This window comes from Cygnus olor, chromosome 1 (genome assembly GCF_009769625.2).
Source record: "Cygnus olor isolate bCygOlo1 chromosome 1, bCygOlo1.pri.v2, whole genome shotgun sequence".
Taxonomy (NCBI): Eukaryota; Metazoa; Chordata; class Aves; order Anseriformes; family Anatidae; genus Cygnus; species Cygnus olor.
The window spans coordinates 68168802-68240890 of record NC_049169.1 but is presented as its reverse complement, the minus strand read 5'-3'; the positions used below and the strand labels follow the sequence as shown (position 1 = coordinate 68240890).

The following is a 72089-nucleotide window of genomic DNA, read 5'->3' as shown; positions in this document are numbered from 1 at the left end:
TGATATCCCTAAACACCATGTAGCCACTTTCTCCAGCCTAACAATTTCCTCCTAAGAACTCAAGAATTTATCTGAGGGTTAGGATATTAATGTTCAAGACCTTTATCCAAAACTGGCAAAACAGAGTCCCTCAATCCACATGGATATCATATATCATAGTATATTATTTATTGAACCAGGGTGGCAAGCTTCCCTGTATATTCCATTTATGAGTGGTGTCAAAATGGTAAGTTCAAACCATTTGGGGAATACTGAAATGTGCAGTTTTGTGCTTGGTGAAAATAAACATAAAAACATGGAAGGAGAGAGGAAGCCAGTGCTTTAGCTCTTTGATTCAGATTTCCAAGTAACTTTTGGTGCTATAAAATCATGTTTTTGAGCAAATAAACAACACTACAAAACTAAGTTATTGCTTCTTCCCAAGAATTACTCACCAGTCATATAAACACAGTGCCAAGAGACAGTTCTTGCCCAAAAGACTTAACAGTCTAATGCCCCATGGAGCTCTGCTGTGTCTGGAGAATATACCATAAAAAATAATAATGAACTGGTAGCAAAAGTTCTATACTCTGAAAGTGGTCAACATATTTATTGTAGCAATTAAAACTTCAGCTCTTTTGCTGCTTTCTGCCACTTCTTACCTTAAATTTCTGGCTCTCCGAATTCAGCTTACTGTCTCCCGCAAACTGTGATGTGTCCACTAATGCCTTATGAATTCCTCTGAAAAAGGAATTCCAGAGATGTTCAGTCAAGCATAGGTTGTCTTTAGAGGAGTATGGAGATGAGAGAGAGTTGGAAGTTTAAATCTGAAGAAGAAACATGAGAATTATAACATTTGGTGAAAAATGGAATGCTGACACCAGAGGTAGGGTGGAAGAAATTGCAGGGTAGATGCAGAATGTGTCCAGTATGCCCTGGAGGCATCTGAAGTGGGGAAAAACAGAAAACAAGTTGTCCATAATCATGAATTAGCCGTGCGAGTTCTGGCTTAAAATCATACACTTTACAAATTGGGTAGAGTGAGAAAGTCTCTTTTTCTATTTTTTTTTTACTCGTGTGTGTATGAGTGCTCCTATCCACTAAAAAAAAAAAAAAGGGGGGGGGGGAAGCTGGGGAAGAAAAATCTAGAAAGAAAGAAAGGAAAAGAAAGAGATGTATCTGTCTGATGCTGTTAAATTAAATTAGACTATGATGATTACCGTGTGCCTTCACAAAAGACATTTTGTAACATTTAAGATTTCTGCTAATTGAATGAGGTACATTACCATGCAAAAGAATGTTAGTGAAGGTTGAAAAGGACAAACCAACTATTCTCGTACATCACCATAATTATGCAGCCCCATGTTCGAACAATTACATTTATGTAGACCCACTGTTAAAATCAATGTTACTTGTACAGCTAGTCCTTAATCAATGGAATCAGTCAATTTACCATGGTCACATCCTTCTTCTTAATTAAGACAGTGATATCTCTGGAGCACAGGGTCTCAAAGAGATAAATAAGTACAGAGGTTGGGAAATGTCAAAGAGGTGACTCCCCGATTTTACTCTCAACGAACTTGGGAGGAAATAAGACAGTTCCCTCAGTTCAGGGAAGCAGCACAATCTTCTAAAGAGATGGCTTAGCATTCATTAAGAAAAGAGCAGGTAGCAGTGTCTGACAGAAATAGCACTAATGAGCAAAGAGCGCTTTCAACATGCATATCCTTCATAGTCATAGTCTGAATTATGAAGGTTGTGCCACCTAAGCCAATTTTAATTAGAGTGAGCATGGACCTCTTTGGACAGTTAGCCTTTCTTTCTAAAATCCATTTCAATATGGTGTCATTTTGTTGTCATAATCAAAATGGCAAAGTGATGGAATAACCTACTTAAAATGTCTGCAGTGTTAAAGCGGATATGGCAAACATCCTCTAATGACACATGTAATAAGGGTTTTACCTAGAGGACTGTGACAGTGCGTTCTGTGTTGTCAGCATAGCTAGAATAATGATAGAGGTCTCCTCTGGAATAGGACAGAGGTCTTTAAAGACCAGGTCTATACTTCCTGTTCTACAGGTAAGCTATTAAACTCCTGTGTGCTGGAAGGAAAAGAGAAAAATACAGAGCTACTGAGCTGCCAAATGCAGATGTGCCCATAACTCCAGACTTTATTCCTGTACAAAATATACTTGTGCTGTCAAACTAAGATTATGAAGTCCTTCTATAATAAAATAGACATTGTGGATTACTAAATAAAGCAAAACAAAACTGTAAGTAATCTGTACTTGTTTGCTTATAAATGTTTGGCTTTAACAATTATTTCTTACACAACATTATTATGGTATTTACAGTCTGAGAATAATAATAACAGACTTCTCAGCCTCAAGTGCTTTAGGTGCTCTAGGCTCTAGAGCCAAGGCATGAAAAATATTTAGAAATGCAAAAGCCATGTAACTAGGATTTATCTCTCTGCTACATCAGTTACAATCCATGATTGATTGATTTAAATATGAACACAATCAATCTGAATCTCAGTGGGTATGTATCTGTTTAACCAGAAAGATCTTTGGGAAAGATTTGAAAAATTTGGCCACAAACATCTGAACAACGTAAAAAAATTGGGTTCCAGGAGTCTTAATACTTGTCCAGGTGGCATAGCGATGAACTGTGGAAACACACACGGAGTAATATCAAATAAATGAGCTCCATAACTTTAAGCAGCAGAAGACCAAGTGAAATGCTATCATGGTGCAACTTAACTGCTTCCCATAACAAAACAAGTACCTCTGCTTGGACACACAGAGCTTTGATAACAAAATTTGAGTCCTGGGTAACATTCATGGTTTTGTTTCTTTTCAAAAGACAGTAAAAGCAAAAGAAGAATATTAAAAACAGTCAGTAGCCAAGAACATCCCCAATAAATTTGAAAAGTGAAAATCTGATGCTTTTCTTGAGGTCATCAGTTTCACTGAAGGAATTAGAAAAGCATATTTTTCTCTAAAAAGTCATCTGAAAAAAAATAAAAATCAGTTACTGAGATCATTAGAAGAAATTCAGTTTCTGAAACTTAACCCTTTTCTCAGAAACAATATTAATTTTCTCATTTGATTCACAATTCCTTCAGCTAATAAGAATCAAAATAAAAATTCTAATACTAGAAGCCACAAACAAAGTAAACTAGAACTGTGTTGCAGAGATATACAAAGAGGTTGTAAACTTCTCTTGTTTGTGGACATACCAATGCACAGTATGAGGGGTTGTTCCATTTCTTATGAAAACTGAAATATATTAAAGTATGTCCCAGTAGGTTAAAATAATGATGTAAAGGAGCCACTCCCTTAAATTCAATCTCTATTCTGTCCTACACTCTTCATTTTTTATCAGTATTGCAGTAATCACTCCATTTCACAGCTGAAAATTGGCATATTTTCTCTCCCTTTAGGTCCGTTATGAAACTTAATAAATTAATGTCTTAGATGTGCTTTAGGAGTTCAAGACAAAGTGGAGAAAGTTAGAGTTAAAAACAATTATCCTGAGTCTGAGGCAAGAAAACATCCATGATTTGGACTATGTATAAAACTATGCATATAAATTCAGTTAGAAGTACAATGTAGCAAAAGCAGTAAGAAAAAAATCATACCACCATACAAGAAAAAATAATCTGACCTGTCATAGAAGGATTCTTCCTCTTCTTCCCTCTCTCCACATTGTGATTTGAAACTCTAACTCCTCTAGATGAATTTACTTCTGCATTTGAGGTATTCTGGTGAAAGCCAAAATTATAAAATTGAAATGGAAGTGATTTAATATTGGGGGAAAATTACAATTAAAAAAAAAAAAAAAAGAATGATTTTCGAAGTGCTTTCTGTAAAGAAACAGAATTAAGAGAAAAAGCTAAGAAAGCTGCAGGGATTAAAGTAGGTATTTTATAAATTTGAAAGCAGCCGTTCAACCATATGTGCTTACCTTTTCATTTTTTCTCAGCTAGCACCTTAACGCTGGATCTCTACCAACCTGGCTTGCTTTTAATCCAGCAGTATCATTGCCTGAATAACCAATACACCCCCTCACTCTACCCCCCCATCCTCACAGCAGTAAAGAGGCTTTGCTGTGGTAGTATAAAACACACAAATTCTTCATTTTCTTTAATTTACTTTAAATCCTGCAGATTCCAGTATGTTGCAGTGTTTCAAGACCATGAATTCCTTGATCAACTTGGCTGTGAACTTATTTATGAATATATAACAATATTATATCTGTTTAACAGCCCAAACTACACTGGACTTCATTCAGTAAGGAATATAAACACGTGATTAAATTTTATCACGTTAATAACTTTGCTGAAGAGAGGCAATAGATATGTATTTACTGACTTTGTTGATCTGAAGCTTGCAACAGTACCTGCACAAGTTTAAATATGAAGTCCCTACAAATATAGGCACATGCACTGACAGCACTATTGATAAAGTAACCTGAATGGAGAGCCACCCAAATGCTCATGAAATTCCCATTCATTTCCCAATATCACCTTTTGGAAAAGCCTTCCATGTGGTATCGTTTTGCAGAAGGCATCTTAGAAGCTGCTAATTTATGTGGTATGATGTCAGGTATGTGTTTTGTTATGTTTAGAAGATATTTCTTATATACTAATTTAATTTATTCTGCACCGTACTTTGGAATGACTGCTCATGTTTTTTGTGTCCTTCTGGGTACTTATTAATGGAAAAATGTGACAAATGGAAGAACTACATCAAAGCATACTTAGAAAAGGAAAATGAATCACTGCACATTCAACAATGGATCATATCAAAATTGTTCTTAGCCTTGCATACTTCATATTCAATGGTCAATCTTTGAACAAACTAGTGTCTGAGCTATAGGCTCACCATCTCATTTTTCACAGCATAACTCTATCTTCTGCATTTCCAGAAAATTACAGAAAATGAAACTTCAATAAAACCAAAAAGCTGGAAACAGAGATGACACCCATGACAACATTAAAAACAGAATACTGAAGGTGTTCAGCCATCCATTCAGCTTACAATTAATGCAGCTCAAGATAGATGTCTGCCTTTTCCTGATACAATATCCATGAGATAACCGGTAAGAATCAGTACAAGTTTGCTAGTCACAGGACACAAATAAAACAGTTTAACTAGGATTGAGAGAAATGTGTAAAGAAATATGAGGAACATCTTAAGCATTTTAAAATGAAGTCAAACTTTGAGCCAAATTGCAATATAACTCTTAATTCTCTCTTGAATGCACAGTTGAAAAACACGTGTGTGGCTCTTCTCTCCACAATGAGTCTGTCAAAAGCTTGTGATTCAGACCTGAAGTGACTGGAACCAGATCATGTTCTGACTTTTCAGCTTAATACCACATTTAACTCTGTTTCACGCAAAGCAGCTTATTAGAAGTAGTTACTTTTCTTCATATTTATGAACTTTGGTGCATTCTGCATATCTTTATTCCAATGTTGCCAGAAACATTATTGCCAAAATGTTATGTCAGATCTGAAAGTTTTCCAACCAAGTTTCATCCTCTGGAGGGTCATGTTATTTACTAAAGTTCAATTAATCATATTTTGAATTACTGAAACAGCTTTGTAGTTGAATTTAGCCACTCTTAATTTGAATTTATCAAAACATTTCAAATTCTTCTCAGAAATCAAATTGCATGCAATACCATTCTCTCCTTTTTAGTTGTGTGTTCTTCTCTGGAGTTTGAGAGGTCAAGTGTTTTTTTCATATGCATATGCAATCAAAAGATGTTAATCAGAACATCCGTCCTATATGTCTGTACAATCCACTACCCACAAAACACCTCTAAAGAGCCTGTAACAAGCTTAAGACTTGTGGAAAATGAATATAATTCCACTATGATATTCCACAAAAAGGTGAACAGCAAGATTAAAAGCACTGAGAGAACAGTGTGAAGTTTAAACTTAAAATTGTTTTGAATGAGACATCTGCTCTTTGACCAGGAAGATTTTCTTCCAGACCTTAGCAGTATGCAGCAATAGTAAAAATGAATTTCTCAGTAGCACCTTTGAAGAGTTATGATGGTCCAATAAATACATCATGCATGAAAACAAAGCTTAAAATATGAATTTTAGCTTTAGCTTGATAAAAATGAAACTGCTATTTTGATAGCAGTCCTTTAAGACTTGTCACATAAAGAAGTTCTTTGCCATGCTTCATTACAGAGGTACAACTCTACCGAAACAATTTCAAGAGTGAATGTCAAACATCAGAAAATAGTCATGTAGTAAAGAAAGAAAAGCAAGTATAATATAACTAAGAGTTTTTATCCTTTTTCCCCTCCCATTTTCATCCCATCATACAAAACACTGAATATTTATGGGCACAGCTCTGGCACCATAGAGAATAAAGCAGAATTTATTTAGATATATAACCTTTCATATTCAAGGTATCTCAAAGCACTTTATAGAGCAATGACTTAGATAATGGAGTAACTCTGTTGGCAAACTTGACTGTCATTATACAGTCAGCAATAGATCATACATAGTCCAGATATCAGAACTGCAGGGGAAAAAAAAAAGAAATGTTGACCAAAATATGAGGCATAAACCTCAAAAATAGTCATCAAGGAATGAAAAAAGACACCTATCTTTTACCCAAAGAATGGCAAAGATATAGCACCATTTTGATAGTTCATGGTTTGTATCAAAATTTCTTGTATAATGGAGACTTCCTGTGCTGTTTTATGTCATATACCATTCTTTTCCCCAAAATGGTTCACCTTTAGTCACAAATCTGTTTGCACAATCACATATTATTATTATTATTACTTCTTATCAAGTAGAATTTCACCTTTGGAAACTTATGTTGCAACTTCTATTCACTCTAAGAATTTGCACAATTAGACTCAATATAAGTCAACAGGATGGTTGAATTTAATATTGCTCTCTTATAAGTATAAATGTTTGGGTTTTTACAAATACATACTAAGACCTGAGCAACTGGCGAAAAAATCATCTTTGCTATGATGCTTGCCAAGGTAAGGAGCGCATTAAATTAAGAATGTCGTGGGTGATGATGACCCTTAATCAAGTACAGAAGTGGTGGATTTCCTCAAGTAAATGGTGCAGGGGGAGACATTATAATCAACAAAACATTGCTGAAAGGGATGAACACCAAGTTTATGCACAAAAATAAAGGTTGATAGAGCAGCATTATATGAATTTTTAATTTTATTTTATTTTCCATTTTTTTATGTCTGGCTGCATCTCAGAAAATTGCCTGTAGCAAACATGAGGAATTAGAAGCCTGCATGCAGATACAGAGCCATGATCCCACTAGGAGCTCAGAGACATGCTGAGATGACGAGTCATCTGAGAGCTTATAGGAAAGGATTAGGGGGAAGACCAAGGCTAGCAACACCATGGTGGAAATCTGCTGCTGACAATAGGACCAAGAAAAAGAAAATGAGGTCCTCCTCACACATCTGGAAGAAGCCTTACATTTTCAGGCCCTTGTCCTCATGAAGAGCTTGAACCACTCTAGTATCCCTGCAACACAACTGGATAGAACCAATTCAAGAGGTCTCTGGGGTACAATATTAATCAATTCTTAATTACAGGTGATTGTGAAACCAACAGAGGGAGATACTCTGCTGAACCTCATTCTTAACTGACAAGTTCATCATTAAGATGATGATAAGATGAGGAGCATGAGAAGATCAGAGGTAGCCTGGTCTCTGCTATGAGATGGCAGAGGTTAGGATCATGAGAGAAGGGGAAAAGGTGAAAAAATAATAATAATAATTTTAAAAAAAAGGATCACAACCTTGGACTTCAGGAATGCAGACATCGTCCTGTTCAGTGACCTGATTGGAAGAATGCCTTGGGATATGGTCATGGAGAGAACAGGGGTTCTGGACAGCTGGTTGATTTTAAAGGATCACCTCCTATAAGTACAGGAAAGGCCCATCCCAACAAGCTTCCTGCATGTCAAAGTAGACATATAAAAACAAGGTGGGGTGGGAGCAGTAAAGAAGATGGAGCTTTTCTCTGTAGTACACAGTGAGAGGACAAGAGGCAACGGGCACAAACTGAACTACAGTAAATTCCATTTAAACACAAAGAAAAAAAAATCTTACTGTGGTGGGGCACTGGAAGCATCTGTGGACTCTCCAGCCTGGAGATATTCAAAACTCAACTGAACACTGTCTTGAGCAAACTGGTCTTGCTGAACATGCTTTGAACAGGTGGGTTGAACTGAGGATCTCCAGGTGGAGAAATGGCTTTCCAACCTCAGCCATTCTCTGATATTATAATATCTTGAAAATTAAAAGAGGTTAAATTTTTAAGATGACAGATACTAACATTTGCAATGCCACGTCACTTGAGTATCATTACAATGTAAGACACAGAATGGTTTAAAACATATGCCTACACACACACACACTTTATCTAGAATAAAAATAAAGTTCAAAGTTCATATATTACAAAATGGTGACCAAAAGTTGGGTTAGTCTTTCTTATTCTTAAACACACATAAGGTGACAAGGATTGATTCCTTTTACAGGAATAATCATGTGATTCTCTTACTTCTCCCTGAAAAATAAAAAGTACTATCTATGTTACACCTCTGCAGATTACATCAGTTTTAAAGCTCTGTTTATCTCCTCTCTAATTTAGCATACTTTGGAAAATGGCAGTGCAATGATGATTTACAGAACAGCACCCAAGCTCAAGTCACCAAGATACACCATTTTAAGATTGATTGATTTCCCTTGGGGTCTGTGATGAATTTCTATAGGAAAAGGGGCTTAATATATGTCTGCCATGTTTGTTCCGTTGCTCCTCTGACTTACTAAGCCTCCCATTCCAGTAGGGCTGGAGCAAATAAAGTACACCCTCCAAAGTCTCATGTAGAGGAGTCAAATCCTTATTTCCTGCTTTTCACAGAGAAAACAGAAAACCTATGTGGACCCTCCACATATAGATCTGTGGGGCACTGCTGCCCAGCCCACAAATGAGGAAAGATCAAATAAAGCGTCATTCATATTTATAAGGAATCAATTCCAGCAAGAAATTGAACCAAGAAGCTTTGGGCTCGAAGTAGTGTGGCTTCCTGCTGAGATAAGAAGAAATGACTTTGTCTGTCTCTAACCAACTAACTAGGTGTCACATGTGATGTTCTTGCTTTAATGCTTGCCTTACATATGGTGCCTGATAACTGCATGGATAAGGGGATAGAAATACATGTCATAAAACACTACCAGCATGTGAGTGGGATATGCATAAATGAATGGATGTGAATGGCTCTTTTCTAGGCCAACAGGCTTTCTGTCATTTCTTCATTATGTCTGAGAGTAATCTTCAAACATGCAAGTCTTCCCTTGAAGAATATATTAGCAAAAGAAGGGTGTAAAACGTTCTGTATCATTAAGAGGACTTGACTTTAAGAGCTGTTTATGCTACTTGGCAAGGAGTAAATAAATTGCTGATTATAAAATTAATGTTCTATTATACAGCCCAGGGGGGATAGTGTAAAATGCAATGATTTTGCATTGATAAAAAGATGTGGCCTGCAGTTTGTAATTTGTATTGTTCCTCATATAGTCACAGGATAACTAAAATGTGGAAATGCTACTTACCTAGAGCTCATTTAGACAACAACTCCCTGTAACAAAAGTCTAAACCAATAAGAATGTTTGTTCTTGGGCAAGTTGGGTCATCTTTGACTATAGAACATCAGTAGTTTGTGGTTAGGTTGTTAGGAAATAAGTGATAATTTCTTAAAGGGCTTTTTATTACCAAGAATTAAAATAAGCAAATAAAACTTATTCTACTATAGGAACTTTTGGACTAAGTTGCTGATTGCATGGTACGGAGAGTACATCTCTATTGTAATTATACACGGTAAAATTACAAACTGAAACTTGCATCTGTAAATCAGCCAGTGCAGTCACTTACAACAGCCTTCCTGTAGAAGGCTACAAAATCCTTTCAAGAGCGTGTCACAGTTTATCTATATGCCATTGAGCTATATAGTCTTTCCAGGTTAAAATAAAAATAAAATAAAAATAAAAATAAAAATAAAAGTAATAAAGCCTTAGCCTTAGCCAACCTCACATTCAACTTCAGCCTTCACCTTATGAATTCTAAAGTTTTGAGTTATACATGAATAGAGTCATTACGCTACCATAATACTCTAAACAGTAGTGCATGACATCAAATCTCAAGACTCCACTTAAAGATACATTATTAAAAATAGCCTTGATAAGCCAATAATAAGTGGTGGGGCTAACAGTTACCACCATGTGAAACAGCCTTACTGTAAGTTAGATTTTACAGAAATTACACTAACGGGCTTACTTTTCCCCTTCATTCTAAACATTTAGCTCCAACTCTTAACTGAAAGTAATTAGGATCATAGATGTGAGCCCATGATGGGAAATAAATACCATTTGTTTTAGATGATTGGAGGGACTGTAGTCATTAAACGTTTGAGTTCAGAAAGACAGATTTGCTTTGCAGGAAGCACAGACTTCTACAGGAGCAAGAGTGATCATTGGTTTCCTCATGTATCTATAAGTATTTGATAAAATGCAGTATTGTCCAGAGAAGACTTCAAACAGTGAGAAGAAAAAAAGATGATTTTGACAGATCCCTCCAGGTAACTCCTTGAGAAGGATGATGAAAACACTGCTGTATTGCTGAGGCTATCCCACCATCCAGAATGTGTGCATGTGAGGGGATGCAGGGAGAGAAGGATGGAGAGAAAGGAAAAACTAGAACTAGCTGATGAGTCAGTCCTTCGACAGGATCTCTTGATGTTTACAAAGAACGTAGTAGAAGAAGCATGCAGAAGGAAATCACTTGTTTCCTGCTCATGACCTGAGCCATGTCACACTCAGCCATTTCAAAGGAGAAGATGCTGCAGTATGAGAAACACTGCAATTGACAGTCACACTTCATGTATGGGGTGCTTAAAAATCAGGATATGTGTAAAAAACACCCAAAGGGATTTTGAAATAACTAGATTTGGCCATGCAGCAACAAATAAATAACAGCTTTGAAAATGCATTTGGCAAGGAAACCAAGGAAGAGCATCGGGAGAAAGCATTTTAGGAAAAGAAAAGCAAGAAAGGTTGAGAAAAAGTGAAGGAATGAAATCCAGTAGGAGACAGAAACTCAGAATTATTAAACAAAGAAAAACTAAAAATAAAATAAAAAAATCAGAAAAGGAATAAATTAAATAAAGAGGTCCTACTCTGTAATTTTTCATGTATTAAGGCTTCTCATACATGAAAATTGTCCCAGTGCATTCAGTGAAAGCTTTTGTACTAGGTGATCTATGAAATAGTGTGAATAGATCATTACCGCCTTTTAGAGGGGAGATAAACAGTTTATACTTGTTGCTGTAGAGAAGGAGGAAAGAGAGGAAGATCCAGAGGGATATGGCACAATCAGAGACATGGGCTATGAGGACACTCTTGTCACAGCTTCTAAAGTGCTATAACTAGGGTAAGAACATCTTTCTCAAAGCCACTGATTGAGGTTCAAGTTTGCAGAAAAAAGGCAATGTAAAGATTTTTAGTTATGCAGTTGAATATAAAAAGCCATACCTTAGAGATGTCATGAAGAAAGTAAGCAACAAAATAATAGCAAATGTTGAATATTTTATTTAGCATTATTTTGTTGCTTACTGTAATATATATGAGATACCCAAGGTCTCCTTTTATATCTGTGTCAATGTGGTTAGTGCTCAGATGCGGTGTGGTGTTGAGGATTGAGAAGGCAGTGGTAAAAGACCACACAGGACATCTGTAAATGGAAAGTAGAAGAACAGTCAACAGGACATCTCATCTGAAACCACATTGACACCAAGGAAATGACAGAGGAATACATCTGTAGCTAACGATCTTTCTCTCTGTCTCCTGTAGTAAGTAGGCACTGGTCCTGTTCACTTGACAAGGTGTCTGGTGAGTCCACTGGCATACAGGTTTCCCTAAGCCTTAGGGACACCTTTATCAAGGCTTGCCATGGAAACCGAATTGCTTTCATTTCTTGACTCTTTTCACTCTCCTTGTGATCTCATGAGTGGTCTTGTCCTACTTTCTTTCCACCTTTCATAATTTTGCAGCAGGGTCTATTTTCATCTGTTCCTTTACTATTGTCTAGGTTAGCATCTTCCTTTCCCTATGGCTCTGTGAACCCCAAATTTAAAGAGAAATTATGCAAAGCATAATCTTCCCTCTTGAAAACTTTAAAATGAAATTTTACACCATTAAAAGGCTTTAAAAAAAATCAATGCAGACATTTGTCAAAATTGCAAGAAAAAATTAATTTCACAAATCAGCATTTTGAATCAGGAAACAGTTCAGCCATAAATGTCAACCATCTCTACGTATCATTTTTCTCAGCAGTAAACCGGGATCTAGTGGTGTCTGCAAAATCCATCTCCAAAACAAACATCCTGACAAGCCATTGTATTTCTAAGGATCAATGTTGTGGATGAATGACCATCATGCACTTGGTAAATTTAAACCAAGTGCTGAAAAGTGCTGAGCATCTGCATTGCATTCAACTAAACTGAAACAACTCTCCTATAACCACTTCTACATCAGATTCTGCACTCTTTTTTTTTCCTTCACTCCTAACACTTTGTGCAGATTTACAGTAGAAAAATTGAAATAATCTAAAATTGACACATCTTAGTCCAAAGAATGATGTGATCTGGACTTTTTTTTTTCTTTACATGATTCTGTATGTTCTCTTCCCTATATACATACATATATATATACATACATACGTATATATATACTTGGATTGCTATAGGCTATCACATTCAGTGGGAGAGGAAAAAAAACACATTTTCTCCTATCAGATTACCTATAGTTGTCTTATTACTTACAGTTTCTACTATACTATGACACTTATTACAAAATTAACATATTTACATGCCATTTACTATTCAAATGTTAACAAAACAGAAACAGAAAATTAAAGAATGATAAAATATCTCATTTTGATTTTTTTAATCTTTCATACTGATATTTTTTGTAAACACAGCAAATGTTTCTAATTATATTTTAACAAGCAGTTATAAAGAGGAATGCCTCCTATTGGATCCTAAATGACTAAAAATGACCTACTTTAATTTTATTCATTATCTCTAACTGTTATTAGAACCTGTATTTGACATATGTGGATATTATTTGATCTTTTCAAACCACATTCATTCTCATTAAGAAAGCCCCAAGACATTTTCTTTCAGAATATTTTTCAAATATTCTGAGATTTTGCTTGTTATGTGAAATGTGACAGCACTTTCAAGTTCTTTATTATAGTTTTTCTTTTTTTTTTTCTACGGCAAGAACCAATTATCCCTTCCCAGTACTAGTGTCTAGTTTTGAACTCAGTATTTAAGCAATTAGTATCTGTATCTGTAAATTAATACATCTATATTCCTAATGTGATTTTAATCATACAAAATGAGTAAGAGCAGCCTTTTTCACTGTTGCTAAATGTAAAGAAATGTTTATTTAAAGTTATAATGAAATTAAACGAGGGGAAGACAAGCAATGGATATATTTTTTATGGCATTGCAGCTTTTTTTTTTTTTCTGAAGACCTCTTAAAAGTACATTACCTTTTTCAAAGTTGTCTGTTTTATACAAATTGAACTTATTGTCATACTTCTAAACTCTGTAATTTCTGACTGTATAAACATCTTCATGACAGCCTCAAATCCATTAAAGTATTTGAACCTTCAATACAAGAACTCCATTTTAAGTTAGGAATATGCAGAATACTATGCTGAAAATTATATCATCAGAAATTTTATCTAGTCACAATTAAATATCAGGTTATGAGTTATTATGAATACACAGTAATTGATACAGATTTTACTGTTTGATATAAAGCTCCCTTTTTGGGAAGTATCTGTGATATTTCACTAGATCAGAGATGTGAATCTGGATATGTACAGATGCATCACATTTCAAAATGCATTTCATCAGTAATCTACACAAAATAGCTCTTCTGACAAATGAAAACTAATTTCTTCATTTTGTTTTCTTATCTTGCCTGCAGAAAATGAGTAATAAAAAACTGTACTACACAGATTTGAGTTCATTATTACCTTCTTATGTTAATCACCAATTAAAGATTTCTTTCTCTCATGAATAAAAATTCTATAAATATTTTAGGTCCACTTGCTGATATGCTGATAGATGGGTTTAACTGACCTGCAGATGGCTGTTGTTACATTATATTCATTGTGGTTTTCTTGGAATGTCTACACAGAAGTGCTGAAGAGGAAAATAGAGAAGTTGAGAATGAAAAGAAAAAATACTAAAATTGCATTGAGTTCAACTATTCAGTTCAAATTTTGTATAATGCTCAGATCATTGTATTTGTCTTCCTGATGTTCAGAGATTACTCGTATACTACATTTATAGCCAAGTGAACAAGCAGATGAGAAAGAAAAAAAAAAAGGAAAAAGAAAAAAAAAAGAGACTTGGCTTAACATTTGACTATTGCAACTAGAATTTCCTTAAGTATCATTTGTTAGGTTAGATGGGAAAAGATAAATGTAAAAATTAATTAATGGGAAAGATTTCCCAGGAGTTTCATAAACTTAAACAAGAGATCATTCAAAAAGGGAAGCAGGCCTGAATACGTGAAAAATTTAGTAAATTTCAGATCTATAGCCTACAATCACAGCTAGCTGCTGTTTCCAGCATTGCAATCAAACACCCGTAGCTCAGTTTACCCAACAAAGTTCAGGTGGTAAATTCATAATCAACCTGCTGGTTCACTCATCTTTCTCAAGAAACCCCAGGCGGTCTGTAACTGGCCAACAAGGAAATAATATCAAAAAAGGGAATACCAGGTTGGTTTGGAATAAAAGAATACATGCATACAACTAAATAAAAACATCATACGATGGGTGAGCAATTGGCAGGGCTCAAAGGGTTGTGGTAAATGGGGCCACATCAGGCTGGCGGATGGTCACTAGTGGAGTCCCTCAAGGCTCCATTTTAGGGCCAGTCCTCTTCAATGTTTTTATAAACTATTTGGATGTAGGACTAGAAGGTGTTTTGAGCAAATTTGCCGATGACACCAAAATTGGAGGAGTTGTAGACTCAGATGAGGGTGGAAAGGCCTTGCAGAGAGATCTGGACAGATTGGAAAGCTGGGCAATCACCAACCACGTGAAATTTAACGAGCAAGAGCCGGGTCCTGCACCTGGGACGGGGCAACCCTGGCTATACGTACAGACTGGGCGATGAGACGCTGGAGAGCAGCCCCGCAGAGAGGGATCTGGGGGTTGTGGTTGATAGCAAGTTGAATATGAGCCAGCAGTGTGCCCTGGCAGCCAGGAGGGCCAACCCTATCCTGGGATGCATCAAGCATGGCATTGCTAGTCGGTCAAGGGAAGTGATTGTCCTGCTCTACTCTGCGCTGGTGCGGCCTCACCTCGAGTACTGTGTGCAGTTCTGGGCACCACAGTACAAAAAGGACATTAAATTGTTGGGGAGTGTCCAAAGGAGGGCGACGAAGATGGTGAAGGGCCTAGAGGGGAAGACGTATGAGGAGTGGCTGAGGTCACTTGGCCTGTTCAGCCTGGAGAAGAGGAGGCTGAGGGGAGACCTCATCGCGGTCTACAGCTTCCTCACAAGGGGGAGTGGAGGGGAAGGTTCTGATCTATTCTCCTTAATCACCAGTGACAGGACCCACAGGAACGGTGTCAAGCTGAGGCAGGGGAAGTTTAGGCTGGACATCAGGAAGAGGTTCTTCACCGAGAGCGTGGTCGCACACTGGAACAGGCTCCCCAGGGAAGTAGTCACTGCACCAAGCCTGTCTGAATTTAAGAAGCATTTGGACTGTGCACTTAGTCACATGGTCTAAAATTTTGGGTAGACCTGTGTGGTGCCAGGAGTTGGACTCAATGATCCTTATGGGCCTCTTCCAACTCGGGATATTCTATGATTCTGTGATTCTATGATTCTATGGCCTGCCCACACTCAATGGCTCATGATAGTGTGAACGCACTGTGGTTAAAGAGGATGTTGTATTAAGAAATGGGAAAAAGAGCAGTTATGCCAGTTCCTGGCCAGGCCCTGTTCTCTAGGGTTCAGATACTGCTTGCATAATCATTAACCTCCTCTGGCTCAACGATCAAAACAGAACAGTCCTGTAAGGAAATAATGCAACTGGGATTTGTCAGAGGAATTCCTGCTCCTCTATTAGCCTTTCTTCACACACTCTGACTGGTGCTGAATAAAACAAGGCATAGAGGTTACAAAGCAACCTCTGTGCTTTGAAATTATGCCTTTTCTTGTTGACTCAGAGATCTGATTTCCCAGCTCCTGTTGTCATTAGAACAGATATCAAGGTTTTCTCTTAAACCTGTTGCAAATAATGGTTTCTAACATGAGGAAACAATCTCTCTCTTTTTTTTTTTTTTTTCCCCTAATCTTTTTCTTGGAAACAGTTGAACTACTTTATCCTATTGAGCCTCAAGCAGATAGTTGACCCAGAAAATTTCAACCCTTCTTTCTGAAGTCTGAAAAGGGGGTCCTATACTAAAAAGCACTAGTTAAGCAACTAAAGGTGTAGCTGCTCCATCTGAAACATCCATTTAAATCATTCATGTGTAGACAGAAATGTAAGCATTTCAGAGCTTTAATTGGAAAAAAAAAAAAAAAAAGCATAAAACTGACCCAACAAGTCCAAGCAAAAACAAAATTCTTCTTAGAGACTAGCACTTAAAACCATAACGAAATGGAAAACATGCTTAGACTCCACCTGTCTACATATTGCCACAGCTACATCTTAGGTAAATGGTCAGAAGGATTTGATATATGTCCAGCTTGCAGAACAAGTACTAAATCCATGTACTCTGTGCCTGTAAAAACATGAAGAGAAGAAGACATAGAAAGAATAGAGAGTCCAGAGAAGAAGGCAGAGAAGAGTAGAAAAGGTTAGAAATATGCCGGTACACAGCTTATATAAACAAGCCAAAAATAATAGAGTAATTCTGCTCAAGTAATTTCTCTTCTGTCCTCAGCAGAACACTCTTTTTATATGATGGATTTTGGTGACCCTTTACCATAGAGACAGAAGTCTAAGTGCAGAAGCCCAGCACAGGAAATCCTAAGATGTGACCAATGCCACTTATCACAGAAGGTATTAGTACAGGTGGTCTGGGCAGATGATTTCAAACACTAAATATTGCTATTTGCTTTCTTTTTCCACTCAAAATATAATTTGTGACAGAACAGGCTTGTTTCCGTTGGTAAAGCTCAGGATAACTTTAAGACTAATATTTTTACATTCTCTTACCTTACTTCAGAGGTGATTTACAAGGTGCAGTGTGAAATCTGTTCTACTTAAGTAGGTAGAATGCAGGACTTTGTTAAGTAAACAAAAGCAGAAGTGAAAAAGAAACAATTTGAATTCTTTCTTTGAGCAAGTTACTACGTTTTCCTTATGATTTTATTAAATCGATTAGGCTGGATGAATCCTTTTAAAATTTATTATTGTTATTATTAATAATATTACTACTACCACAACTACTAAAAATAATAATGATAATAGGAAGCGTTTCATTCCCTAAATACAGATCTCAACAATAGGGAGTCTGATTTTTCCATCACTTATGCATAAAGTTATTAGTTTTAGCTACACTGAGCAAGCATCTTCAAAGGCAAAAATCCTTTGTTTGTTCCAAGGAGCTTCATCTTCACCGAAGACTTTTTTTCAGCCTGATGCTTTGTACGGAGATCATTTGGGTTTCACAAAGGCTTTGCAACCTTTTCTCTTCTTTCACTGAATATAAATATAATCTATATAAATATGATTTTTCAGGTAGTTCTCAATGAGCTCAATGGAGAAGTGATCTCACTAGATAGGCGAGCACATATGGCATATCCTGAAACCTTGACATCACTTCTGCTTTAAATTATATATGTAATGAGTTAGTGTAATTTGGCAGCAAGGAAGACACTGATCACTGTGAACCAATATGGGAAAAGAGGAAGATTATTTATTTACTGCTACCATTACTACCAGGATATAGATATGAATTAACAGAACAGGATTATGAAGTCAGTTGACATTTTGACATCTCAACTACATGGTCATCCTTTATGCCATCTTCCTGGCTTCAGTTTGCAACATGAGTTCTTCAGTCAGAAGAGCTTATTGGCTACTCTTCCAGAATACAAACCATACTTTTAGATATTACTAAGAAACAACTACTGTCCACAGAGTCTCAAATACTCAAACAGCTTGAGGATAGCATAACCTAACCCCACAGAACTACAGAGAAAAAGGAGAAAAGGAGGCAGAGGGGCAAAGAAGGAGGGTTGCCCACTGCTAATCCCTGATTGGTAACTGCACTCTATGCTGCTTGTGCTGTTATGAAGACATGAGAAATATCTAGCAATTAAGACCATGATTAATGCTCCAGTAAGGCTGAGCAGAGTGACCACTGGGGTCATATTTGGTGTTAAGGGACTTTTCTACTGCACTGGAGTCAGTTGCCAAGCTTCTGAAGTCTTTCTTAGCAGATTCCACATGCTTTTGGAAAGCTCTGGTACCATTTCCTCAATGTCTTTGTCTAGCTATTAATGGGAATTGCCTGTGTGCGTACAGAAGAGTTTAGAGAATTAATCTGTGTTGAAAGGTTTTCCTCTTGTATCAGTGAGTATGAAAGTAAAATATATGTTTCTTAAGGAGTACTGCCAGCATGAATAATATTGAGAGTTCTTTATCTAGTATTCAAATCATAATGACTACTTTTTTAGGAATTACATTAATTTTTAAACAACATTCATCTCTACCTTTTTTTTTTTTTTAATTAAAATGTGCTCTGCCTAGTCCATATACATGTACAAATGTAGTTTGCAGTTTGACAGGATATTATTGAACTGTATGTGAATTGCTTTAAAAGTAACCAGATTTGAAGCATCCATCAGTCAGTAACAGTGCACTCATAGGTCACTGAGGCTGTCAATTTCAATCAACTCTGTAATTAAATACATCACCAATATAGATTTTGTGTAAGAATGTCACTTGTTCTTCAGATGTCTGCTACTGGGACAAATCGCACTTCAGTGTCTTAGAATGTGCCTTCTAAATACAGTTTTTTAAAACAGCATAACATCTCCATCCATCTCAATCCAATTTGCTGAATAGAAATCTGTTTAACTAATACACAGTCTAAACACTGAATTAGAAAACAATATATGTGTTTCTTTTCCTATTTAAATGAACACAGTAATGCTATAGTAGATATTTTATTGCTTCTCTTTAAACTCTTGTAGTGGCAATTGTTAAGTAAAACAATAAGAAAGAATAATACCTTGTCAAAAGGAGAAAAATTGTAATTAACTGTAATTAAAATTACTTTCCAACATGTACAAAAATAAAAGAACAAGATCTTCAGACATGAGGAAATAAATCATTAAATCTAATTTTGCTATATGAACAGAAATACAAAGCATTTTCAAATAAAAAGAAAAAAAGAAAAAAGAAAAAAGAAAAACCCATTTAGTGCTTCTGAGTGTCAGATTCTTCTATTACACTTGCCACTAGATTGGAAAAGTCTGAAACAAAGCTGAATTACCAAATATATATTGCCTGCCATTTGATTTAATCTTCAAATAAGCTTCAGGAAGCAGGTCCCTGGACAGTTAATCTTTAGTTTTGTAGCCCATGCACATTTTCAATAAGGTTACTAGGGAATTAGTCCGGGAAAGGAGGGGAAAGGCATATTGTCTTATTCTAAAGATGACTGTCAACATCCTGCTAGCAAATTATAACTTCCTTAATATAAAAACGTTATTAGCTGAGTCCTAGCTTCAATGAGACAGTAGTCACTCAGCAGGGGAATGTTCTTTGTATTTTTCCCCATAATCAGATACTTGCCCAGTTTAAAATATATATTTTGTGAATATTGTTGGTATACTACATTTTAAGGCCCAAACCTGCAGCCTAGAAAATGCTAAGGATGCTGTGACTGGGGGTTCTAAGAGAAATGGAAATGGAGTGGTGTTCTCAGAGATTTACCATGTGCAATAGTATGGTTATGGAAGGTTGGTTTACTTACCTCTTCAAGCAGCAATATAGAGTTAACTGCATTGCTGGGAAACTGTTGCCCTTGATGACTGCACCTTGACCAGATGGAAGCTCTAGATAAACTGAAATACATAAATAAATATAGGGTTTTATTATTCTGTGTTGTGCAGTTCCCAGGATATGAATCAAAACCTGCATCAATGGCAACTCTTTTGAAAGTTCCCAACTCAATAGCACATGATACAGTTAAATTTTAAAATAAATATATTCTACCAAGACATGGAAGACAAAAAATCACAGCAAATTCAAGTTAGAGTATCCCAAAAATATGTCCTAAGAGGGAAATGTATATGTCTAATAGAATAAAAAAAAGATAATAAACAAAGAAGAAGTGGAAAGAATAAATATACACTTAACAGCTGGTATTTTCAGGAAAATGTAGAGAAAAGCTGATATCATTTTTAAAGAAGGATTGGAGTGTAGACTAGGAAATTTGGTATTGGTTCTTTAAACAATTGAAGAAGCCTTAATGTCAGATTAAGATTAAAGTAAACAGGTGTCTCATTTAAATGTAGCAATAGTCTGTATGGTTTTTTTGCTTTCATTTTTGTTGTTATTGTTGATTTTGTTTTTCATTTTCTAAACTGTTACGGTAAAGAAACAACAACCAAACAAGCAAACAAAAACAACATGCCAAGAAATATAAACAAAAGGGGGTTTTGAAACTCATGGCAGATTCAGGAAGTAGATCTGTGGATGAAGGAAAGCTACGTTTAATTTATAAACATAAACAGCTGCTAGTAAGTATTTCTTGTTAACCCATAGTTGGCAATATATTGTCTGTAGTTGCTATCCACTATTTCCTCTTAACTGTGAATACCCAGATTCTACATTTTATAATCCTATCAAAAATAATTTTGTATGCTGATTTGCATTGCTTCCAGTGCACTGAAATTATTCTTCTCTGTTTGAAATGACTGCTCTCTTATCAGAGATCAGGACAATGCCTGCTTTCTCATCCTCGCTGACCTATTATCTGCCTCTGAGGCAGTGAACCATACTCTTCTCCATAATACTGCATTCTGTTTAGGCCCCAGTAATCCTCTTCTTTCCAACTTGCCTTCCTAGTTTTCTAGTCATTCCTACAGGTTACTGCTTGGTAAATTCTTCTTATCCTATACCAGTGTCCTACTGGGGGGCCTTTGTCCTGTGTTGACTTTTCTCTTCCCTACATTTGTTCTCCAGTTAATTTCATAAGCAAATACAAGCACAGTGAAATGTAACACTGACCTCTACTCAATACCTGAGACCAGTCTTCATCTTTTTTATGGATCTTGAAGTGCACATCTTAATCTTTCTTCCATGATGAGGCCATAGAGGATATACAAGAAAGAGGGAAGATGTGCATTTCAAAACACAGACAGGCTGAAGATAGGCCTCAAAGGAGTGGCTTGGTATCATCTGTAAAGCTACCGCCTTATTCATCTTCGTAGGTCTTCTTAAAGCTGTCTTCTGTGTTGGCAACACAACCTGATAAACACTAGGTCCCAGCTGTGATGAGATTACTACCATTTCATTTGCTGTCTTTTGTGCTTGAATTCTACCACTGTCTTCTTTTTTTTTGTTTGTTTGTTTGTCCCTACCCATGGCAGAGGATTTGGAATTAGATGGTCTTTAAGGTCCCTTCCAACCCAAGCCATTAGGTCACAGAATCATAGAACGGCTCGAGTTGGAAGGGACCACAAAGATCATCTAGTTCCTACCCACCTGCCTTAGTGGGTGGCAGGGATGCCACTCGCTAGATCAGGTTGTTCAGGGCTTCATCTAATGTGGTTTTAAACAACTCCGGGGATGGGGCATCCACAACCTCTCTGGGCAACCTGTTCCAGTTTCTCACCACCCTCTGATTGAAGAATTTCTTCCTAATCTCTAATCTAAATCTTCCTTCTTTTAGTTTAAAACCATTCCCCCTTGTCCTGTCATTATCTGATTGGACAAAGAGTCATTCTCCATCTTTTTTATGTCTCCTTTAAGTACTGAAAGACCACAATATATGATTCTGTGATTCCTGGGGCAGGAACCCTTTTTGTCCTGTATTTGTACAGAGCTCAACAAAGTGAAATCACAGATTTTGACTACATTATACAGGGACTGTGATGCAAGAGATGTTGATAATGATAATGCACAGAACTCAAGTATCTGTACCACAGAAAACATTGTGCTTCCACACAAGATGTGAGGAACTGCAAGAAAAAAAATTAAATAATTTTGATAATGTGCTAGTGTCTCTGAAAGGCATCTTTCCTTTTCCGTAAAAAGATATATACATATATATATACACATACATATATATATATATATATGTATAGGATCTGACCTCTGGTAGAGAGGAGCATTGCAATTACAAGGGAATTGAGGAATTTGTTCCTTGTCCAAGGAGTAGATTATCCTGGGCCAAGTGGACATATTGCCAAAATCCACATTCACATGGCCCCAAAGACTTCATTTTATCTATACTCAGGCATGTTAAAGTATTCTTTTCCTACCTCAGTGCCCTATAGTAAAATGGGCAGCATTCAGACCATAGTAAATTGATTACTGGAGGGAGGAATTTAAAAATCCATTTGACCAAATCATAAGAACTTAATCACTCTACAACCCAACCAGAGAAATTTAAATAGTATTTCAGGCACATTAACCTCAAATAGATGATTTGAGCATTTTTCGTGGTCATCAGTAACAGGTGATAATTGTAATTTCTTGTGAATTATACTACACAGTTCAATATATTTCAAAATAATTCTTCTATCAAGAACATAACTCAGCATCCAATCATGGATTTAAAAAAGATAGTAGAGAAATACCAAGACATCCAAAATTTTCCTTGAGCTTTGTTTATCTTCAAGAACCAGGCAGATTTCACAGGGATTGATCATGGGTAACTTACAGTTTTACTTGACTGAATGCCAGCCCTGTAATATGTGAAGCCCTGTTTAGTAAATAATACAGGCTCTAAATGGGCACAACAATGATGCAAATAACCCCGATACTGTATTGTGTAAATACCAGACTAGAAATCTGTCACTGACATCAGTGAAAGAAGCCCAGATGCATTTGGTGACACTGGAATTTTATTCCTAAACACGATTTTTACTATCTTTGTTGTCATACAAGTAACATAGTAATGTCTGTTGTACATACAAGTAACATACATGGTCTGTGGAGTACCTCCACAGACACAGACAATTCTTCATGATTATAAAGACTCAAAAAGAAATTTCAATGTTACATGCACCATAAAATGTGATATTGCCTTGGATGGTTGGCCCAATACAGGGAAAAGAGTCAGGAGAGTTTTAAACTTTGTTTTAAAGCCCAGAATTTCCATTTTGCAGCAAATACCAACTTTTTCTCAATCTGTTTTCCTTCTAAACCAATATTAACATACCAGTGAGCCAGAAAGAGAAGACTCTCAGACAACCACCGACTTTCAACAAGGGCTCAGGGAGCACCAGGAATGAGAGATTTCTCAAGGCAAGCTTTCAGCATCTGCTGAATGGGACTTCACATGTTCCAGTTCTGGTTCACATTTCTCTTCCTATTACGCCTCTTACACAGTCATAAAAAGAGCATTTCTTTATTTATTTTATTCCAGTTAAGTAAAAATGTATGAGAAAAAATAATTTTGTGTCAGGGTTATACTCTGCTTCTATAAAATTAAAATACTTTAGTCTAATCTTGACTTTTAAAATCACAGATGTTGGTTAACAATTTAAAAATCTCATACATCTTAACACAAAATACTGCTTCAAATCGAAAAGTTTCAACGGTCCATTCCAAACTAGAACTATTGTGTTTTTCCCCACAATATCTCTACAAATTTGCTATATTCTCACAGAACATTTAAATGTTGACAACGTAACATTTTTTATCAGATCTGCTTCATGGTAAAGGATTGTTCTGTTCTCCCCCATGAGAGAGGCAGTTTACCACTTGGAGAGTCTATGAGCTCCCCTTAACATGTACAACTTCTGGGTATTGAAGAAAGCCTTCCTAATGAAATGTTCTAGATAATTTATACCTTGCAAGGTAACAAATTTTCCTTGAGAATGTCATCTTGAGTGTTACAGTGCTTACCCATTCTTTTCCAATATTCCAGGGTGATAAATAAAATGGGCAATGAAATTTCCTATGACTCTCAAAGGTGAAATTCAGTGGCAGATTGGCAACCATAATAAATATCCATGATTCTTAGATCTGGTTAACTGACCAGCCAAACAAGAAAGTGCTGGGGTGTCAAGCCTCTACTGTAATGATGGCTAGAGTAGATGTAGTGCTTAGAGAACATACAACACAGGTTTTTAAATACATGATCCCAATGTACTGAAAGCAACGTTCACTTTTTATTAACTGGTTTTATTTTGAAATAAAGTCCCAAGGGAAAAAAAGAAAAAAATCAGGAATTCCATCTATAAAAAATGCTGAACTGACCAGGAAGGCAGATAACTTACAGTACATACCATGAAAACTGTGTTTTCTCCTACTTCTGCCCATCAGAAATGGACAGTCAGTATTTCAACGACCAAGGAAGCCAAATGAAGTAGAGAAACCTGTTAACCTGTTCTAGACCCCACTGGTGACATCTGTTCTGTGGACATTGCCCTTCAGGAAAGGTTTACTACCCTGACCCTTCCCAAGGACACCTTCTGAAAGGGAAGTATTTTATTTTGTAATCCCGAAATGTAAATGACTCAGGCCAAATTTGAACTCTGGGGAAAGAACCAAAATTCCTCACACAAATGCACTTGGAATTAACATAACAAATTAGAATTAATTTGCTGAAGACAAGGGCTATTACCCTTATGTTCATCCTTGCAGAGTAGTTGCTGAGCTAAACAACTTATCATCTTTTTCATCAAAATACAGAGCAGAAAAGGAGCAGATGTGAGGATGGGAAATGGCAAAGACTGAAAAAGAATATGTGAACCATTCCTGCTAGCTCAGATATTTCTCAAACTTGTGACTTGGAATTGCCCACCCTATAGGAGATACTCTGCTAAACAGAGCTGTGAGACAGGACATGCTGATATATAGAGATGGCACAGACACTGTCTTCTAGAAGATCTCCCGACACCTACATGGATTCATAGTTTTACTTTTCTTTTATTTTTTCATTTATTTTCCCAAAGGGTAAAACCAGTCTCCCCCAAGTAGGATGAAATCGAAGGGTAAATAAGGTAGAATCCAAGATTTTCCCAAACACAGTAATTTCAACCCACACCTCCTTCCCCCCCTCCCCCCAAAGAAAAAAAAAGAAAAGTATAAAGACAATGCAGAAGCATCATTTAGAATCCTGTTGCAACATTCCAAGTTTTTGGTTATTCTTTGAAATACTAGGAAAAAAATATATAAAAATTTTTAAAAAGCGGTCATAATCTGACTTTACTGTAATATTTTCAGAACACAATTTGATTTCGGCATTAAAATACTATGTTTTCTGCTTTGGTTTGTTTGTTTGTTTGTTTAATAGAAACTCAACACTGAGCTCATTTAGATCATTTAAAAATATTTCTGCTCTATTCTATAACATCATAAGGATAAATGAAAAGTTTATGGGATGCAAGACAAATGTGAAATAAACAGAATTTCTTAGACATGGCAGGAATCAGAGGACTGAAACATTCAAAAAGGAATTTGTTTTAAAAATAAGTATATTCTTTTTTCTATGTGGTCCTGTATTACCTTCTCAACAAAGATTACTGATAAAAATACAGTAAATTTGAAGGAAAAAAAAAAAGTGACGGGTTCCTTTAAGTACTCTGAAATTGCTGGAGAGCTAGATAGATACTGTCATGGTCAGGCAGTTAAGTATCATCAGTATGGTGTTGCCTTGGATTGTCACCTGGTCCAGAATTATTTAATTCCTAAACTTAGAGGTCCTACTGGAATTAAAAAGAAGTAACTTCATACATGATGCTCGAGTTAAACTAGTAACCATGGGAAGTTAGAGATGGTTTCAAATTTGCTTCAGAATCTTAATAGGCAAAGGGCATTTAAAGTTAATATAACTCACAATATTACTGCACACTAATATAAACTAACCTTACTTCTGTTCTAAGCAGGCTTGAGCTTGTACAGTCCAGGGTTCAATCTGACTTGAAGCCGTTTACTGACTGTATTCTGTGTAATGTATTCTGTCTCTCAGCAAAGCTTATTAGCTCGGCTTGATGCTACACTAATATGTCTCCACACCTCTTGGCTTGTGTTCAGCCCCCTCGGAGCACAGGGAAACAGAGTTTATATCTGGCTGAAAAATGCTATGTACACATATATTGTATTAGGTCTAATAGAGATATAATAAAAACCAGATAAACAAAATTATACTGTGAATATCATCTTTTGTTTTCTCACCCCTTTGGTACAGGACAAAAAATAAACACACACAAAACATTACAGTTGATTTTGGTTATAGTTTTAAAGAATATACAGTTTACAGATTATTAAATTAATGACAATCTAACCTTGAAAACACCTCTATCTGCTGAAAGAGCAACACTCCATCAACTGTTTTGATTCATTAATGTATCATTTAACTTGGTATGACACATGTTCAGCAGTTATAATTACATTATGGCCTCCCTATTACATCAGCTCAGCTCCAAGTTTCTGTCACCACAAGTCCAATTTTCAACACAGAGCAATCCAGTGCACTCTTTCCTTATTAGTGTCATCTTTAATGTAGCACAGAGTCTGAACCATTACTTGGCACTGAGAGTTTAACAGCAATTAACCCCTGCTCTGTCCCCAGGGAGAAGTACATCAGCAACTTGCCAAAACACTGTAAACAAGCTGGCCAAGATCAATGCAAAACCATGCTGGCTGCAAAGCACCTACTGTATTAATTTAGGATTGATATAGGAAAAGAGAAAATAGTCTGCATGAAATTGACCTAAAAGGATGGCCCACACAGGTTACAAGATTTTCTTAAAGCTGAAAAGAGAAAAAATTAAATACCTAGTCTGCTTGCTTGCAAGCACACTCTTTTCTGCCTTGGCTGTTATACTATGCTGATCACCAAAGACCTGACAATTATACCTGAGAATAAATATTTATTTTGCCTGCTAGCTGGTTAAAAAGGAAAAGACATGTTTGGTTTTGATTAGTAAACAATGCAATACATATCAATTTCAAAATGAAGGTCAAGGTTCTTCTCCCAAGAGAACAGAACAGGACAAACCCAAGTACTGTGGATGGCAACGTGGTCCCTCTCACCAGCTTCTGCTGAGGTGGAAAGATATCTTTGGCTGTAAGCCAGTGAGGTCAAACAAAACAACTTAAACTGTGACTGCAGAACAACCATGGCACTAGGCACGATGTGTGCCTCTGAGGACTGCTACAGCTCACTGATATCTCTGGCACTTTCTCTGCACTGCTGTTGTTAGCAATCAGAAAAGCAGAAGGGAGAGCTGCCATTGAATTAAGTGACAGAACCAAACTACAAGGCAATACTGCAGTAAGGACATATGGGTAAAAAAGCCCACTCTCAAATGTGAGATATAGGTTGAATGAACCTAAGATGAAATATTCTTGTGTATCAATGGAATGTTTTGTTGTTTTTTTGTTTTGTTTTGTGTTTTTTTTTTTGACATCACAATTTTCCCCCATGAAGTTTTGATTTTTTCACAAGCCAGAAGTTCAACTGGGAAAAAAAAAAAATCCAAATGGAAATTTACCAATAAAGTCTTCCTGGTTAAAAAATGGAAAGACATCCTAGGATAACTCATTTAATTAAAAACTTCTGAAATCAGGTTGTTTTAATAAAGATAATAAGAAGTCAAATTCATCATTCATTCATCTCAGTATCCTACATAAATGGTACAGAATAATTATAAATCCTAGTTCAAAATTTAAAGAATGTAGGCGTAGGATTGCCACTACTCCCAGTGGACTTTTAAGGCTCCTAGCTAGTAGAAATGGTAACAAGTCCAAAGTGGCATCTGTAAACAAAACCTGAGTGTCCAGTCTCAGAGGTGTTGGGTTGTACTGCAGGACACATATCCTTGTCACCAGCTGAGTTCAGGTTCTAAAAGTTTTCATGTTTAGCTGGTTGGGGAAGTTTCTTGGGGAGAGAAAACGGAGAGAGGAGAAAGAGAATGGTAATTGCAAATGAAATAATTTCAGTACAAATATCTCTGTCTTCAAATCAAAAAGTAGCTGTGATTACAATGACTTTGAAACATATGAATCATGGAACAGCCTTGTTTCATCAGTAGAAGGCAAAATGTAAATAGTAGGAAGTACAGCACTTTAAAAAGGTGTTTTAAGTACTTTGGACTTATTGATCTTCTGTACTACAAGTAACAGAAATAATGACTTTTAAGCTTGAAGATTTTAAAGTCAGTTGGTTAAAAAGATAAATTTTATGCTTAGAGAAAAGAAAAAAAAAAAAACTGTAGTGCAGCAGAAATAATATGCAAATGCTGAATAAAATTATTTGGAAAAAGAAGGAAGGAAGGTTTACACTTGAAATTTTCTAAACTTTGGCTATTTTTCCACTGCAGTAAACTGATAAATGGGGAGTTTCAAAATAGGCACTGTTGACCTAATTATAAAAATGCATGCAGAGGATTTACATGTTAAATACCTAGTATTGACCTACTAAGTCTTAGCAACACCAAAGTGTGCCAGTCTAATACTGTTTTGCTGTTGGACTGTTAAAGGATTAGAGATACCATAGGACCTCTCCTTTTATATATTGCAAATTTGGACTAATAATTTCAAATATACAAATCTGAAGCTATAGATTGTATATTTCTAATTTATATCTGCTTTTACTGTGATTTCAATAGAAATTGTCAATACTTTCATTTTTGAAAAATCAGGCTGTAGTTTAATCCTTCAGCTCTGATCATTCTGAATAGTCACTCCTAAGATAGTTGCTTAGCAGGCTTAGTATATGGTTATTTAAAAGATCATACACACGATTCCCTCCAAATATCTTTCTGTGTGTGTTTGTGTGTTTGTGTTGTGCTAGATTACAATTTCAAGTAGATATAAATGTATTTACCAAAAATATTTATTTATTTATTTATTTATTTGTTGAAAATTACAGCTAAGCGGTGGGAATTTAAGTGGAAAACCTAGGATAGTCTTTATCTTCAACTTGCTAATATGGATATCAAAATTTATAATTGCCAAGACTCAAGGTGTTGGTAATTTTTTTATATTTTTTTTTTCTAAATTTAATTTTTATTTTTAATTCAATGGAAGGAAGGAGAACATCTGAATTTTAGGATCTAGAACTGAAATCAGTTTGAGTTTTACTAGTAGCAACAGCAGATCCAGCTCAATAAAAAGAATTCTTAATAGGTGTTAGTAACTATGGAATTTATCTGTCTAGTTAAATTAGAAGATTGTGATAACAGGAAGAAGACTAATTTGAAAAAAAGTAGGGAGAAAATTAAAATAATGAAAAAAGAAAGAAAGAAAGAAAGAAAGAGGCTGTGTATAATGCAGAAGAGTTCTGTTTGCAAGGCTTGGTTGTTGTGAAGTGTGATGAACTTTAAATCAGTGGAAAATCTGAAAGACCATGAAGAAAAAAGGATTATCTGGAATAGTAAGTGGAAGTAAATTAAGTATCAATATGATCCTTTATTTATTACATTAGGAATGGAAAATTAGATGTAGAAACAGAAAGCTGGATACTGTGATTCAGAGTGTGCCTACCATCTTCCAGGTGTAAATCACGCTATGCTTGTTATTACCTGCCTTGCATCTTCATTGACAACAGAAGTATTTAATCTTAGTGTTACTGTTCTGTAAAAATGTGGTTGGCTTGTAACTTTTTTTGTTTCTCTTTGGGGGTAAGTTAATGATGAACTAGAGCTGGAAGAGCAAAGATATTTTGCAGCAAATATTCTTAGCACCTTGCACCCACTTCAGATTTCTCATCAAGGGTTTATCAGCACCCGCCTAGAAACAAAACAAAACAAACAAAAAAAATCTTTCTCCCAGTGAATACAAAGGTTTATCTGGAAATATGAGGATTCTATTTTGGCCTGTTCTCTGAAATATGTTGAATTACAAAATATGTTCTATCCCTCTTGTATTTGTTAGTCTTATACCCAAATAAATTTACCACAGTGGAGGGAAAGAAACAAACTTTTAAGTCCTAGTTTAAAAAAAAAAAAAAAAAAAAGGAATGATTTATTTGGCAATAAATTTAAACTCTGCCTAGCCCATTTAGTCAACTGTCTCCAAGTCAAGAGTCACAGATCTTAAGAGCTGTTATGATGCCAAGTTAATTTCCTGAAAATGGGTGCCTGAGGTGGTTGGATGAAGAATTCAACATGACTAATAAAAAAGAAAGGCACAGCTTAGAGGAGATAAAAGGCGATAGTATTGGAAGGAAGGATTTTTTTGGTTTTCCTCTCAGTAATAGTTCAGTTGATCATAAAGACCTTAATGTGGATACTCCTGAAAAATTGTTCCTTGGTGTTCTATTTCTTTTTCCACCTGACCTAGGAATACCTACATTTGCTCCTTTTCATACGCTCTCTGAAGGGATGACTTTTCCATAAGACATCACAGAACTTCTGCACTGCGTGATACTTCTTGCTTCCAGAGGAGATCTAGCTGTATTAGATACAGATAATCAATCTGGCCCACAGGATAGAATGGGAATGAGTTAGGAGAACAGAAAATCCCTAGGGATACCACCACAACAAAAGAAACAATAATATTGAACTGGCTCATCATTAACTGTTTCTGACCAGTTGAACAAAATAAGATATTTTATTCAGGTCAAACAAGCCCATACTTAAATAATTAGGGCTTGGATTTCTTGATGTAAAGTCAAAAACTATATGCACAAATAAGTTTTTCCTAGAGAAATTGTTTCTTTAAGGAGATATTTTTTAATGAAGTTAAGTTCCCAGACAGTTCTGTTACTGATTTCAAATCTCTGTCTGAAAACTGTACTAGGAAGCTTCTTAATATTATTTTTTTCAGTGTTTCCAGTTCAGCTGCTTGCATGCCTTACATGGTTGTAATAACTGAAGGATAAAGCCCATAATTACTAAACCAAAAAAAAAAAAAAAAAAAAAAAAAGCAACAAAGAAGTCACATTTTTGATCAGTCCATCTGTAACATAAATGCAAATTTAACTGAATTGATACTACAGAAAAATTTCCAAAAGGGAGTAGCCCTAGAACAATTCAAGTAATCTTTTAGCTTGACATTTAATGTTGAAAATTGGTCTGGGTTCTTCTGCAGACCCCCTAGTGTTACCGGTACATCCAAATGGAAGGACTCCAAAACAAGGAACAAACCTGCTAGCTTGATCTCTTGTATAACATCAATAACATCTGCCCTTACAGTGCAGCCAGCATCTGCTTGGCTGAAAGCTGTATTCTACAAGGACATGCAGACTTGGTGTAAAAATGTTGGCACACTTTTTCCCTTGCTATTTTAATTTCCATGACTAGAGGACTGTTTATGTGTAATATAAATATGTGTGGGTTTAACTTCTTGCCACTGGTCCTGTAGTGCTTGTTTCTCTTATTTCAGTATCTCAAGTGTCTCTCCAAGAAGGAGTTTATACACTGTAATCAAATCAGCTTTGATCTTCCCTTTAAGGAGCTAACACTGCATTTTTAACATCTTGCAGCAAAGTACTCTTTCTAGAACTTGTATAGTTACAGAAGCTATTCTCCATACTCCTTCCAGTTACATAATTTCCAAGTAAGATAGAATACATGATTGTCCTGGACTTGTTTAGTCATCCACAACCCTTAAAAAGGATTATAAAAGAGAATCAGTAGTGGGTTAAGCCAGCCAGGTATTGTTGTAAATAATAACATCTGAAGACTCAGGAGTATATAAGTTTATCACTCAATAGATAAACAGCAAAGTTTCATTTTTCTTCCTTTCTCCTTTAAAGACTGCAGATGTTAAGGTCAGGATTCAGACCCATAGTTTTGACATAATGCAGTCTGAAGTTTAGTACTTTTGTTCTGACTTTCATCAAATGTCAGAGTCAGCGGCTCTGTCTTCTCACAAAGTAAAAGTCAAATTACAGGTTTGAAGAAATTCCTGTCAACTGAAACCATACAGTTCTGCTCAGCTTTATCCTTAACTGTGGCTGTGTAAATCTTTCTTTCTTGCAATTCTTCCTTCCTCATTACATTTGAGTCTTGAGTCACTGAACAATTGTTTCAGACTCAGAATCTAATGTCTTTCTCATCTTTTTTCATCCTGATTTGCATCGTCTATAATAAAATAAAATATTTTTCCAGGAACTAAAACATGAAATCATACCATGAGCTGAAAACAAAAGTTAAAGTGCATGCACAGATTATCTGTTCTGCCTAATACAGTCATTTTCAGGCTGAACCAAGGAAAAACAATTGGCAAGACTTAAAAAAGACTCTAGTAATGGTTGGGAGCAGTATATATCTGGAACCTTTCACCTTCAGAATGGATTTGGTCCAGATTGAGAGCAATTTAAAAGAAATATTGACTTCTAGATGCTTAGTGACCTGTGTAAAAATGAATTAATAATTCCAGCTGTTTCCTATAGGCCATCACTAAAATTGTCAGCACTGTTGCCAGACCAAATGGCACCTTCATTGAAAGGTGTAGAGGATTTTTCACTTCATTTATCAATAGAGCACGCATAAATAGGTCACAGACTATCCAAAGAAACTGAAATCCTTCCAAATCCATGGCAGATTCTGTTACATCCTGCAATCCATCACTTAGTCTATGCATGTGTTTTCAAATGGACCATACAATCATGCACACTGGAATATGGGTTTGGATGGCAAGTCACCAACTTTCTCAGAGAGTCACAGTCTTAAGTTATTGGACAGACGTAAACTAATGGTACTGGCCTTCTCTGGAATGAACAGACAGGTGTGATGTGAAGAAAAAAGTGAGGAGCAGGAAAAACATTGACTTTCTTTCCTACAACACAGCTGGACAATGCAGCTAATGTCAGAATTTGTTTTTGGCATAGGCCAGCAATCAGTTACTGTTCAGTGGGAAACAGGATATTAACGGGGGTAAGGGATCTGTCTACCAAAGGTAGATCTTAGAGATGTCAGGGACAGGTCACGACCAAAAGAAGCATCAGCACTTGTATAGGTCTATGTGAAAATTCTGATTTTGCTGAAAGAATTATTCAGTTATAAAAAGTGTAAAGTTTCAGCATGTATATTTTTCTTAAGCTATCTGAGGATGGCTAAATATACATTGTGATCCAAAACTTTAAAAGTGTAATGAAAAATGACTAATAGGTCAAATCAACAGCTTTATATTATAATTAGAAAAACTGTCACCTAAATGGTTTTAAAATGTTATTTATCTTATTCTCTACTGTCATCACAATTGTTCTCTCTTCTTTTTTGGGGGGATGTCAGGCACAAATATATATGACTTGCTTCCCTAGTGCTCTTAATTCCAGAAGATCTCAAGAAACATTTGTCAACCAAATCTTCAGGAGCCATCAAAGCAGCAATGGAAATCAAGATTTCTAGGTTTCTGATTAGCTTTTACCACATTTCCAGGTATAAATAACTTTTCCCATGTGTAAAATGGGCAATTACTCAAAAAATATTATGCAAGAAAGAATTAACATGTGTTGGCAAAAGTCTTTGACATCCTTTGTATACCACAAACGAAGGACAGTACTAACTATATTTATTTTACTAACTGGATATGTATTATAATACAATCATTATTAATATATAGCAAGTAGCTGAATATTTCAAAGATCTTCAGTTCCAGAGAGTGGTTAACGACAGAGAGCCAGCAGCCTGGCTGCTAGTGCAATTTAACTTTCTCCCAGTACCATTTCTACAGCAATACCTAAAACTGACTGAGAACAGAGGCTAAGTGGCCTTCTTGGTGAACAACAAGTACTGAGTGACAACAGTCCAGCTGCTCTTCATGCTGAAGAGTTCAGTCTAAATGATCTGTAATCTATAACTTTTTAATGGTTTTTAGATATAAAGGAAGAGGAAACACAACGTTATATACTATGGTTTAAATGGTAGGACAACTTCCCAAATCTTCACTGACACTCTGAAAGAAGTGAATATGCCTCAATCCTTTTCCATACTTGGTAGGGTCTTAACTATGAATGAAGACAATATCGTTGGAATCCCTTCTCTTAACTTCAGGTGTCTTTACACTGCAGATACTCTGCCTGATTTTGCTGTTTAAGGCTCTTGTCACCAACTGAGGAAGACTAAAAGGCACTTCTAGGCTCCATTCATCTTGACCCAAAATATTTGTCTAAAGTAGTCAGATAAAAATAAATAAATAAATAAATAGCCAGAAACCTCAGATGAAAGTGTCCACACTGCAACTATCTAAAGTTAGGCGAGATTAATCTTGCAATAAAAAGCTGGAAGACTAGAAAGTAGTCTGTTGTCAAGAAAAGGATTCTTGTGCTACTCTGACAGGTAGTTCTGCACTTCTAACAGCCTACAAACATCAAACCCACCCCACAATACTAATATCGGCCTAAGATTTTGGCATCTAAGAAAATGAATCAAAATAATGAGGCCCCCACTTGCAATGTGCATACAATGAGTAAGTAGATGAAACCATGGTAATTAGAAACTCAAATGCAGGCAAAAAATTGCACATAGACTGTGCATCTCTCTTTTTGATTTTTTTTCCCCTCAGGCATTAACTCATCTTGGCCAAACCCTCCTTTCTACAAGTTCAGAGATATTTTAATTTTGAACTTCAAATGAAGTGCAAATAAAACACCAAACAAACTTCGGATGTTACACAATTGTCAGTGGGGCCTATTTTAATATTTAATGACCTGGACACCTGTGACCATCTCAAGAAATAAAAAGAATTAAATTAAAAGGAATTATTGACATAATATAGCACATGATAGTCAGTTAATAAAAATGCATACTTCTAATTGAATGCTGGCACCTAGCCACCAACTAAGCATAACTTCAAAAGCAACAGCTGGGAAAGCATCTTTTAGGTTTTAATTACAGTAGCTCGTAAGCCACTTATCTTTCAACTTTTTGTCTTCAGGAGGCACTTCTGTTTCATAGGAGTGAGTTCAAAGGTATTTGCAACATGTAGGGTAAAGAACTAGCTCTGACACAGTCAAACTTCACTTGTAAATTTGGATTCTGGAGTGAGACAACTATTCTCATCTTTGAAATGAGTCCTTTTTGAGCTTGATACAACACAGGCTTCAGGCTTGTTACTCCAGATTTTTCTGTCTCCAGAAGCAGGATAAGAATTTCTATCATACTTGTTCTTATCTATTATTTGTATTTTAGTATTATTATAGGGCTGCCACCAAAATTGAAGCTTCATTATACAAATATTTTACTATTCAAATATATAGCGAACATACGTAATCCTGGATGATTCAGTCCTGAAAGCGAGAAGGAACTATTTAAGAGTTTAGGAATAGGTATGGAGACAGACCTGAGCCTTGAAAAATGATAAATTATTTAGCTGGATCCAGAAAGCGTTTTTGCTTGTGTTTAGGAATAAGATGTGAAAATCCCATTGACCAGTTACATATTAAAACTCCAAATGAGTTAAAATGATTTGCTTTATTTTTTACCAGGCTTGGCATTTTTCAGGAAAAAGTCCAGAGGGGATAACGACTCATTTCATCTAACATCCCAAGTCTTAAAGTCCATACTCTAGATTTCCTCCACCACTAAATGAGACACAGAGTCAGAGAGAAAAAGTGGAATAGAAAGAATAAGCCACTGAAGGACTTTTCCCACTGTGGCATAGGTTTCTACAGCTTGTATTTGTTCACTGATCAGATAACCAGATAATTTCCTTAGGCTAAAAACCAACATTTTAACTGTTTAAAACTGAACTAATTGAATCTGTCCTGCATTCTCTTTGGGTCTGTGGAACAACTCTTTCCCAAAACCTAGGAAAGTAACTGTCTGTGATTCAAGACCAGAATCTATCTATTTTCCCCCTAATAAACAAAGACAACTGGCAGCTAAAATATGTTTTAAACTAAAATAGAATATATACAATCCAAAAGAATGCTTACTATGTTCTTTATACAATTAATAGGAAAAAAAAAAAACTGTGACTATAAGGATCTTAAAAAGAGGAACGACATCTCATTTGAAATCACACTGATACAAACCAAAAACTATAACAACATTAGGTAACTAAATCTGAAAATTAAAAAAAAAAAAAGTATATTTAACATAATTGGGATGATCTTTAAAGGTGGTTTTCTAGAATGCTACAGACACAGTGAGAAGTTGTGGTACAAGCAGTGAGGCAAAAACAAACAAACAAACAAAAACGTTTTCTTTTTTAAAGCTAGATTAATTTACGACATGGAATATAGGAGTTAGCAAGTGTCATGGAAGGGGTCTGAACAGGAAGAGCTCTGGAGTTCTTTACTGTCCCACAAAAGCAGCATACACAGGAACATCAAAAACTATTGATTTTGCTGGAGGACTTTTTGGATTGTGTTATACAGGATATGATGATAATACTATTAGCTATTACTTAAATGCTAGCTCGAAACAGTTAATAGAAAAGATAGAACTGCTTACCTTTTTGTTTTTGAAAAATTAGAATTTCTTTTAGCCTTTTTGTAGCTTTTCCGGACATAATTCATACAGAAATAACAGGAACAGAAACAGGACTCTGGAAGACTTGTGGTCATCCATTTACTTTGTGGACATGTTTCAGGTCAGATTTTATCAAGAGGCCATGAAAAATCATTACTATGTTTCGTGTCCTGTCCTTCCAAAATGGACAGGGCCCCCAGGACAAAAGAAGACAGATAGGAAAATAGTGCCTTTTACTTCTTAGACATGCATGCATCTGCTGAAGGAATGAGAGGCTCCAGCAACAGGCTTATGAAGAAACTTTTTGCACTCAATTCCAGTCCTTGAGGAAGTGGCAGAACTGTACACTGATCCCTGAATCCTGCTCTCCTCAACTGAAATTGTGCTAGTTCAAATGATAGACAAGAGTGGCCAACAAGGAAAAATATCAGAAATGACAATAAGTGTATCAGACTTCCAAAATACCAAAACTTCAGTCAGCACTATTACAATCTAGGCACTGAATGCAGAGTTGATCACAAATTTTGGGATGTCATGGTTGTAAACCGTTACCTTGATAATTTTTACTTATGTAGCTATAACATATTTAATAAGAGAGTCCAAGATATCTCCACAAACCTTGCATACTCCATTTATACCAAATGATATGAAAAAGAAAAGTTAACAAAGAACCTGTGATCCTGTGCAAACAGGATGACTGGAGTTTATTAATCATAAATGAAGGTGATGAGTAGTTCAGAAGGCATATAAATGAACTGGCAACCTTGCTGAAAGGTCAGCACCTTCCAATAGTAAACTATCTCTGCTCACTTTAATATACTTTTCTAGGTTTAGGGTCAGAAAGCATCCTAAATGCAGCTACTGTATCTGAAGGATGATTTACATCATTTTAGTTTTGTCACGTAACGCTTGCTGTATAATAGCTCTTGGTTTAGAAGTGCAAATAACTTGGTAGTTAGGCTCAACAGAGCCTAGTTAGGACTCAACAGAAACATTTTGACACAAGAAGCAACTGCAAAAGCAGTAAGATTTCCTTTCCAAGACTTTGACCTTCTGCCTCATTGTAATTACAATGACTAGGCCAATACTGAGGTAAAAGTTTGGTATAAAATTTATTTTGTGTTATAGATGCCAGTATACTCTACCCTATGCTAAGGTTAGAGTAGAATAGGAATCCAGTTTTGACTCCTATTTCCACTTTGAAATGAAATTGTTCTCAATTTGCTAACAACTCCACTTTAGATATGTGTACTGTGTCCTTCTGAAGGCAACATTTTCTCTACTGCGCATTTTTTTTAATTAAAATAAACAATTAGTTTTGTGTACTTGTCTTCTTTTGTCACAAATATTTGAGGAAAGGGAGAGAGATCTCTAATGGCATACATCCATTTAGATGTCAGAGAGAGTTTTGTATGTCCAGTAAATTAAGACATCATTTGCTGTCAAGCCTTAAAGAATTTGGCATTTCTATTTATGACAGCTCTCAGAGGACATGCTGTGAAGTACTTTTGCCTGCTTTAGGACCAATTCCATGTGACAAATGCATTAGTTTTTAATACCAGAAGTGGACATATAATTTGATGAAGTATGTCTTTAAGCTGTCAGCTGTTGTCTGCAACCAGCTTTTTACAAAGGCACTCTAAACAAGATCACCCTCAGCTGCCTTGATAATCCAATCTCTTGTTACCCTTTAGCCAGATCAAAGTTAGCTTGAAACCAAAAAAAAAAAAAAAAAAAAAAAAAAAAAAAAAAAAGTCTTCAAATGGGGTTTGGATTAAGACTGTGAAGTTAACAGTTTCTAGAGCTTTCTGTCATCTCCTTTTCATGGGAAACGGCAACGTTCCCTGAAGCACATGGGCTGTGTTCATACCCCCTGTTCCCCACAAGTGGGAGTCTTTCAGGCTGTTGTACGCAGTCAGACAGCATTCATGGAAACACATCTGCTGCTAGGCTATCCACTACTAAATTGACCTGCAATGTCTCTCTTCTACATGTGACTGAGCTCCTTTCCAAAGTCACCATAGTTACCATGAACTCTCTGTGTGAATCCTTTGAGTTCACCTGAGTTTTTCCAAAAATAAGCAGCTTAGAAAAGAACATCTATCAACATGCAGAAATATGACCATTTCAGTAAAAGCATGGCTGCTTTAGACAGCCGCCACTATTTTTCTCTCTAGCATGATAGCAGAATATAGTCCATGTTTTTACCCCAGCTAGGCATAGAAACACTTCTTAAAGTGCATGTTAATTATTATCACTTCTGTTTGACTCACTGAACAGCTGAAAAACACCTAACTAGAACTATGATTCTTTTTCTCTTTACTTTTTTTTTTTTTTCACTGTGAAAAAAAACTATACACCTTTTAAATTACTGGTGTATTATACCCAGCAACAAAATTTCTACACTGTTTTGATTAATTAGCTAATACCTGTGCTACAAAAATAAGTAAGTAACAAGGAAGAAAACATGAAGAATGAGCACTGGTTTTTATTTTTGTAATTTCCACTCTGGTTTGTGAAAAATTTTGGGGACAGCTGCTATAGTCTTATCACTGTATTTTCAGAGCTTTCATTTTGCTGATGTTTTTAACTGCATCCTATCTTAAAGCCAGTCAAATAACAAAAGAATCTGATGCTGCAGATTATGTTATTTGATGAACATTTATGTTATTTGTGAAATAATTTATTCAGCAAAGCTGCAGAAGCTAGTAAAATACATCTAAATATTACTCTTCACATAAATTATTTGATAATGGAAGGTATTGTCAAAGAATATATGTGAAATGCTGTATTATGTAGAGCTTAGGGATATGGTTTAGTGGAGGACTTGTGAGTGTTAGGTCATGGGTTGGACTAGGTGATCTTGGAGGTCTCTTCCAACCTAGGTGATTCTGTGATTCTGTGATTTGGCACTGGTTGTTGCATATCTGACATATACAACAGCTGAAAGAGTGAAAGGGTTTTGAGATTTTTTGAGTCTAAAAGCAGATACCAGTTTCAGAGACTTAATAGTTCAGAAGCATTGAGAATTGAAGCTTCAGGTTGGAATAATCGCCACTCTCATTTACAATTTCAACAGCCTCAGTAACAACATTAATGTTGTGTCTGATGGTACTTAAATTCAATTCCTCCTATTAACATCTCTCTCTCTCTCTTTTTTTTTTTTTTTTCAGTATTCCAGTGGAAATAGTAACAAGTATTTTTTCACTGAAAAATGAAAGGACATACCTAACTACAGTAGCAATTTCATGTATACTACTCATGAATAGATCTAAAATTTTAAGAGAGTCCAAAATATGATTTTATCTACTCACTGAATGCAACAGCAGGGGTAATCAAATCACCCGTGAATGCCTTATTAGATCAATCTCTTTTTGACGCCTCTTTTACATCTTTTATATCTTAAGTGCATTTTTTAAATTAGAATAGGGAGCTACAGGAAAATTATTTTAAGAAAGAATCACATTAATGCTTTCTAGGAAAAAAAGGAATTACATGTGAAACTAAAAAAGGGAAAAAGAAACACATGAAACTAAAGAAAAAAAATATAAATCTAACTGGCACTGTAATATGAACTATTTATCTCTTTTGCCTAAAACCTAGATAGTTGTCCCTACTGCAGACTTCATGCAAGTTGCAGTCTCTAAAGCTTTATTCACATTTTCTTTTCTTTCAATACTCTTTTAAGAGTGGTTATATCTAACAATTGCTAACTTGTGTCTTATTTTTCTTTTTACTATGAAAGTCTGTATTGAAAGACAATAAAGCAGCAGAAGCAGAACTGAAGTGTGGGTTTGTTTATTTTCTATTTCTAAAGAACAATTTAAAATCAAGTAAAATGCCTAGGCTTATTTTTCCTCCTGTCAGTTGAAGTTATGCAATTTGCTAAAGAACTCTATGCCACTGCGATGCTTGCCATGTTACTCAGATATGTCTGCCAATCCAAAGCAGAAGTGATACATGAAGCTCAACGAACTTGCCTTATAGATGATATGAATCAACATGTGTGTTTATTTCCCTTTCTTACATTATTCCCCTCTGCCCTCCGTTTCCAGTTATTGGCAACCATCAGGTCTTCTTCAGTTTGAGGTTCTAGTCTCATGGGTCTATGCCCATGTTCTGCCCCTTATAAGGATCATAGTGATTAAATATTGCTACACCGGATTCTGACTGAACAGACAGACATTTGTGCGATAACATGACTACGAGAGGCAAAAAGTAGAATGCAGGGGATTTGAGAGGTCCACAGATTAATTGAATCCCCACAGGCTCTTCATGACCTTCTAAAAGACATTTTACGGGCTAAGTTATCTCCTAATGTCAATTATAATAACAGTTTAATATCTGATTAGTAGGACTATCTTGAACTGGCAGGAGCATGGACTTGGTCATCTAATATGTCATATCCATCTGTCATGATGCTGAAATTCCCTTTCATTTTTGTTTTAAACAGAAGTTAAAAGTTTTGTCATTGTGAAGACAACCTGGTAAAGGGGACACCTCACTGGTTCCATATCTCACATGATCACAGAATAACAGAAGTATGTTCTGAAGGAATACTGGAAAAGTATTACAAATCATTTTAATTTCACTTTTTAAGTCACAAGTTATTGGCTATTGGAAAATCAGGATGCATGGTCACCCAGCCCTTAGTGGAGTACCACTGATGAATCACTGTTGCAGAGAAAAAGCTTATATTTATAGCATTTTAATTCCTAAAAGTGAGGTAAATGACTCACCTACATGCCAGCATGTTATACTTAATTATATTATTGACACATGAAAAAGCAAGTTCATACTGTAAAGAACAAACAAACAAAAACAACTGAGAGCAAAAAAGAACCTTGCAGGGCTGTTTCTAGAAGCTGCCCACAGTTTCCAGAGGACAGAATCCCATGTTAAAACTCCTAACTTATTAAAAGCAGAGTTTTGAATGATTTTTAGGATCAGGAATTTCCTAATTTCCTTCATTGTTAATGAAAATTCAGCTGACAATTAGAACTCATTGGGGTATATTATATAATGAAGACTTTATGATGTCAATATATTTCATTGGAACATATCAATTTAATTAAAAGTTATGTTGGGTGCTATTGAATTATGATTCTATGATTTGTTTCAGATATATCCTTTTATCACTTACTAACACATTACAGAAGTGAAAAATAAAATTGGGGGAAAGTTGAAATATTACTTCTGACAAAAAAAATTATAATATAAATATTGTGTCTTGATATGAAATCAAACCAAATTTTGAAATATAAGAATTTTTTCAGGCAGTAGAAATTCAGTCACTTATAATTATGCTGTCTTTTGTGTGTGTGTGTGTGTGTTTGTGACTACCTTAGGATCAAAGTGCTAGCTGAAAATCAGACTAAAGCACACCTTTATGTAATTTATAAAATGACAATAATGTTTTCCCTCTTATGTTGGCAAAGAAGCACTATTGTTCTTTCCCTTTTAATATAACATTGCTAGTTTGATTTTTTCTCTAAAAAAATATATTTTAAAAGAAATAATCTTTCTGGATTTTTCATTGGAGCTATTATTCAGCTTTTGCAGCCATGTGAAGGTCTACGCTGTCCCAGAACATTTTCAAATCTCTTCCTGCAGCAATTTCTCTTCAACATGAAAAGTGTTAATCATCATCTCTTGGTGGGCAATTCAAAATTCTTAACCACCACAAGGAAGGCAGATTCACATTGATTTGGTGCAGAAAACAAAACAACTGGGTTAATCTCCAAAGTATTTTTCCCCCTAGACTTTTGCACTAAACAACTTGTTTCTTTTCAGCCTAGCAAACAGTATTCCTAAGCTTAAGAATGCATCCTCTTATTTCATTCAGATTCTGTTGACACAAACCGTTCCTCCAAAGGCACAGAAACACATGCTTTGTGTGTATGATTTCTTCCCCATCATATCTTTATAATCAGCAAAGCATGGTTTTCTACTTTCTAGTTTCATTTCCTTGATGGTTTTGTTCCATCTCCATTATCTTCAGAAGTATATGGCAATAAGTGTGGCCAAATACAAGCAGGATGTCAGAGAGATTGTTTCATTCTTGGAGGTATTCAAGATTCAATTAGATACAGTCCTCAGCAGGTCTGATTAGACCTGCTTTGAGCAGTGAGTTGGACTAGATGAGCCCCAGAGGTCCCTTCCAACTAAAATATCCTATGATTTTATGCTAAATGTTTTATGACAATTTCTACGTGATGTTTTCCTGATCAACTCAGTTGTTTTTGAGCAATAAGCCTTGTTTTCTCTGTAGTGTGTTTTGTTGTTGTTTTTCTCTCAAGTGGTGCTTTGCTCCTAGTATCTCTTACACTTTCCGAGTCTCCCACTGTCTTGACATATTTCTCTCAGAGTTCTTCACTATTGTAAAGGGGAAATTTGAAAGAAGGAAGGGGAGCGTCTAGTGTTTTCTTGACATTATGCCTACCACATATCTGACAATTATTGACATTGGACTAAAAGTTCTTCTGCCTTTCATCTGGTTTAGGGCTCGTTGACTAGCTCTTGCTACTGTAGTTATGTCATATCTACTCCTCAGCTATCTAATCCTACCAGTTCACTGGCTCTTTCTCTGAGCTGGCAAAACAAAAGTGTTTTTTTTTTTTTGTTTGTTTGTTTGTTTTCTTTTTTTGTTTGTTTGGTTTTGGTTTTTTATTGTCCCCCCCACCCCCCACCCGCCCCTCTACTCTGGACAGTGAAGTGGAATATATTAGTTGTATGTAAATATCATACATTTTTGCTGCTCCTGTGATAGAGGCTAAAATTGTCAGTAAAAGGGCTGTGACTGCTTTGGTGGTATTTTATCCACTGCAAAAGTTCATTCAAAAACAACGAATCAAAACCTTTCAGTACAGTTAGCTGGACATTTCTTCTACAGCTGACTTGGCTACAGTAATGTGAATCATAACACCATTACAAACTATGGTCAATAGTATGCTAATGACACTATTACAAAATCAAAAAAAAAGCAAACTTCAAAACTCTTGTTTGGACTTTCCATTAAAGCTGATATCTACAAATATTGCTTAGAATTCCCCCAAACTGATTGCACAATATAATCCGTTTATTGCTATTCAAATTATCCATTTTGCCTGACAGGTTTCAGAAACCTCATTAGAGATTTTTGGATCATCAGAAGTAAGAAAAATTTTCCCAATTCATTTCTGGCAAAATGCTCAGTGCTCCTTTCTATCCCTCTGCTATTCAAAGTCCTCAGATTAGAAACACAATATTCCAATAGCTTCAATATGACACAAATGTTGTGAATAGGTCTGCATTTTTACACCTGAAGCAAAAGCAATCTTTCCTTAGCTCAATGAAAACCAACCAATGTAAAAGAAAAGTTTCTTTCTGTACCAAGGGGATTTGAGGAACTCCAAGATTTTTTCCCTTGTTTATACCCAAACAAGGGTCTTTTTGCCTTTTTAAAATCAAAAATAGTTTCATGCTTGGCTCATTACAGTGAAACCACTGCAGATTAAACCTCTCTATCAATTACAAGCAGCTGAACATCCTTTAGCATCAAACAGAATGACAAAAGGCTACACCATAATGAGTAATGGCTAAGGCCAATTGCTATTTAATTATGTAGATGACTTAACATCCTTTCATTGATGTTATCTGTATGTTTCAGGATGAAAGTTATCGTGCATTGCTTTGCTACAGCTCTTACAGTATACGATAGTAGAATCAAAAAGGAAGTCTTTACCAAATAGAAATGTCTATAACTAGCAAAATATATAATCCCAGCAATACAAGTCACACTTCACTATATATCTACAACAAATATTGTGCAAAAAGAAATCCATGCATGACAGTTTACAGTGAGGAAGAAGCTTGAAAGAGCAACTGCAGCAGTGAAAGCCTAAGTCATGAGCCTGAGCCATTCTACGATTCTATGAGCAGTTCCCATGAAGACATCTGGTCCTCGAATTTTATAAGTGGGAGATAACGAGTGTGAAGTTAGTCCTAGCATGAGAGATATTTCAGATGGGAAGGACCTGTTAGGTCATCTGTCCATCCCCCTGCCTAGGCAGGATTATACTTTGCAGTATCTTCTCAAAAAGATTGCACAGAACAATTTCATATGAGCAGAGGAATGGAGTAAAGGACATAATAGATCTTTTCCATCTCTAACTTCTGCAAGTCAAGAAGTCCAGTTTGTAGCTGGTGTGAGGTGGCTGCAGGCACAAATACTGCAACTACTATAAGAAAGGAAATGTGGAAGAAAATTCTACCCTTGGATCAAGTCATGCAAGTGTATGCAAAATGTGATGCAAGATGTTAGTGAACATGGAAATTATCCCATAAAGCACATTTGCAATTCAGCCATAATGAATGACTTAACTGTGGGCTTGGTGCTGCCTTCATAACAACTTACATATGTATACCTCATCATTTAGACAGATGGATCTATACTTATAAAAATATATGAACTAAGTTCTTTCCACTAATATTATTGATGGGATATTGCACCCATAATTATTTAAGCTTCCAGTTTAAAACCAAAAAAAGATATTATTATAGAAAATATTCCCTTATGTATTTACATTATGTGGATGATAAGGTTTATTTGGCAATTGTTATTTTTATTGAGTTAAATGGAAAGAACACCACCTGAGAGTATATGATGTCAATGCTAGAATAAAGATTGTAATACATCTTTTCCATACACATCCTAAGTGACAATTTGATAATACAAGAAAGAAGCAAATAACATGTATTTAAAATCCTTGTGACAAACACAAAGGAAGAAGTAATACTCTTGAAAAAACAACAATTAAAATCCTTCTTCTGGGAAACTATTAATTGTATTTAAAGCTAAGAATACAAGGGATTCCACTGATTAAACTTAACCACAAAAATCTTCATTTACAGAATTTGGACACAAAATACTAAACAAAAAATAAATAAATAAAACAGACAAGCTGCTGGCTGGACAGATCTTAAAATGAATTTTTTTGCTAAAACAAGGTTTTGTAGAAATGCAAAATTTAAATCTGTCTCTATTTTGTGCTTTCCATAATATTAGGTAATTTTTTTTGATCACTATGACATAATTAGATATAAAGGTGGATTGAGGGAATTTAAAAATAGCATTAAGGTAATAGTGAAAGGCTGAGTCTGAAATTAAAATAGAAAATGCCAGAATATCAAATACAGTATTTTCTAATATGCTGCTGATAGCATGAAGGAAGATAGTTGGCAAATGACGACCTCCTAATAACAATCTCTGTAGATAAAATCTTATGATTAAGAGTGGTACTCAAACATATAGATCATTGGTAGATTAAATCAGCAAAATAACTTGTACATCATAATGGCTTACATAAGCTATGAGCCTATGAGCTTATGAAAACATACATGATCTGAATATGGGCATATGAACTTTTTCAGACATCTTAAAGTTATCCTGATTTCTGTCATATTCTGTTGTTATTTATAAATCTTTGTTAAATATATATGTTGTCAATAATAGTATTTTATAGTTGTTAGATTCAGAATACTTTTTTTATTCAATAACACTTTTTTTATTATTTTGTATGTAATCCTATGGTAGCCTTTGAGTCTTGATTACAAATGCACAATCAGTGTCATTGGAGTAGCTCAGCACTGATCTGTCTGAGGGACAGGTTTCTTAATTAGCACTTACCAAAGAGCAGCGAAGATGCTCTCTTCTATTTTGATGGTGGGGAACTAATCTTGTTGAAACTGCATATAGAGCTTTAGTTCTTATAGAGAGAAATCCTCTACAGAGAATATTTCACATATGTCCTCCAAAAAACTTCACAACTCTGTATTCACAGTGGAGAGTAACTGAGGAAGTATGTTTTTCAAAGATAGTTATATACAACAATAAATAAATAAATAAATAAGACATCAATTTAAAAGTATTTAGGTAATGAGTCTAGAGAAAGGACTTTAATTTTAAAATCAGCTAACATGAAGAAACTGTGACAAGAGGAAAACCCTTAAACAATGTCTAGCTTTAAAAATCAGGAAAAATCAGCTAGAAATGGAGAAGAGAACTAGTTGTCTCAGCCTTGGGGCACAGACCTAGAAGGAAACTAAATCAGACTAAACCATATCAAATTATGTGTCTGTTGAAATACCCATCAAGTACCATCATGAATAACTTTCCCCTACCAGTTAGCATAGATTAAGAAGTTCAGAAATTACTTCCCAACACAGTAATTACGATAGAAACACATTCGTCATTTCCATTCTCGTGTTGGTCTTTCTGTTACTAAAGGTCCAAGAGATGTATATTTTGATAACCAGTGCAGTTCCCTGAAACCTGAAGGTTGGCTCAGCCTTTTTGCCACTACTAATTTTTGTTTGGGTCAGGTATTGTCCTGGTTTCGGCTGGGATAGAGTTAATTTTCTTCCCAGTAGCTGATATAGTAGTGCCTTTTTGAGGTAGGATGAGAATAATAACATACTGATGTTTTAGTTGTTGCAGAGCAGTGCTTACACCAAGGCAAAGACTTTTCAGCTTTTCATACTGCCCTGCCAGTGAGGACGCTGGGGGTACACAAAAAGCTGTAAGGGGACCAGGACCAGAACAAGGACAGCTGACACAAACTGGCCAAAGGGATATCCCATAGCATACAGCATCATGCTGACTAATAAAAATGGGGGGAGCTGGCCAGGAAGGGAGGGCTGGCAGCTCCTTGGGGTCTGGCTGTTATTTTGTTATTTTATTATCATTATTATTATTATTATTATTATTATTGCCCCTTCCTTTACTGTCCCATTAAAGTGTCTTTATCTCAAATAATGAGTTTTTACCTTTTGTTTGTTTGTTTGTTTGGTTTGGTTTCCAATTCTCTCCCCCATCCCACTGCAGTGCAGGGAGTGAGTGAATGGCTGTGTGGCGCTTGCTTAGCTTAGCTGCCTGCTGAGTTAAACCACAACAGTCCACATGCACTGCAGAAAAAGAGTCAGTGTTTCTTTATTCCAGCACCACTGGGGGAGGCAACATAGTTAAATGAATAGTAATCTATAGTCAGCCAGTGATTTTGTTTGTGACTTGGGGCAAGACACTTCACTTCTCCCTTCCTCTTTCTCTCTCTCCTTTCCCACCTGGACTGCTTTGTTCGTTTATATTCTAAGCATTTCCAAGCCAGAGCCCTCTCTTACCAGGTATTTGTATCATGCATAGCAAAATGTTTTATCCTTTTCACGTGGGCTTATGGATGCTGCCATGATACAAATAGTATTTATTTATTTATACTATTATCAGAGAAAGAGAAATGAGGACTCTATTGTGCCAAGCATTGTGCCTAAACAGAAGAAAAAGAAAGTCTCTGCTTGCTAACATTATTGTTCAAACAAGCTGTGATAACAAATAAATTTCAGTCTTTTTTTTTTTATCAACTGCTTTACTCTTTGAGCATGTTTGTAAACACAAGCACATTTATTAGTTCCAAATAAAAATATATATATAAAAAAAAAAAAAAATTTGTTCCGAAGTCATGCAAAAGTATGAATTTTTTTACTCTTCCAGAACAAACAGCAGTAAGAACAAAATGAATGGTAAGAGGTTTTCTTAAGAAGCATATAGTCATTCACAGGTACATTTCACTCAGGTAATTTCACAGAACATTTTGCAAAGGTGAGAATCACACAAACTTCAGTACCACTGTCTAAGATCTACGAAGTGGATGGTATAAGCTGAATAGAGTGGGGATATTTTTGTCTTTGTTGTGATATGGTTATTATAGTTCCATAATCACAAGTATATAGTAAGAAATGAAAGACATATAAATTCTTAAAAAAAATGCCAAATACTTTTTACTTCTTACTGCTCTGAAAAAAATGTTGATTGTCAGACCAAATGCTTTGATCAGCTTTCAGCCTTTAGCCAAACCTGAGTCTATAACTGAGACTCCTTTTTTGTCTCATGCAAAATTTTCAGCAGTGTTCTTTCAGCACCAGCAAATGGACTCCTCCACATTCAAATATCACTTTGGTAATATTCAGGCATCCATTTAGCAATAAAAATGCATCCTGAAAATGCTGCTTATCATTTTGTGTGTGTGTTTTTGTATTGTTGAACCTAAAGCAAACTAGTCAGTTTTCCTGTATGTCAGTAGAAATCTAAAGAAAGCAGCAATATTTTTCCTAATGAAAACCTGCTACATGCACCATTTCATTTTAAAATAGGATCTTTTGGTAGAAAAAGAATAGAAGAAAAGTCCTGATGGCTACACCATACTGTTTGTTATTCCTACACTATCATCTTTTCTGTCTAAGATATGCAAGCTACAGACTTCCTTACTTTGAGGAGGCAGCGCACCAGTTGGCCCATTGTACCTAAAAATGTGCTTCTGATCTGCGGAGCAGAAGAAAAAGAAAGTGGTTGAGGATGTTGAAAAATTAGGAGTTATTTGTGCCTTTTGAGACACTTGGTATCACAGCACTGTCTCATTTGACAGTATAATGCTGTCCTAGCAGGTTAAGCCAGACATGCTTGGTTTCTCAGAAGTAAGTTGGGTAAGGATTTCTGTGCTTTTCTCTGCACTTGTGCTCCATGCAGTGTAAGCAAAGCCCTGATCCACTAGACACATGCCTCGCCTGTGCAGACCACTATGGTATATCATTTTCACTTCATTCTTCTTAATTACTTTTTTCTACAGAGGATTTCTAGAACTACAGGCAATCTTAATCCTAATAAAATGAACATTTAATAAATATTGTTCATACAACCCTTAAAGGCCCCATTGAATTCTAATATATAATCACTTTATTTTAAGCTTTAGGATGTAGATGATAAAATGAACATGGGTGACTCAGAGTAAGTGCAACACATTGACACCTCTCTTACTCTAGAAAGATGCTCTTCTGCAGTGCTTAAAATATAGGTAAAAATCTAGTGATTGATTAGCTAGTTAAGTGATAAGGAGGTATATCAGGCAGGGATGCAGAAAAAGTACAGATGATAAGGACAATCAAGTATCCTTGATCTTGATCTGAAAAAATTACAGTGCTTTCTAATCATTTAAATTATATTTTTAAGTGAGAAAAATCTACTGAACTGATTCTCTAATTTTCTACACATCCTTTTTTCTTTTTTTTTTTTTTTGCATTAAAGACAAAAGCTATTGGAATTGTGTTTTTTTTTCCAGTGGTGTAATCTTTCCTTGAAAAGGAAATTACTGCATCATCAGACTTTCATTTGCCCATATAACATTTATAGTCTTTGATCTCTTACTGGTGTATTATAACACTGATAATTATCTATTTTTACTGTTTTCTGTAATACTATGTGGCATTCTATTGTGTTTTACATTATTAACAATATTATACATATAATACACTTCTGCCAAATCAGGTTGTGGAAGTTGTATGGAATCAGGTAGGCTATTAGGCTTCAAAGTAATGATCTTTATAGGTCACAGGCACACTAAGGACACTCATAAAATATTTTCATTGTGATTTTCAGGACCTTGTACAATTATATTAATATTTCAGATATTTTATGCATTTTATGTTCAAAGGGGAGGGATCTTCATGATCAGAAGACAATGCTCCATTTTCTCATTATATAGCCTCCATTATAATAAAATCCTGTGCTGCGGTGATTCTGCTTTTACTTAAGGATGACTCACAGCGCATCACAGTAATAGCTATTCTTGATTTACTTAGATTGATTGCTGTAATGTCATGAGCTCCTTTTATCAGAATGTCTTCATATCAAGTTTCAAAAGTGTTTCTTTTTCCTTCACTTTGGATATGGTAGGACCTGAAAGACTCACTAAACACACATTTTTTGGTTCATTTTTTTGATGAGTTAACCAACAAGAAGCATTTGCTTCTTAATTTATGAAAGTTTGTGTAGCCTTTTGATAGACGGTGCTATCATGAGGAAATTTTTTTATACGTATTGAAACAGTTTCACCATTTTGTCTGGTAGGTAGCTATAGTCTTCTGAAACACCATTTTGAAATATAGTAGTTATCAGTACTTACATATTGATCCCATTAAAAATATATATATTTTTAAATTAAATCTTAATTTTCTTTTCTTTTTTTTTCTTTCTTTTTCTTTCTTTCTTTCCCTCTTTTCTTTTTTTATTGTTCTAACTTTGCATCTTCATCACTTTCCTCTCTCTCTCCTTTATTTTTTTCTTTTCTTCCTCTGTAAGGACAAACATTCATTACTTTCCAGTGCTTTTGCTTTTTAGAAAGTTTTGACTGCTGTTGGAAGGTTTCTCAAGTGCTTTCATGCTTATGCTGTATAAATTATGCAGTTTCCAGAAGACAGCCAATCACCAAACAGTGAACTACCTCTGAGGACAAATTCTATATGTAATATAATCCAATCACCAGTTATAGTTATCCTATGAAGACAGATAAATGACTTAGACTATATTTTTCTCAGGATTGTCAATATTTTAATGTAATTGCAAGATAACAGTGAAAGTGATAGGAACTGAGACAAAGAAACAAAAGTCTGTTTTCAGAATAGGTTTAACTTGTAAATAAAAATAAAACTCAAACAGCTGATTTTTCTCATACAGAAGTGCACCAAGGCAATAGTCACATATACAGGACACAGGACAACTCTTCTCTCTGCAGATCCAGAAGTAGTACATCTGCTGCAGCTCTCCTCCAGCTGGATTTATGAGTAAATCTATGAGTCTTACTCTTAAAAACCAGTTCATCCTACTGGTATCCATTTGGCTTTCATCTAACCAGCTGATGTAATTGAGACAGAACTGTTACTAACCAAATCTGTTGGATACTAAGGTCAGCCCTGCTTTGCTTTACTTCTTAAAGAACAAATCCAGGTCAGACTTGCTGTGAAGTCTCCTTTGAAGCAATGACATTTGTTCCATTCCCCCTGACACCATGCCCACAGATCAAAGACTTGCCAGAGAGAAAGCCAGAGCAAATTAATGCTATTGGAGATTTCTGCTCCTTATAGCAAAATTTCTAGTCATTCAAACACTATTGCCTTCCTCTTCCTCAACCTTTAGCTTTGGTTGGAAAGTGAAATCAACTGTGTGGGACCAAGCAGGTCTTCCTCTAAGAGGAATAGACTATATACACTTCCATGAGTAGAAAAATTGCCATTATCATCATGCACACAATCAAAACAGAAACGAAATTCATTAAATGCAAAATATATATATATATATATGTGAATGAAGTGACTATGGGTAATTAGCATTAGGCAATGTGATTTAACTTGCTTGAATTGGCTTTTTCCTTTCCTCCCCTCTGACAGGCACAGAGTTCCAACACACTAACAAGTGGTCCAGAAGAGTAGATGTTTATGCCACCAAATACCATTATATAGCTGCTGTTTCAGAGGATTGAAATACTTTTTATATTAAAAAGAAGTGGCATTCAGTTGATAACAGCTAGGGATTGGGAAGGGATTTAAGAGAATGGCAAAAGTAGAGGGACAAAGAAAGGAACTACAGAGAAGATCAGTTGGCTGAAATTTATCCCTTGATTTTAAGCATCATTTTCTGCTAAACCTGATTCAGCATAGAATTGAACTTAGAGGGATTTAAACAAGTTAGGCAACTATTTATTTGCCTTCCTGAAGAAGGACAATTTGCTGAATGTTGTTTTATTGAATCAATGACCTACTACTTTCAGAGAAAATCTAACCACAGTCAACTACAAACTACTATCCCATGCTTGCTTTATTTATTTATTTATTTGATTATTTATTTATTTATTTTCAAAGGTCATGCATTTGTATCCTGAACACCTCTCATCTCCCATTTATAGCAGTATTTCAGGGTTGGTTAAACTTTACAATATTGAATTATGTAAGTTTCTAAAGTACAATTTCCCCATTTCCATTTGTTAGTAGAAAATTTCTACATGTTTAAAAGGTTATGCTTATATACATCTGTATTTACTCACATCTGTGTCATTAGAAACTGATCCAAAAAAAAAAAAAAAAAAAAAAGATATCCGGATGTCTTCTATTTGTGTTGTGGAAACTTAAGATTATGTTTCAGGTACATATTTATGGCTTTTTTCCCCCTGTAGTTAAAAATGTGTGCTTGCATATAGACAGAAGCAGATACAGATATCTTTGAGATATATCTTTAGGTGACAAAGACGTAATCAAGTTCAAAATGTGTGAAAAAGTCTTCTTACTTTGCTATAGCAGTGTCTAAAATGTGCAAATGAGACTGAGATCTCCTTGTACCTGTAGAAGTATAAAACATAGTAAGAGGTACTGTATTCTCCAGTGAAGTTCTTACTTAAGGACATATATTTTGCTTTGTCATGTCTCAGTTCAGAGATGAAAGCCTGAGTAACAAAATGCTTGCCCAAGGCCAAATCAGTGATAGATAATTGCAAGTGCCAGGAAGGTACACCTATCATGTTTTTGCATAGCCAACTTCACTATATACGCTCTCTTGCATCACCACACTGCCTGAAGGCAGCACAGCCAAATCTAAATGATTTTTCTCCTACATTGTTTAATGTGCCCTGTGATCAATCAGAATGAAAAACACTATATAATTGTAGAGTACTTTGCTTCTTATTTCATTTCTTCCAATAATAAATATTGGTTTCCAGTCATGACAAAAGTTAAAGAGCAGAATAGAACGTAGGATTTATTATCTCTTCATTTGTGACAATAAACAGAAATGCATACAGAAACCTAAATCCTATATTTTCCTACAAAATAAGCCCGATTTTCATTATAGCCGTACTAACCTTCAAAAGGAACTTTTTTTTTTTTTTGATCTAGTCATTGATTTCCTTAAAGTTTTTTTATTGCATTCTCATTGGAATAAGATAAGATTTAATACCAAATAATACCAGTAAACCTCATCTTTTCTTTCCCCAATGAATTTTAGGTCTTTTCCATAATCAGACAATCCTTTTGTTCCTGTGGACTACAACATGGTTCTATTTTTTTAAGGTATTTTATAATCTTTTGTCACTGAGCAATAAAGCATTTTACTTTATTTATCCTTAACAATAAACATGATTTTTCTGGTGTGTCTTCATATTCACATTGATACAGGCTTTCGTAATTTATTGTGCATAGCATTATGGTACATAAAATTTGCAATTTAATATAAGTATTTGGTATAGGTGCCATTACATTAGCAGAGAGTTGTAAATGTCTCCAGCATTTGTTAAGTTTTATGACTAATCCTCATCCTAAGTGGTCCCACTGGACAGAGGTGGTGCTTTTCTTCCATACATATCCTCATTTTAGGCCTAAACACTCCATTTCTGATAAGTCATTTAAGAAGAATAAAATTTTCTGCAGTACTTCATTGCCTTGGGCAATGCTTACACTGCAGTCACTGCAGTGTAATGTAGGCAAACTCAAACTAGCCCTCTAAACAACTAGCTTGAGTGCTAGTAACTGCATAGCCAAAATGGCATGGCTCCAGTGCTGGGTTGTATCTCCTACCTGCCATGTGGAGTCATACTACCGTGGTCAAGCCATGTGATGCTGCAGCTGGTTCTCAAGAGAGCCCCTGCAAGATAAAGCTATATAACTTCTAAAGAAAAATTACATCCTTACACTCTGTGTCCACAGCAGTCAGAGGTAAGACACACTGAAATCTTATTATAGGACAGTGTTATCCCAAATTTTACACCATATGGTCAATGCAGCAGATTGAGAGCTGTATGTCCAGCTATTCCCCTTTATGATCTCACCTAAATACAAACTCCCAATCTCATGGCTGGTCACACAATCAAACTCTCAGAGAAAACTCTGACTGTGATCCAGCGTGCATTCATATTGCAGTGACATGAGCTGACCTGCCCCATGTGAGAGAGTCGCTATTGTTTTGCTCACAGAAGTTTAAATCTACATGACTTACATGATCTCACGTTCCAGCCATGGCTGAAAACTAGAAATTGTGTTTCTACATTTTGAAAACAGTGTCTGCTTTCTACGATTCCCCTTTAAATTAACAGTTTAGGCCTTGCAAAGTAGTGTCAGTTTTTCTATCATTGAAAAAGGTTTGGGATGATCTTGTGTTCAACAAGATTATAGCCACTGTTTATGGCAGCTTACAATTTTAGACAGACAGAAACTCACCTAGAGGCAGAATCATTGTTGTCACCCCCATCAGATGTAAAGGCATGTGTTCAGAATCACAGCTTAAATGTAAACTGAAACCAGTAGTTCACAGCTCATCATACAGAGAATTCATCTAAGAAGGGAAAAGAAACACATCTCTGTGAATGAGATCAGGGAACCTTAAACCAACACTGTGCTTAATTTTATTTCATTTACAATGTTGTAAAAAACCCTCAGTTCTAAGTGCTATGTATCTTTAATTCTCACTGATTTTAATGAAAAGAACAAGATAATGACCTCAAAATATAAACACAAAAATCTCATCTAAATAAATCTCCATCCCTGGTGATACTCAAAAGCTCAACATGGTCCTGGCCAAACGGCTGTTGATAACCCTGCTTGAGCTTAAGGGTTGGACAAGATGATGTCCAGAGGTCCCTTCCAGCCTCAACCTTTCTGTGATTCTCTGAAGTCAGGGATAATGCTGGATTTCATAAGCAGTCCCTAACATGTAATGTTAGAAGACTTTATATACTTGTCACATTACTGAAGTGACTGATAGTGTTCACAGGAATATATTTTTCCTCATCACATTACAGTTTATAAAGATTGAACATACATGTCACTGCTTCACTACAGAATTCTCAGAGTCATATTCTTGTTTTTGTCTCAACTATACTTAGTCTTGGAAAACAGAATTTAGTCTTGGCAGAAGAAAAACAATGATTTATAAGCATTTTCTTTTGAAGTGTGTGTTCTCTAGAATTACCACAGAGGGAATTTGATCTCTTGAAGTTCAACTTTCGAAAGCCTATTGCAAGTACAATATGGATAAGAGACTTGTCATTTCATTAATGAAGAGTGACCAGTTGTCACCCTCACATGGGAAAAAAAAATTGTGACACGAGCAATGAAGGACCATGAGACAAACCAAATGTAAATACCGATGGTTTAAAGAGATAATTAAAGCTCTTGAGACTGCAATTATGACAAGGCAGCGTGACAAGGCACACGTATGTCGACAGACTATATTGACAGAATCTGTCCAAGAAATCCTTTTTGTACAATATATCTGTCTGTCACATCTTTGGACTGCACATGCATTTATTGACTTTGTGTTAGCATAGATCTCAAAATTTGTCCCTTTGCCTTATTACTCAATGACACTTGGTTAAATATGTTGTGACTTCAAACACCAGCCTTCCTGCAGCTATTTATCTAAAACTTTGAATTAAATGTGTACATTACTAAGTGATGTTTCCATTCCATACATTATACATATTATGTTACAGATTTCAAGTTAAGATGAGTGAATATGTATGCATATATTTGGACACTGTACTTCCTAAGAATACAGGAACCATCCAAATTAGTTCTGATCTTTGGACATGCAATTAATTTTCAAAGGAACTTACAAATATGGAAGCTAAAATTAAATTTGAAGTTATAGCTATGAAACTTAGCACCTGCTCCTTTCCTCTGCCTGTCAGGACAGACGTGAATTCTTTGTTTTAAGCCTCCTGACCCATCCCAGAAAAGAGGGACTTCGGCCACAGAAGGAGCAGAGTGGTATGGCACAACTGGAGGGACTCCAGCTCTCCATTACAAAGTCAGAGGCACTGGCATCTGGCTGCTGTTTGAGGACATCTTTTAGACAGAAAGAAACTGAAAAAGAAAACTGCTTTCACCAAGTTCTTCTCCTTTTCTTTGATATTCAAGTAGGTCTTTCTCTCACTAGCCAAATTGTTTCTTATAATGTTTTTCTATGAGAAAAAGGGCATGCCAATGCATGCTGATACATGAAAAGCACTATACTGACAGAATTTATTTTTATGTCTATAGGAAGAAAGATAATATTCAGCATTTGTATACAGAGATTTATTCATATATGTTTGGCATATTAAGGAATTGTCAAACAAGGATTCTTAGCAAATAAATGGTTCAAATCGGTCAGTAACATCCCTCACATAATAAACACAGAAATGCATTGAAAATAGTTTCCATCTTTAGATGGAATGCAGTATTCTCATTTGATTAATTTTATTACTTTTAACATTTGATTTTATTATACCAGCAAGAAACACACACCCTGTTTTAACCACCAAAACAAATCAAGAAAAACCCTACCCTCCATTAAAACTCTGACATTCTAATCCTTTATACATATGTGTCTATATATATATAAATTTAATTAACTCTTGAAGTGAGTTTATACTGAGTCTTACTCAACTTTATAACTCAGTTGCCAGTAGAAAAAGACAAAGTCTCCTCCAAAACGCATGTAAGCATTTCCTTCTATACATCTCATGATCTCCAGGATTCAGATGACTGTAAATTAAGAAGAAAATCATCTTTCATTTAGTGAGTAATGCATTTTAAACACTCGCAGCTTGACAAAAGAGAGCTAAAACTGTGATGTACTGTTTCAGAAGAAACTGACAGATGAATATGAAGGTCCAAACATAAATTATTTTTCTTTGTTTTAAAGAAGGTTTCATTGTTTCAGGTAACCTGTCTTATTGGTTTTGAAAGATCAGTGGTGGACTCAGTGGACTCACAGAGATTTTATGATAAATTTGAAGGTCTGTTCCAAAGGACTAATTTCTTACCTTTCATGATTGTACTAGCTCCTTGTTTACTAACATTTTGGTGGCCATTTTAGGAAGAACGTAAATCTTCTAATGTTTCTAATTGAATTATGGTTGTAGAAATCCTCCAGCTAATATTGTTGACTCTGCTCTCACAAGATAGCGAAAGGGTCACCACGGAAATTTTTTAATTAATTTATTTTTTAAAGACAGAAGTTACAGGTCTAATACTGCTTATAACTGTGGAAGTAATCAGCCCTTCTGAGAGTGAGAGGAACTTGGAGAAGGAGAAAGTTTCTGTTGGCTTTTGAAAATTCTTGGCCAAAATCACAGTTCCTAAAGATAATTCTTATTTAAACATATAACCAGAGCATAGGAAAAGGGGAATATGAGACTAACAAAAAAAAAAAAAGTCTGGCAAATGCATGAATACACAAGAGCAAGGAAGTACGGGGAAATTGCAGATATAGAGAGCGGAATGGAAGGGAGGTCCCAGAAACAACTTGAACCTGGAGAACAGAAGGTGAAGGGAAAACTAAGACACACTACCCAGCTGCTTTGCATTGCTTTGCCAATGCAAAGCATCTGTAAATGCAGCTTAACTGGCCAGTTCACTCTGGCATATTCGCAGTGCTCCAGATTGACATACTGCTCCTAATGTGCATCTACAAATATGTGTCCACAAATAATCAAATAATTAACAGAAAGAAAACCTAAGTTTGATGTTTCTTTTTCAACTCATTATGAAATAGCACAGGGCAAAAATTCTTTTCTTTTTTTTTTTTCTGTAGATGTATTAAAGTAAAATAAACAACTGAACTCTGTCCTGTAATGATACAAAGAGAGAACAATCAATATTTAAAAAATCATTATAATGTGATGACAAACATATTGGGTGAAGACCAGAAGTGCAGGTGACGGGAGGGATTTGTATTTTCCTTGCAGTGGAAAAAAACAAACCTTGCAGTGGAGGGTAAAAAAAAAAAAAAAAAAAAAGGATACCTAGCTTTAACTAGTTTTAACCCCAACCATCAACTCCAGAAAGCCAGAAAGTCTCCTTGATAACTGAGAAGTATGGTTGTTAATAAAGCCTCCATCTTTGCTTAAAGCTTATACACTGTAGGTAAAAGTCTCTTTCCTCAATGAAATATAGATAGTAATTTCCTCATTGAAAAGTACCTGGATGTACTGGTTTCACCCACTACTACAATTCAATAATTCTGGAGAGACTACATAAAACCTCCTATATACTTCTTCCTCTTAGCCTTTGAAGTTCTAAGAAAAACAAAATAGTACTGACTTCCCTGTTACTCAGATCTGAAGAATTATCCTTCCTAAATGCAATAGTCAGATCTGGTGTCTTTCCAAAGTCAAATTTCCAAGGATGGCTATGTAATTAAAATATAAATAAATCTCTATTTATTATTACCATTTCCCACAGCAGTCCTTCACTGCCAGACCAGTCAAGTCTAAGTTACATGTGAAAGCTTCAAAGAATTAACTGTGGTGAACCTGAATGGGTCCTTGCTGAACAGCACACTTGTTTAACAATAATTTCTTTTGTGAATTTGCTAATTCTTCTACATTTTGTTTGGATTGCTATAGGCTTTAAATGGAATATTATATGATAATACCAACTGGAGAAACATGCATCATTATACTAGAGGGAGTCAGGAAGAGAAGACTTAAGGAAAATCTTATAAAAAATGTCTGCTGTATCAATGAATTTATTTCCAATATAAACATGATTTTCCTTAAACAACTTATAGCCACATTTTGTAGTTCTCAGGGAGATCTGGTGTAAGTGAAATCTTGCAATAAACAACACATTTGAAAAGTATGTTCTGGAATTCTCTTTAAAGAGATTTGATTTAATCATGCAACTTTTTTCTTTTTAAAATATATTTTTAGGCGTGACTTTTATCATTTTTTTCTTTTTTCTTTTTTTAAAGAAAGAATTCTGAAATATTTTTTTCATAAATCCTCATGGGCAGTTATCAAGTCTTTCTTCTATTTAAAAGTGATACATTGCAATGGTTGATATCTGCCTGTGATAAACTTCAGATCTGAAATTCCAGTTTAAGTCAGAAGCTGTCCTTTATTCCCACTCATATTCATGCACTGTATCTGGTTAAGGTCTAAAAATGCAGAAATAAAGCTTAACAGTTTGCATTTAGTCTTCCACATTGATATATATTTTTTCCTTCTCCCTCACTTCCATTGCAAATATTTTTACAGTATTTTAGGTTGTCAGCATTTTTGTAAACTCAGGTATCTGAAAATCTAGATTTTTTTTTTCAGCATGCCTCATCAGCAGAGTTCTAGTATTGGAATTATAACTTTATCTGTATAGAAAGAAATTTTTGAAGTATCGGTCAGTATATTGTGCATAGTATAAACCAAAACATTTACATTAAAAAATATGTTCAATATATCTCTGTTTTGAAAAGTATCATTGGAAATGATTGGAAGTAGCATCAGATGCTTTGAGAGTTCTCTCACAACATCTGTCCCTGGAAACATTTACACTACAGTCTGGAAAATACAAAGCACAGATTGGGTCAACAGCAAACAATCTGGATGAACAACATGTTTGCTTTTATTGTTTAACTGGTCTTTTGCAAAGGTGCTCATATGGTATCTTCATCTTCTGCTAAACTGAAAATACAGCAAGAATATATATACTCAGATCATTAGATCTAATTCCAAGAAAAACATTTTAGAAGGTTCAACAGGCCTTCTAAAAGAGGAATGCATTTCATTGTTTACTGGTTGTTTCTACCCACTGTGAAGACATGCGTCTCAGATGTGCTAATGTTTTATCTGTACAATAGGCTATAAATCTAAACAATGCTTTCATATGTCTGTACTTGCTCTCAATCTTTGCACGCATGAGCAAGATTTGAGGGGAACCTGAACACTGGATATCATGGATTTTATTCTGTTCTTTTAAAAGAATCTCATTATCTTCAAAACCAGTAAGGTATAAAGGGAGTTGATATGCTCAATGTATTGTGGCCAAGATGAAAATTAGCATTTCAAATGGATGGAGCTATTGTACTCTTAAGTATGCCTGTTTAACCCATCATTCAAGCAAAGGAAATAGAACAGATGAAGGGCTTCAGCAATGTTTGCATTGGAGTCGATTCCAAAGATGGTGTCTGCTGTAACTAAGATCTGGATGTCCCTTTAGCCAGTTTAGTAACCATGTTTTCTGAAGTCACAATGCCATCCTCAGCTGTTGCAATAAGATAAGGGTGCTGACTAACAAGAACAGTTCTAAGACAAGCACAAATGAGATTACTTTAAGAAGACTGTAGGTGTGCCAAAACCTAGCCTGACTTTTTTTGTCTTGAGCCGTCACAGCTTGGAAGGCTTAAGCATGTGCATCACATAGTTTTAAAAAGAGGTAGCAGAACAAGATTTTCAAGGACAAAGTGTCGGTGAAATGACACAAGGGTTGGACTTGCAGAGAGAGCCCAAAGAACTAAACCTATTAAAAAACTGGCACATTATAAATTTGCACTCTGTTCAGCAATTTGGCAGAATCTATTTATAACAGATTTCATGTTGGGGATTGAGTCCAAAAATGACTCCTCCCCTAATTATGAACTGAATCCCCCCCCTCCCCCCATACACACACTCCCTTTGTTTTTTTAATGCAGAAATAAATGTAATAAAACATCATGACATAAAATTAAAACTTTTTGTTTTGACTTGCAAAAAATGTGAAGGAAAATGAAGGGCAGGGAGGCGAGTCTCCTCATCAGGATACACTACCAACCAGAAAATTTGGAGAGAAACAGGAACATGGGATTTGAGGCACCAAGCTGGTGGAATCTGAGTATGTCATAAAGGTTAAACGCAGTCTCCGAAGGGGATCCAGGCATCCCATGCAAGAGTACCCCGCTGGTTGATGGCCAGTTAGTGTTGGCATTGGTGCTGTGGCAGATGCTCATTTAAACTTCAACCCTAAAACTTGCTGGAAGAAAAGTTATAGCAGTAGGTGGGGAAAGATGGGAAGAATGAAATGGGAAAAAATAGTAGAAGGACTAGAGACTGAAATAAACTGGCTACCGTACAAATGCATTTGAATTGTCTATGTGTAGCTAATGGTTCTTGGTCCCAACTGTCCCTTTGGCTGACATCATTTTTACCTTTGGGTCATAATAGCATAATACGTATGACAGTTACAAACTTTCCCTGTAGTTCTTTCATAGCAAATTGAATGTAGTTTTGCAACTATGGCCATATTTAAATGAATTGTTATCCTATTACACTAGAAAGTGGAAAAAAAGATACCTGATAGGGTGCACACACTGTCACTATATTCTGAAAATAGTTTACCTGGAAAAGGTCTATCCCCAGTGCAGTTATGAAACTGACTTACTATTTTGAAAAGTTCTTGATTGCCATGCTGAGCATATAAGTTAGTGAATTCGATTTTAGATATATTAGTGTCATGATAGGTTGATGTTAGAAAACTAAGTGCACTGATTTTGGAGGGTTCCTTAATGTAGATAAATTTCAGCAGAAGCTTAGGCTGAACTCCAAAAATGTGACACATTGACCAATGTCAGTGTGCTCCAAATAACCACAACAATTTTCAAGACACATTATGTGAAGTGGTAAAAATTCTAGTTTTTAAGGCATTTTCCACTGAAATTTCCTGTCTGAATTTTCTCACATAAAAATTAATTTTATTTTTTGATATTTTTTTATTAAAAAGCATGTTCCTTATATCTATTTCATTTTTGTTGTTTATTTCTTATTGTATGTTAGATGTGGAGCCCAGAATATAGCAAAAAAACTGAATATGAGGGGCTGTAAATTAGGAATCCTTTAGGCCCCAGCATAGCATTCTCCTATTGAGAGATACATTGGTACATATGTAATTATGCAGAATATATAATTATATTACTGTAATATAGTGATATTAGTTATGAAACATTCAATATAAATATGGATATTGATAAACATAAAATGTATCCCAAAACATATTATTTGTTCTTACTGTTCAAACAGTATGCCACTGCTTGTTTAAAAAGGAATTTATTTGTGATGGCCTTTTATAAAATCCAATGTACAATACAGAAACAATATTTTTTATTGATTTGGAAACTACTACTACAACTGGTAGCCTATCATTAACCTCACTAGGTTTTTTGTTTGGTTGGACACAATAGTGATTTAAGGAGTTCCTACCTTACAGTTCATATTCATGTGATACCAACGTATGAAATTGATACTAATTATAGGTTTGAACTCGTAGTGACTGTTGCTGAGTAAAAGCTAGATGGCAGTTGATGTTGGGCATCTTGTCCAGCATACACCTAGCAGAGGCTACAGGCAGAAAAGCTCTGATTCTTCTTATTTGTTTTAGGAAACGTGCAATGATACAAAGGTGAGTAGATAAAAATGATCTCTAACCACATCACTGCAATGTTAGTTCCCCAGTATTGTGATGCTACTTAACTGCGGATGTTGTTCACTGTTGACCATCTTAGTCTGAAATTCCCAGCTAATGGCAGTGCACGCTGCTGAGTTTAGGCAAGGTATTCACCATCATTCCCACTGTTCTACATGACCTTGGATTATCTAATCTAGTTAGTTCTTAGGATCAAACATTTTAGTAGAATGAAAGCTTTGTGATAGCTTCATAATGCAAATGAAAAAGCTGTTGATTTCTGAAGCCAAGAGCTAACAAGTGCTACTAGTGACTGAGTCAGGTTTGTTGTAATCTTTACTTTGAAGATACACTGGAGTTCTCAAAGGTTAATGAACCACTTGTGGTAGAGCTTTCCTTCACACTTTAACACTGTTTTATTCTTGATAGAACCATTAACTTCTACACTAACCTTTCTACTTGTTACTATTACACACATTCTGCCCACTAAAGCTTTCTATTGATTTTTGCCAGAGAGCTTTTATAAAATGTAGGTTTAAATACATGGGTTTTGTGATTTTGTTAGCATTGGGTAGCATACAGACAGACAATGATTAATTTGTATCTCAATTTATTTTAGATATATTTTATAGTCACTTTGGCAATATACTTGTCCTTACATTTTTTTTTCTTGACTCATTTGTTCTAATAAGGTATCTTTGCAACCACCACAGTTTCCAATTCAGAAAGTAAAGTTTAAGTAAAATTTACATGGCATGAAGGATAGTATTATCAAAATGTATTGATATACCGGAAATTCTTCCAATCATTTCAAACTTATGATCTGACTTAACGAAGAATGGTGCCATTAGGTCTGAGGACCAACAGTTATTCTCACCTGGAATGTAGGCATGCATTGGAAAATCCTTTTTTCTTCTTCTAACATTTTAATTTCCTACATCTTTAATTGGGTTTATGAGGTTTTCACATCAATATTCTAAATACATAAATCTTTCCTTTAGTAACACAATTTGTGGTGAATGAACAAAAATCAAAAAACTTTACTACCAATCTTAGTGTCTTGATTTTTCTCCTTGGTTGATTAGGACTAAACACACATACCTAGTCCTGAGACCTGAGCATGTTACTACAATGAAGGTGCTTGGAAATGAATTTCCATTTTAAAAATTACCAATAAAAGATTTTTTTGCATTATGGATCAAATTTCTGTTAGTATATTCAAGTCTGACTCCATTGATTTGATTGCTCTGTACATTTCAGAAATCATTGTAGCTTTGAACAAGAATTATTTTCAATAAGACATTATTCATGTCTGCTCATGAATTAGGCTTTGAAATATTTGTACTAATATTTTCTATTATGTTGGTCAACAGGGTGGCATTCTGTAAGTTTCACTTTGATATTGAGATTCAAATATTCACAACAAAAACATGAATGTCTCATGATTGCAACTGTGCAATAGATTACACCAACTTTGAAGATGGATTCTGTTCTTTTTCCCTTTTCATTATTCATTTCCCTGAATTATAATGGTAAATTTGGGGAGCTTGCTTGAGTTGATGAGTGTTAATGTATATTCACACCCGAACAGTATATTTGCAGGAAAAAAAAAAAAAAAGGGACTACTAGGACTACCATAAATAGTTCCTATGCAATTGTATAAATACAAAATAGCCCTGTGCACAAAACCCTGAAGTCTCAGGACAGGTACTTGCCACTAATAGTAATTTATTAATTTGAAATGGGCAAATAGGTAATTTTATGCCAATTCACTTTAGGCTGCTCAATGTAGACACAGCTGCATACGGTCAAGAAACAATAACTGTAAGAATCTCATTGAATTTTTCAGAAGTTTGATTGTATGCATTATTCTGTGGTATCAATGTAGCAAGAGAAAATTAAATGTAAACATTTGCTGTAAGCAGCAAAAAAAAAGTCTAGTGTTCAGCAATTTAGGTCATGATCTCACAGTAAGAAGAAAATAAGAACTTTTGAAAAAATCTGTTGTGTCTGAGCATTGCTACAATATGAGAACTACTGGATAATTGAGAAAAAAAATAAGATTAATGTATCCCAATTAAATTATCTGAGCCTTATCTTTAAAAAAAAAATCTCCATATTTTCTCCATTTAGTCATTCTATAGTGGTATTTTCATCAAATCAAGGATTAAAAAATAGGAAGAAAATGAGCCATCAAATTAGCTTGAAAACTACATTCAGAAATATCATTTTCAATGTGTAATGAAACAGAGGCAGGAATTTGTCAATAGACAATATATGCTAGGTAATTTTGAGTAGCAAATATTCTTAAAGCCTATGCCATTTACAAGCAGGCTATACTATTCACTTAATCTACTATTAACTAGTTCTATCTTCTCTAAATTAATTTTGGTTAGCTGAAAAAGAAGATCAAGTTTACTTAAAGGTTTATAAACCATGGTGTAACTTTTCAGCAAATTAGGGCAGAATCTGAAACAAAGCACAAAACCACAAGAACTTAATATGGTCTAATACTTCACAGTGACCATTTCACACAGCTGTATAAATAAAACCGTCATCATAGTGAAGACAGTGATTGATGATTCAGTGAAGCATGTTTCCAAGAACTAAGACAACTGTATACTGCTAAAATGGAAACCAATTTAGCATGAACTAGTAAGTTAGGAAGTGACCGTTTGCTTAAAAATAACCAAGTCTTCTCTTCCTTGTAAACATTGAACCAATATTAAATGCTGTGTCACAAGTAAAAGTCTGAGAGCACAAATTTCAGCTACAGTTCAGCAACATAAAAGTCCAAAACATAAATCTAGGCTAAGATATTTCTGCTGTGCTGAAAGCTTCTGTTTTCTATGAAAAATAACTGTTTTTTAAGTTAGAAAAATAATAATATGTATGTATACAGACACACTCACACATTTGTATTTTAATATGATGTCACTCAGAATACATTATGCAGGACATCTTTCAAGCATCTCTTTTAACCCATTTTTCTTTGTGTATCTGATTGCACATCCCAAGCTCTTTATCATGTAAGAGGTAGTCCCTTGAACACGGATAGAAGAATATTAAACTTAAAAATAGTGGTATGATGAATCAGAACTATAACTGTTCTAGAGACTATATGGAACTAATTAGATTATATCCTTTTCAGCTGTTTTATTTTCCCAGTTTTCCCCCCAAATAAATAGGATTTTTTTTTTTATTCTAGCAAACTTTGTCAATTATTTCCACACCAGTTTTTATTTTAAAAGCTTTTTAAAAACTATTTAAAAAGCAGAATCATTACCAAAAGTCAGAGGTGATAGCATCAGGGTTTCCCTACCACCCCTTTCCTCTAAATAAATTTGATGTAGGTTGTGAAGTCATATGAAAGATATAGTTTTTGTTTTGTTTTCTGAAACACTGATTTTAAATGCATGGGGAAAATTGTGAATACAAATGCATTTTGCAAATTTTTCAGGTAAGGATTTAGAATGGTAACATGGATAAGAGGGTTTCCTTTAAGCCTATTTTGAATTACAGTGAGGAATTTTTAATACAGTTCATTCTTCTTAAGCCCTGCAAATCTAAACACAACCATGAGGTTCTAATATATATCAAGATCTAAAACTAAAAAACTGCAAAAAGAAAAGAAAATGTAAAACCACCAATATATTTAAAACAGAGGATGAAAGCATTGAAAAATCTTGGGAGAACTGAGAGTTAACATGGATATGTAAATGATTTCTGTTCTGTTATTCTAAACAAAGCACTATACCAAAAGCATTAAAGCATTATTTTAAAAAGAATAGTTAAAAAACCTACCCCATCTACAATTTAGATATGGACTAATCTAGAATTTCAGTATTATATAAGATACTAAAAATCTCATCATTTTTACATTCCAAATTTAGATTCCTAAGTCAAACAAACAAACAAAAAAGATGTTGTACTAATAAAACAATGCTGAACATAGTTTCCAATGCATTTAGTAATATGGAAGGCTGGACATGAACACACAGTCCCAAATGTTTTGGTCAGAAAAAGTTAATCTCCCAGTACCATTCAAGCCTCCATACTGCAACATACATTTCTACATAGGCTTTATTACTACTACTCCTTTAACCAGCTCTTTGCCAAAAGACTGAATTTCCATGTAAAAAACCTGAACCACACACCTCCAAAACACATATCAACATTTCAGCAGCATTAACTTTCACTAAACCAAGTGGTAAAACAACTCCAATATGTTCAGATTAGAGAGATTCTGTGCTGTAGTGGTTTGAATAAAATGATCCACGACGAGGGGGAATGGGCTAAAGTTGCACCAGGGGAGGTTTAGGTTGGATATTAGGAAAAACTTCTTTACCGAAAGGGTTGTTAGGCATTGGAATGGGCTGCCCGGGGAGGTGGTTGAGTCGCCATCCCTGGAGGTCTTTAAAAGACGTTTAGATGTAGCCCTTAGTGATATGGTTTAGTGGAGGACTTGTTAGTGTTAGGGCAGAGGTTGGACTAGATGATCTTAGAGGTCTCTTCCAACCTAGATGATTCTGTGATCGTGAAGGCCCCAGCCCAATCTCCAAAAGACAAGAGTTGATATCATAGAAATCACCGCACTCAGGAACTGGCACCATTACTGACAGACTTGGTAGTAAGGTCAAAAGTTCCACTGACCTAAGGACTAAACAATGCTTTCTTCACCCCCGACCCTCCCACCCCTGATGGAGATGGTCCCTTTACATTAGAGCTGAGATTCAATTAGTATGGTAATGGATCTTTGCAAAACAAAGCCATTTCTTATAAAAATATGCTTTTAAAAGAAGCAAAAAATGGTTTAAGAGATGAATCTGAATTTAAAACAGTCAGATTTATTTTTCCAGCAGGTGAAGTGTGTCCTTTATTCATCCTATTCAGTATTCAAAGAAACAAACATGCATACATGTACATGTTTAAATACAAACAAATTTAAAACTAGTAAAGAGCATTCTATACCTAAAAATATAATTGTATATCTGATTTCCATTTAAATACAAATAAAGCATCTAAGATTACAATACATGCTGGGCAAAGAGGATATTGATTGGATGTTAGTACATGCAAGACAAATTCAGTTCTCAGCCATACCACCTTAACTCTGAAGAAACCCCACAGATGTCAATGAAATGGTATTGGATTTGTAATGGAGTGAGAACAGAATATTGCCCAGCATATCTTTTTTTTTTTTAATATATTTTTTATTTTAAGCAAAACATACAGAAGAAATCTTCCTTTGCTCCCCTGTTATCAATCAATGACCATTGCTCTCTTAATGTATTACAATAAAATATCTCAACGGTGCATTGAGCTGGTTGACTGTAATATACCAGCAGATCAGTGGCTTGCAAAAAGAAAATGGTCATATGCAATACAACTTTCTCCAATTAGATAATTTTCAAGGATTTCACGCACTGAATTCGTAATGGGTTTGAAGAAGCAAGTCAAACGTGTTAACCAACTAACTGGAGATCTCACAGGGTTTTCAAAGTGTTACCCTCCTTTTTCCCCCCATTATTAAAAACAAAGATAAATTATACATTAATAATTTAAGGATGCTTGTCTACAGATCTGGATACTGCGGCTTGGGCAGTATGATGTTCATAAAACCCTATACACTGAAAAGTCAAGAGAGAAAATAAAGAGTGACACAGAGAAATGGAGACCTGCTGGGAGCCAGGTCACTTCAACATTAAGTCATCCTGAATACACTTCCCTTTGTTTAAGAACTATTTCAGGTCTTTAATCACACTTACACATGGAATTGATGACATCCATGGAGTGGACATGAATATATTTCTTTGTATATAAGCAGACATCTGGGCATGCAACGCAAAAAGCTGTGCTCCTAGATGTGTGATTTCTTCCTCCCAAACAACTTTGTACCCTTCTTTTCAGTCATGTTGTTTACATTAAAAAAAAAAAACCTGTTCAACTTTAAAAGCCAGAGCTAAAAGCTTTGCTCTGCGTGCAGTTCCTCTGCTGCAAAGAATTTTTTATTCATATAACCCTCTCTTTCATTGACATCATATATTTCTGTAATGGTGCATAATTAAACATTGACAAATCTAAATCAATAAACATCTTCATTGGTTGGGGTGGCATCAACACTTAGAAGTGTTGCCTATTGAGAAGCTCTGGGGTCTCAAAGATCAGATTATATATTTCATGTTATTGACATTTCTGATATTTTCTGGTCTGGGAATACAATAAGAAAAACCTTTCTGCTTTTTTTTATTATTATTATTATTATTATTATTTTTTTTCCCTTCATTAAGAAAGGAGGAAAATAAATTAAAAAAAAAAAAAGGCAACAACACTCAAGCAACACTCAAGCAACATAAACAAACTGTAATATCAGTTCAGTGAAGTCTTCACAAGTAACACATATTTTTAGAAAAAGAACTCCATAACAGAAGCACAAGGTTATGACTTCTCTGCAGATCCAGATTAGTGTCAATGAACTAACGAGTACATGGAGAGGTGGGCTTTCCTGTGACTCACCAGATGGAGCTATTCCAGACAGCTGTATTTACCTGGCAGTAAATGTAGGCTGCCTGAAGAAATGCTTCTCGTCATATATAGAGCCTTCTTTTAAGCATATTAAATCTCTTACCAATAAAATTTGTTCTCCATATTCAGACCTGCCCCTGAAGCACAAAAGCAAACAATAATTGGCACCGCAAAAGTATTACAGAGTCCATTTAATTACTAAAAGCTCAACAAATATTTTGAGGTGTTTTTTTTTCTTCTAACGGTTATACATAAAACAACAACAACAAGCAATGTCTGTGTACAAAAATATCGTTCTTTATAATGTATATCTCTTTCTGCTCAAAACCGGAAATCGAAAACATGCAACAGAAGTATAGCTAACAACAACAAAAATCAGATTACTCAAAACAGTTAATCCCAAGAAACACTAAATGTCTGTGATGGTATAGATAAATACGTCTTCTGTAAAGTCAGAAAATTTTAAAATTAAAGTAATCCATGCACTTTAAAATCAGTCTCTGTTAGCTTTAGAATAAACTCTTATCTTCAACTCATTGTAGGAACCGTTTGGACTGTGCATGCCTGGATGAGTTGTTTATCCAACAGATGTTTGGATGATTGAAGTCCCCCATGAGAACCAGTGCCCAGGACCATGAGGCTACTACCAGCCGCTTGTAGAACGCCTCATCGACCTCCTCCTCCTGATCTGGTGACCTGTAGTACATCCCCACAACAGTGTCCCCCATACCAGCCCACCCCTTAATTCTCACCCACAAGCTCTCCACTTGTCCTTCACCCTCCCCCAGGTGGAGCTGGATACACTCTAATTGCTCCCTCACATAAAAGGCAACCCCACCCCTTCGCTTCCCCAGCCTGTCTGTCCTAAAAAGGGCATAGCCCTCCATGACAGCTTTCCAGTCATGTGAGCTGTCCCACCACGTTTCTGTGATCACAGTGAGATCGTGGCCCTGCAACCGAACACAGATCTCGAGCTCATCCTGTTTATTTCCCCTGCTCTGCGCATTGGTATACAGGCACTTTAAGGAAGCAGCAGGCGCAGTTACCCCTGGAGGGATGCAAGAAGATGATTCCGGATGGGGTATCGGGATCATTGCCTTCTCTGAGGAGCCCTCGGATGATCCTATGGGACAACTCAGAGGTTTTTCTCTACTATCTTCAACAGTGACAGCAGTGACAACTTCCCCCAGCCGTCCTCTGTAACTTTCAGCTCCCCTCCCTTCCCCTGTCAAACCTAGTTTAAAGCCCTAGTAATCAGCCCAGAGAGCTTGCTCCCCAACACACTTGTGCCCCACTTGCTGAGTTGGAGTCGGTCAGCAGCCCACATACCCAGCTTCTCAAAGGGCTGCCCCAGATCAAAATACACAAAGCCTTGGTCCAGACACCACCCCCTCAGCCAGTCATTCACCTGTCCCATTCTCCTCCTTCTTTCCGGGTCCCAGTCACCCAGTGGGAGGACAGAGAACACTACCTGCACCCCCCATCCCTTCAACAACCTTCCCAGGGATGCAAAGTCCTTTTTAATATTACTCATTTTTCTTGTCACAGCTTCCCGGGACCCAGCCTGAATGACAAGAGGATAGTAGTCCTCCGGTTTAAAGAGCTGTGGCAGAGCCTTCCTAACATCTCTGACACATGCTCCAGGAAGACAACACATCTCTCTGGATAGGTTATCTGGGTGACAAATGAGAGCCTCAGTGCCCCTCAGCAAGGAGTCTCCGATCACTAAGACTCTCCGCTCTTTTTTTGTGGCACTGGTTGTGATGCAGTGCTCCATCCGGCCCCGCTCCCTATGCTCAGTACTTCCCCCAATCTTGACATGCTTCTCAGGGTTGCTTCCTGGGTTCCGACTACTGTCCAGACCCTCAACCCTCAGGCTGCTGATTTCTTACCGCAGCCCAGCCACCTGCTCGAGGAGTTCCTTGAGCAGGGTACACCTGCACCCATGACAGCCCTCTCTTCCCTCAGGACCCAGGTGGGCCTCCAGATTCCAGAGCTCCCTGCAGTCACCTGTCTGGACTGCCACTTCACCCCTCAGGGGATCCACCTGAGTGTCCACATGAGCCCAGAGAGGCAGTATCTCCTCAGTTTGGGTTGCCGCCTCGGACCGGCCACTGCGACGGGTGCCCACCCTCACCACGGTGAATTCTAGGTTCTAAGAGGCAGAGTTCCCCGAGGAGAGGAGGGAAGAGAAAGGGAGGTGGGAGGAGGTGGGAAAGGGAGGAGAGGATCCTCCTCGCACTCCTCCCTGCCCCGCCTGAACTGCCCCGCGCAAACTGCCTACGCTAACTGCCCAGCCGGTCCCGTTAGCGCGTCGTGTTGGCAGCGGCCCTGGATCGCGGTGCTCCCTAGGGCTTGCTTTTATAGCACCAAGGGGTGGGTGGGCTGCCGTCACCCCTGGCTCCGCCCTCAGCACGTCAGCGCCCGCGGCGGCACAAGCACAGCTCCTGCCTGCTTGGGGTGGGGGTTGAGGCTGCGGCTCTATGCCGCGTTTTTTTTTTTGTTTTTTTTTTTTGGGGGGGTGAGGGGGGGGATGTTAGGGGTTGGCTCCGTTTGTCTCCCTGCCAGGAGCCCTCGCTGCAGCCGGTCCATGCGAGGACCACGTTAAAATGGCCAAGAGCAAGTGTGGAGTCCTGCACCTGGGAAGGAACAACGCACGTATCAGTACAAGCTGGGGGATGACCTGCTGGAGAGGAACTCTGAGGAGAGGGACCTGGGGGTCTTGGTGGATGACAGGTTGACCACGAGCCAGCAGTGTGCCCTGGTGGCCAAGAAGGCCAATGGGCTCCTGGCGTGCATTAAAAGGAGTGTGGCCAGCAGGTCAAGGGAGGTGATCCTCCCCCTCTACTCTGCCCTGGTCAGGCCTCACCT

At 36.0% G+C, this 72089-nt stretch overlaps 1 long non-coding RNA gene across 1 annotated transcript; it reads right to left on the bottom strand.

The window, feature by feature from the left end:
• Nucleotides 1-20098: 20098 nt before the first annotated feature.
• LOC121073217 lies at nucleotides 20099-69348 on the bottom strand. Its single transcript, XR_005821569.1, has 5 exons — nucleotides 69242-69348; nucleotides 57308-57411; nucleotides 54717-54831; nucleotides 48952-49005; nucleotides 20099-20171 (listed from the first exon to the last, which is right to left on the bottom strand). It is a non-coding gene; the product is annotated as an uncharacterized LOC121073217 (long non-coding RNA).
• Nucleotides 69349-72089: the final 2741 nt, after the last annotated feature.